General features: G+C 42.4%; 1 protein-coding gene and 1 long non-coding RNA gene across 2 annotated transcripts; one reads left to right on the plus strand and one right to left on the minus strand.

The window, feature by feature from the left end:
- The first annotated feature begins 20,673 nt into the window (after positions 1–20,673).
- On the plus strand, positions 20,674–22,686 carry LOC123086123 (uncharacterized). Its single transcript, XR_006440511.1, has 4 exons — positions 20,674–20,817; positions 20,900–20,955; positions 21,038–21,089; positions 21,832–22,686. It is a non-coding gene; the product is annotated as an uncharacterized lncRNA (long non-coding RNA).
- A 30,026-nt stretch (positions 22,687–52,712) lies between these two features.
- LOC123106043 (calcium-transporting ATPase 4, endoplasmic reticulum-type) lies at positions 52,713–58,627 on the minus strand. Its single transcript, XM_044528238.1, has 8 exons — positions 56,543–58,627; positions 56,248–56,317; positions 55,999–56,120; positions 55,604–55,882; positions 55,049–55,426; positions 54,279–54,388; positions 53,841–54,069; positions 52,713–53,740 (listed from the first exon to the last, which is right to left on the minus strand). The coding sequence occupies exons 1-8, from the start codon at positions 57,947–57,949 to the stop codon at positions 53,162–53,164; spliced, it is 3,174 nt and encodes a 1,057-aa protein (XP_044384173.1). The 5' UTR covers positions 57,950–58,627; the 3' UTR covers positions 52,713–53,161.
- Positions 58,628–72,089: the final 13,462 nt, after the last annotated feature.

Consider the following 72,089-nt stretch of genomic DNA (forward strand, 5'->3'; position numbering starts at 1 on the left):
GTGAGTAGGGATTGCCATGCAACGGATGCACTAGAGCTATAAGTGTATGAAAGCTCATCAAAAGAAACTAAGTGTGTGTGCAACCAACTTGCTTGCTCACAAAGACCTAGGGCAATTTGAGGAAGCCCATCATTGGAATATACAAGCGAAGTTATATAATGAAAAATTCCCACTAGCGTATGAAGGTGACAACATAGGAGACTCTCTATCATGAAGATCATGGTGCTAGTTTGAAGCACAAGTGTGGTAAAAGGATAGTAACATTGTCCCTTCTCTCTTTTTCTCTCATTTTTTTTCTTTTTTTTCTTTTTTGGTGGGCTTCTTTGGCCTCTTTTTTTTTATTTGGGCTTCTTTGGCCTCTTTTATTTTTCATAAAGTCCGGAGACTCATCCCGACTTGTGGGGGAATCATTGCTTCCATCATCCTTTCCTTACATGGGACAATGCTCTAATAATGAAGATCATCACACTTTTATTTACTTACAACTCAAGATTACAACTCGATACTTAGAACAAAATATGACTCTATGTGGATGCCTCCAGCGGTGTACCGGGATATGCAATGAATTAAGAGTGACATGTATGAAAGAATTATGAATGGTGGCTTTGCCACAAATATGATGTCAACTACATGATCATGCAAAGCAATATGACAATGGTGGAGCGTGCCATAATAAACGTAACGGTGGAAAGTTGCATGGCAATATATCTCAGAATGTCTATGGAAATGCCATAATAGGTAGGTATGGTGGCTGTTGTGAGGAAGGTATATGGTGGGTGTATGATACCGGCGAAAGTTGCGCGGCACAAGAGAGGCTAGCAATGGTGGAAGGGTGAGAGTACGTATAATTCATGGACTCAACATTAGTCATGAAGAACTCACATAGTCATGAAGAACTCACATATTTATTGCAAAAATCTACAAGTTATCAAAACAAAGTACTACACACATGATCCTAGGGGAAGGGTTGGTAGGAGTTAACCATGGCGTGATCCCGACCTCCACACATAAGGAAGACAATCAATAAATAAATCATGCTCCAACTTCATCACATAACGGTTCACTATACGTGCATGCTATGGGAATCACAAACTTTTAACACAAGTATTCCTCGAATTCACAACTACTCAATTAGCGTGACCCAAATATTACCATCCTCATATCTCAAAACAATCATCAAGTATCAAACTTCTCATAGTATTCAATGCACTTTATATGATAGTTTTTATTATACCTATCTTGGATGCTCATCATTTTAGAACTAAAATTTTAACCAAAGCAATTACCATGCCGTTCTAAAGGACTCTCAAAATAATATAAGTAAAGCATGAGAGATCAATAATTTCTATAAAATAAAACTAGCACAGTGCTCTAAGAAGATATAAGTGAAGTACTAGAGCAAAATTGTCTAGCTCAAAAGATATAAGTGAAGCGCATAGAGTATTCTAATAAATTCTGATTCATGTGTGTCTCTCCCAAAAGGTGTGTACAGCAAGGATGATTGTGGTAAACGAAAAAGCAAAGACTCATATCATACAAGACCCTCCAAGCAAAACACATATCATGTGGTGAATAAAAATATAGCATCAAGTAAAGTTATCGATGGACGTAGACGAAAGAGGGGATGCCTTCCGGGGCATCCCCAAGCTTAGGATTTTGGGTGTCCTTGAATTTTACCTTGGGTTGCCTTGGGCATCCCTAATCTTAGTCTCTTGCCACTCCTTATTCCACAATCCATCAAATCTTTACCGAAAAACTTGAAAACTTCACAACACAAAAGTCAACAGAAAATCTCATGAGCTCCGTTAGTGCAAGAAAACAAATCACCACTTTAAGTTACTGTAATTAACTCATTCTTTATTTATATTGGTGTTAAACCTACTGTATTCCAACTTCTCTATGGTTCATACCCCCAAATACTAGCCATAGATTCATCAAAATAAGCAAACAACACACGAAAAACAGAATCTGCCAAAAACAGAACAGTCTGTAGTAATCTGTAACTTTCGAATACTTCTGGAACCTCAAAACTTCTACCAAAATAGGAAGTCCTAGATAATTTGTCTATTAATCTTCTTCAAAAAGAATCAACTGAAAATAACGTTTCTGTGATTTATGAAAATTATTCTCGTGCGTGCAAAAGTTTCAGCAAGATCAAATTAACTATCACCGTAGGTTATCCTATAGGTTTTACTTGGCACAAACACTAATTAAAACATAAAACCACATCTAAACAGAATCTAGATGAATTATTTATTACTAAACAGGAAAAAAGCAAAGAACAAAAATAAAATTGGGTTGCCTCCCAACAAGCGCTATCATTTAACGCCCCTAGTTGGGCATAAAAGCGAGAATAGATCTAAGTATTGCCATCTTTGGTATTCAATTCATAGGTGGCTCTCATAATAGATTCATAAGGTAATTTGATTTTTCCTACGAAAGTGTTCCATGCCTTTCCTTAATGGAAATTGGAATCTAATATTTCCTTCTTTCATATCAATAATTGCACCAATCGTTCTAAGGAAAGATCTACCAAAAATAATGGGACATGAAGGATTGCAATCTATCTCAAGAACAATAAAATCTACGGGAACATAATTCCTATTTGCAACAATAAGAACATCATTTATCCTTCCCATAGGTTTCTTAATGGTGGAATCCGCAAGGTGCAAGTTTAAAGAGAAATCGTCAAATTCACGGAAACCTAACACATCACACAAAGTTTTTGGAATCGTGGAAACACTAGCACCCAAATCACACAAAGCATAGCATTCATGATCTTTAATTTTAATTTTAATAGTAGGTTCCCACTCATCATAAAGTTTTTTAGGGATAGAAACTTCTAATTCAAGTTTTTCTTCATAAGATTGCATTAAAGCATCAACGATATGTTTAGTAAAAGCTTTATTTTGACTATAAGCATGAGGAGAATTTAACACGGATTGCAACAAGGAAATACAATCTATTAAAGAACAATTATCATAATTAAATTCCTTGAAATCCAAAATAGTGGGCTCATTGCTATGTAAAGTTTTCACTTCTTCAATCCCACTTTTACCAATTTTTGCATCAAGATCTAAAAACTCTGAATCATTGGGACGCCTTTTAAATAAAGTTGACTCATCTCTAGTCCCATCATTATCAAGACTAAAAGAACGCCCGTGCGTTGCAACGGGGCCACATTAACTTTAAGAGTTCAATATTACGACATTGACGACCTTTTTTACCATCAAATCCTCACACACACACTCTCTCCCTCTCTCTTCCTCACTCTCTCTCTCTCTCTAACACACACACATAGCCTATTCTCCCTGCTAATAAAACTTACTCAATTGGTAATAATGTGTGGACTTGTGGTGAGCTTGACTGAACTAATGGATAGTGTGATATATTCCCCAATCATTTAACAATGAAATTTCAGAAATGGGAAGATTATGTAACACCTCAAGTCATTAGCTACAGTGACCTCCCCCTAATGATGCCATGTCATCAGGCTTGCTAAGCCAAACTGTCACTTGATAAAAATCAAAGCCCAATTCAAATTTAAAATAAAGTTAAATAAATTATTTCGTCAAACAGTAAAACTAAAATGTTCACCATATTCTATAAATTCCACTAATCTTTGACATGTTGAGCCCAACATTATTTGACCCAAAAATTAAATCTTGTCAAATTAATAAGAGGTCCAACAGTAGTTAAAATAACCAATTAAATATAAACCTAATTTTATGTATTTCCTTTTGGCCCCAAACTTTTTGTGCCACCTAAAAATATTGTGCTCGAATTGTGTGCATAGTTTCACAATTAACAAAATCCATTTAGTTGATATAAGAATAAATAGAAAACGGTGTTAAAAAGGAGAAACGGATTAGAATACATTAAAAACCAAAAGGACGATGAAAAGGGGATTCCCCCTACCCCCGGGCCTTACCACCGAACCGGCCCAGTGGTCCAGTCCACGCACGGTCATCTTCTCTTGTTCCCCGAGCCCGTCGCTATAGAGCCAGGCTCCCGCCCGACCACCTCGCCGGCATCGAAAGGGAATGGATAAGGGTGACGCCCTGCTTCCCCTGCCCTCATGGCCTCACTCCTCCTCGACGCCCCCTCCCAGATCCACTTCTCCTCCTCGCTCGCTCGATCCCGGTGATCTGGACGAAGTCAGATGCCACGGCCACCATGACCGACCCTGTCCACACGGCCACTGCCCTCCCTGCTGGCTAGGAGCTTGTCGAGGAGCTCTGAATGCCTCCGCTACTTCTCTGCGCCAACGAGATCAAGTCCAGCACCCCTAGATCGACGTCGTTGTCGTCTTCCTCAACCTTCGGCCACCGCAACATTGTCATTTGATCCACGCCGCCCCGAGCTCCCCTATCTTCCCCTAGGGTGCCATTGACACCACCGTGATCTCCTCTTGCCTTTCCCCAGTTTCCCCTCTCGTTTTCTCTCGTTAGGTATTTCGCCGTGGCCGAGAACCGCCGTCCGCCATGGCCATTGCAGGGGTAGCCACTGAGCTTGTCGGATTGACCCCGTGGCACATGTCCGCTCCTATGCGCGCCCATGCCCAAGCCTTCAGCTCTTCTTCCGCGCCTGCGGGGCCACTCCCTCTCTGGCTCTCCGTGCCCACACACGTGCCACATCGCGTCTGTCGCGCCCGCCGTTGCTATCACGCTTGCCACAGCCACCGCACCACTATGCCCCGCACGACGCACACCCTGGCCGCGTGTCACACTCTCGCTGGATGCACTCGCCCCGTCTGCTGTCGCCTATCCCTTCACTCGCCCCGTTGTCGCGCCCCTGCCTCGCGCCGCCTCCTGTCGCGGCCATCTTCTGCGGCCGCCCCCTCAGCCACGCCAGCCGCATCTCTGCCCTCCACTATCGGCCGCTCGCCTCGCCTGCTGCGTGCTTCTTCCTGCTGCTATGTGCTGCTCTACCACGGGTACGCTGTTGCGCCATGCCCTCGATACCGCCGTGGACAAACGTGGCGGGAGGATTGTCAATGGAGTACGAGGAGGAGGTGGCGGAGAAGGTGTGGAGAGGCAAGAGGTCTAGGGTGGCGTCAGCTGGCTGTGGTGGAGGTGATTATGCGAGAAGGAGCCGGAGCGGAAGGAGAGGTCACAATTGGAAAGAATCGCAAAAAAATCATAACCCGGAGATCTCATTCCAAAAAAATGCTAATATCGATGGAGGGGTGATTTCCTTCAATAGGTGGAAAACATAGGAAATATTGGATGTTATCAAGGGAAGTTAAAAATTTAGGAAAGTTAGGATTTTGAACTCATTTCTATGCAAATGGAGTTTTATTGTTTGGTAACATGATATCAGTACATGCCCGTTTGTGACGTGTCTGATTAGGAAAGTTTGCAAATGTTAAGAAACTATTTATTGGGAGAAAAGTTTGTGACGTGTCTATTATTTGTTTCCTAAAACAAATTTCACTAATGAGAGAAATCGATTGATTTAGATAAGTTAGGAAAGTTAGATTCAAATCTATTATTTGTTTCTTAAAAATTTGTTATTTGTTTCCTAAGAAAAATTGAACCAATAAAAGGAATCGGTTGATATGAATAATTTAAGAAAGTTAGATCCGTGATTTGTTATACGTTAGGAAAGTCCTAGTTGTAATAAAGAGTGGAGAGAAAAATAAGGTGGTGGGAGGAGAGACAAAAAAACCAGCAAAAAACCGTGGAGACTATTCACCAACTGCTCCATTAGGAGTAGAGATTTGTTTCTTAAAAATTTGTTATTTGTTTTCTAAGACAATTGAACCAATAAAAGGAGTCGATTGATATGAATAGTTTAAGGAAGTTAGATCTGTGATTTGTTATACGTTAGGAAAGTTCTGGTTGTAATAAAGAGTAGAGAGAAAAATAAATCGATGGACCAGGATGGGAGGGGGTGGTGGGAGGAGAGACGAAAAAACCCAGCAAAAATAAACCGTGGAGACTATTCACCAACTGCTCCATTAGGAGTAGAGATTCATATTGGGAAACAAAGATTTAATAGCAGACACATCAATCACTTTTAGATTTCATCATTATTTCCTTCTAACCCTTCTGGTTTGGCGGCCATCTTATTAACTAAGGTGGCCTGCTTATCCAAAATTTGGGCTATTAAGCTTTCAAGACGAGCAAACTGAGACTTTAAATCATAAAATTCCTTAGACATATCATCAAGCTCTTTATTCATGTATTTCATAAAGATTTTTTTTCTTTAAGCTCGTTTCTAAATTATTATGCTCAAATTGTAAAGTCATAAAGCTTCTAACGTTGTTTTGGATTTCTTCCAACCTTCTAAGATGAGGATCAACGTTTTTAGGCAAGGCCATCAGGGCAAACAGGCATACAAGAAGCAAGCGAAAAAGAGGCGAACGGGAAAGAGAGGACGAATAAAACAGCAAGGGTGAAGTGGGGGAGAGGAAAACGAGAGGCAAATGGCAAATAATGTAACGCGAGGGATAAGAGTTTGTGATGTGTACTTGGTATGTCTTGACTTGTGCGCAGACTCCCCGGCAACGGCACCAAAAATCCTTCTTGCTACCTCTTGAGCATGCATTGGTTTTCCCTTGAAGAGGAAAGGGTGATGCAGCAAAGTAGCGTAAGTATTTCCCCCAGTTTTTGAGAACCAAGGTATCAATCCAGTAGGAGGCTACACTCAAATCCCTCGTACCTACAAAAACAAATAAGAACCTTGCAACCAACGCGATAAAGGGGTTGTCAATCCCTTCACGGCCACTTGCAAAAGTGAGATTTGATAGAGATAATAAGATAAATATTTTTGGTATTTTTATGATATAGATTGGAAAGTAAAGATTGCAAAATAAAATAGATCGGAAACTTATATGATGGAAAATAGACCCGGGGGGCATAGGTTTCACTAGTGGCTTATCTCAAGATAGTATAAGTATTATGGTGGGTGAACAAATTACTGTCGAGCAATTGATAGAAAAGCGCATAGTTATGAGAATATCTAGGCATGATCATGTATATAGGCATCACATCCGCGACAAGTAGATCGAAACGATTCTGCGTCTACTACTATTACTCCACACATCGACCGCTATCCAGCATGCATCTAAAGTATTAAGTTCATAAGAACATAGTAACGCATTAGGCAAGATGACATGACATAGAGGGATAAATTCAAGCAATATGATATAAACCCCATCTTTTTACCCTCGATGGCAACAATACAATGCATGTCTTGCTGCCCCTGCTGTCACTGCGAAAGGACACCGCAAGATTGAACCCAAAGCTAAGCACTTCTCCCATTGCAAGAAAGATCAATCTAGTAGGCCAAACCAAACTGATAATTCGAAGAGACTTGCAAAGATAACAAATCATACATAAAAGAATTCAGAGGAGATTCAAATATTGTTCATAGATAATCTTAATCATAAACCCACAATTCATCGGATCTCGACAAACACACCGCAAAAAGAATTACATCGAATAGATCTCCAAGAAGATCGAGGAGAACTTTGTATTGAGATCCAACGAGAGAGAAGAAGCCATCTAGCTAATAACTATGGACCTGAAGGTCTAAGGTAAACTACACACTTCATCGGAGAGGCTATGGTGTTGATGTAGAAGCCCTCCGTGACTGATTCCCCCTCCGGCGGAGCGCCGGAAAAGGCCCCAAGATGGGATCTCACGGGTACAGAAGGTTGCGGCGGTGGAAATAGGGTTTCGTGGTGCTCCTGGATGTTTTCAGGGTATATGAGTATATGTAGGTGAAATAAGTTGGTCAGGGGAGCCACGAGGGGCCCACGAGGGTGGGGGCGCACCTACCCCCCAGGGCGTGCCCTCCTGCCTTGTGGCCTCCTCGTTTCTTTCTTGACGTCCACTCCAAGTCTTCTGGATTGTGTTTGTTCCAAAAATAACTCTCCTGAAGGTTTCATTCCGTTTGGACTCTGTTTGATATTCCTTTTCTGCGAAACACTGAAATAGGAAAAAAACAACAATTTGGACTGGGCCTCCGGTTAATAGGTTAGTCCTAAAAATAGTATAAAAGTGTATAATAAAGCCCATTAAACATCCAAAACAGATAATATAATAGAATGGAACAATCAAAAATTATAGATACCTTGGAGACGTATCAGAATACAAGCTCCATGTCTCTGGTGTGATAATTTGGGTGCTACCTATTTATCTGCTAATCCAGTTTTTCATGCCAGGACAAAACACATTGAAATTGATTTTCACTTTGTGAGAGAACGAGTGGCTCATAAACAACTTGATATTCATTTTGTGCATTCCAAAGATCAGATTGTTGATGGATTCACAAAGGCCTTACCTACCAGAAGTTTTGAAGACTTCAAGCATAAACTTAACTTAATGAAATTGTGATTAAGGAGTGTTAAACATCATTTACGTGGTCCTTAGCGTGACAGCCCAGAGAAGATTACTTGTGCGCATTGTAATAGGTAGTTAGAGGGATATTTCATCTTGTAACCATAACCCTTATCTCTACCTTTCTTTCTCCTCAAGTTGTAATCTCTCCAACTGTATGCGCTATTAGGGAGGTGCGCCCCTATCCTATAAACACGTACGGCGTCCCCTCATGAGGAGGTAAGACGATTTGGCCTAACGCACACTTGCAACTCGTTAGTTGCTCATGTAATGGAAGAGACTCGCCCGGAGCTCATCTGTTGTACTCCCTCCAATCCATAATAAGTGTCACAGTTGGAGCTAAAGTTTACAGTTTTCCTAATTAAGCGTCAGGAGTGTTGTACCTTTTTTCTCAGTTCAGTTTACTTCTGGTTATAAATTAAAAAGATCGTATGCTTATGGTGTCAACTGTTTAGCTCTGTACTCTCTCATTGCGGTTTGTTGGATCACGTACATGTTTTTTTGTGTGACGAAGAACACAGGCATCTCATTTCTGTAATGTGCGTCATGATTATTTTCTTCCATCCTGTTTGGGATGATCATTCGATCCCAAATGACAGTATGGCAATCAGGTGCAATTGTTGATTTGGCCATTAATTCATAAAGTTGTTTCCTGATTACAAAATTGATGTCACTCTTCCTGATTATGTTCAAAATTCTTCCTGGTTAAGTTCAAGGCTAATTGGTTTTTTATTGTTATTTATGAGTCCAGAAAATATTTTTCCTCATAGTATTTGAGCCAACATAAGGGTGTGCTTGTTTGGCGATTTCCTAATTCTGCATCGAAATGTTGGGCATAGGCACGGGGGGTCGAAGGAACCGACCGAGACGGGCCGGCCAATTTAGAAGCGAGGGTTGCATTCCAGGGATCCCGGTTTTGGAAACCTTCTGGAAGGTTCCATCCGGTTCTTTCTGGGTCCACAAAATGATTTATTTTTTCTTTTTCTTTTTTTCTTTTTTCCTGTTTTTTTCTTTTCTCTCCTTTTTATGTTTATTTTTTGTTTCTTCTTTTTTTCTTTCCTTTTTCAAGTTTATTTCCTATTTTAAATAAATGTTCAGAAATGTAAAAACTGTTGGCATTCGATTATTTTTTCTAAATGTTTCCTAGTTTGAAATTTTGTTTGAAAATTCTAAAAGAGTTTAGACTTTCAAATATTTGTTCGCTTATTTTATAAAAAATCCAAATTTTAAAAAATAAATCGAAACTTAGAAATGTTCAAAATTCAGAAAATGTTCAGTAATTTCAAATAATGTCCCCACATTGAAAATTTAAAAAATGTTCATCTTTTGAAAATTTGTTCACAAATTCAAATAACGGTTGGCAATTTTAAAAAATATTCCCACTTCCAAATTTTGTTCACAAATGAAAAAACTTTTCGTGTTTTGAAATTTTATTCCCAAATTCAAATAATATTTTGGGAATTTCAAAATATGTAGGCATTTTTTATTTTTGTTCACATATTCAAAAAATGTTTAGGAATTTCCAAAAATGTTCCAGCTTTCAAAATTATTCACAAATTCAAAAACTGTCATGTTTCCAAATTTTGTTTGCAAATTTCAAAAATGTTTGAACAATTTGGAAATCATTCATTCTTTGAAAAAAATGTTCATAACTTCGACAAAATATCTTCCTATTTTTCAAAAAATGTTTTTGTTTTTTCCAAAAATTGTTCATAATTTCAAAAAAAATGATATTGTTTTCAATTTTGCGCCTTCTTTAGAAAAATGCTTGAGAATCCCCAAAAAAGATAATATTTTCCTGAAATGTTCGAGGTTTTAGACGCAGGTTCCTAGGAATTAAGGTCGCTAGTGACAGGAGGTCCTCTGTTCGATCCCTCACTTGTACTTTAGTTTTCGAGGGTTTTAAGAATGCTTAAGTTTTTCCCGCTGTAGTTTAGTTATTTTAGTTTGCGCTACAATTATGGCACGAAGACTAATTTGTCGGAGTGGCTATCTCAGCTCGCAAGTTGGTACGAAGTTAGGGGATCGAATCCCAGTAATAGGGCGCTGCTTTGTTTCATGTTTTTCCACACCGCGAACACAAAATGTGTCGGCCCAGGTGAGCTACGCCCTGTGCGACGCGTCGACTTTCTGACGTAGAGAGCATCACACATGACCTCCCGTTTGTTTGGGTTCCTTTTTAGTAGCTTCTCTGGCTTCTAAGAGGCATTTTTTGGGCTGGCTCCACGCAGCTGCAGCTCAGATTTTGGGGAGCCCCTATATGGTGCCTTATGCGTCGTGGAACCAGCTGGCGCTCAATGAATCGCTTAGTTGTGCCGGCCCACGAACGCGAGCGCAGCGCACGGAAAAACCGCAAAAAGTAGTTGCTCCGACCAGGATGGAATTAATCTCGTGCCCTGCATTCTCGGACGAGCTTGGCTAGCCACTAAAGTTGTTCAATTGTAGTGATTGATAATAGCGCATATAGTATAACAACAATTGTGGCCGCACTATTTATTGTATTGTACCACTTCGATTTCTGAATTTATCGGAAAAAATCATGAATTTGGAAAGGTCCGTCAATTTTGAAAATAGTTCACCATATTTGCGGACAAAGTTCACAAACTTGAACAAAATTCATCAAATTACAAAACAAGTTCATCTATATGGAAAAAAGTTGGTTTACAAAAATAGTTCACAAAAACTGGAAATAGCTCATTTATTTTGCAAAAACAAAAATCAATCAATTTTGAAACAAAGCCCATCAATCCTGAAAATTTTCACCAATTTGGAAAAAGTTTCATTCATTTGAAAAAATACACAAATTTCATAAAAGTTCATTGATTTTAAAAAAAGTTCATCAATTTTGGAAAAACAGTTCATAAAATTTGAAAATAGTTCATACAAATAGAAAAAAGTTCATTGAACTAGAAAAAGTTCATCGATTTTTAAAAAGTTCATTAATGTCAGAAAAAAAGTTCATTGAATTCTAAAAAAGTTCATCAAATTTGAAAAAATTCATCGATTTGGAAAAATAGTTCATTCAAATGAGCGAAAGAAAAAAACGGAAAGTAAAACCGATCAAAAGCATTCCGAATATAAAAGAAAAAAGAAAAAGACATGAGAAGAAAAGAGTGAAGAAGATGTATTTAAGCAAATGAGGTGAGGCCGGTGGGGTGGTTAGTGCAGGGTGCAAGAAAAAAAACACCCGATAATTGGCGCTCCTGGAGGATCGAACTCGCGCCATGACTACAGAGTACAAGCAAGGCTAACAACCCAAACTACTATCTGAGAGTGACCAAATCCAGGACGAACTCTTTAAGAACATTGTAGCCACACATTTTATGCTGTACTGCCTTAATTTTTGAATTGTTTGAAAACATTTTGGAAAAAATGTGGTTTTTAAATGTAAACAAAAAATTGAAAGTTCACATATTTGAAAAAAAAAATCGAAATTTCAAAAAAAATCACGGAATTTTAAAAAAGTTCTTCCAAATTTAAAGAAATCATTGAATTAGAAAAACGGATCATTGATTTTTTAAAAAGTTCATGAATTTTGAAAATAAGCTCATCAAATTTGAAAAAAGTTTCATTCACTTGATAAATAGCTCACAAATATTAAAACAATTCATTGATTTTGGAAAAAAAATCCATCAAATTTGAAAAATAGTTCATCAATTTTGGAAAAAAAAATTCATCGTTTCTGACAATAAGCTCATCGATTTTGAAAAAAGTACGTCATTTTGGAAAAAGAGTTCATCAATTTCGAAAAAAGTTCATCGATTTTGAAAAGAGTTCGTCGATTTTTAAAAAAAATCATTCAAATGAGAAAATGAAAAGGGAAAGATAATAAAAAGTTGAACACAACCATTCCAAATAATAAAGAAAAAGGACAAAAGAAAAAAGAAAAAGAAAGAAGAAAATAGGAATAAGAATAAAAGAGTGAAGAAGATGTATCTGAGCACATTAGGTGAGGAAGGTGGGGTGGTTAGTGCACCCGGCGAACGACCGGGAGCTCACTTGTTTGAGTGCCAGCGGATGGGCGTATATTTTTTGTTTTACAAACTGAAAAAGGAGGGGAAGATGGGCCAAGTCTAACTAGACGTGCCTTCAGGCGCCCGTTTGTGAAAACAATAGGAACATACACCTGAAGCACCAAATAGAATCCACCGAACGGGCGCCTGAAGCATCAAATAGGATCCGTCCAGATTTTGGGCTTCTTCCAGCAGGAGTTGCCTCCAAATCGCCAAAAGACAAGTTCTCATTAAATTTGAAAAGAGTTTCATTTATTTGAAAAAATAGCTCAAAAAATTGAAAAAAGTTCATTGATTTTGGAAAATAGTTCAGTGAATTTGGAAAAAGCTCATCGAATCTGAAAAGAGTTCATCGAATATGAAAAAAATCATCAATTTTGAAAAAAAGTTCATTGTTTCTGAAAAAAAGTTCATCGATTTTGTAAAAAGTTCGCCATTTCTGAAAAAATGTTCATTTATCTTGAAAAAAGTTCATCGATTTTGAAAATAGGTCATCAATTTTGAAAATAGGCCATCGATTTTTTTTCATAATTTCATTCAAATGAGAAAATACTAAAGAAATTGAACAAAACCATTCTGGATAATAAAGAAAAAGGGAAAACAGAATAAGAAGAAAAGAGTGGAGAAGATGTATGTGACCACATTAAGTGAGGCGGGTGGGGTGGTTAGTGCACCTAGCGAACGACCGGGAGCTCGCTTGTTCGAGTACCAGCGGACGAGCGTATATTTTTTGTTTTACAAACAGATAAAAAAGTGGAAGATGGGCCGAGCCCAACTAGGCGTGCCTTCACGCGCCCATTTGTGAAAACAATAGGAAAACATGCTTGAAGCGCCAAATAGGATCTGCCAAATGGGCGCCTGAAGCGCCAAATAGGATCCGCCCAGATTTTGGGCTTCTTCCTGCAAGAGCTGGCTCTAGATCACCAAAAGACAAGTTTACCTGCCAAACGGGTGCCTGAAGCGCCAACTAGGATCTGCCCAGATTTTGGGCTTCTTCCAACAGAATCTGGCTCCAAATCGCCAAAATACAAGTTCTCATCAACTTCGAAAAAAGTTACATTCATTTGAAAAATAGCTCACAAATTTGAAAAAAGTTCATCGAGTTTGGAAAAAATTCACCGAATTTGAATAAAAGTTCATCCAATCTGAAAAAGTTCATTGAATCCGAAAAAAAGTTCATTCAGAAAGAGTTCATCGATTTTCAAACAAAGTTCATTCAAATGAGAAAATGAAAGAGAAAATAATTTCAAAATCCAAATCAACCATTTTGAATAATGAAGAAAAAGGAAAAGGTAAATAAAAGAGAAAAGAAAAGGAAAATTAGAAATAAGAAGAAAGGAGTGAAGAAGATGTATGTGAGCACATTAGGTGAGGCGGGTGGGGTGGTTAGTGCACCTGGCGAAAATTCGGGAGCTCGCTTGTTTGAGTACCAACGGACGGGCATATATTTTTTGTTTTACAAAAAGGAAAAAAGGGAAGATGGGTTGAGCCCAACTAGACGCGCCTTCACGCGTCTGTTTGTGAAAACAATAGGAACGGGCGCGTGCAATGCCAAACAGGATCCGTCGAACGGGCGCCTGAAGTGCCAAATAGGATCCGCCCAGATTTTGGGCTTCTTCCAGCAAGAGCTGGCTCCAAATCAGCAAAAGACAAGTTTACCCCCCTTCCCCACTAAAGTTCATTATACATACGAATTGCCACTGCCCGGTACGTTTCTTTTCTCATCCTCCTCACTTGTCCCTGCTGAACACACAGTCCCCACCCACCCGCTTGGGTTCCTCGATCTCTTCGCCGCCGTCACCTGCCCCAACCCCGGCCATCGGCCTCTCGGCGGACACCGGTCGACGAATCAAATAAGACGTCGTCGGTATCCCTGTTCGCGTAGTGCAGGAACTCGGCCTCCATCCGCAGGGACGTCTGCCGCCATCCTCTTGCCATCCCAGATCGCCTCCATCCGCCCAAGACCGGCATCGGCCAGTCGTACCATCACCGGACAGACGCATCTCGCCACCATCATGTGCCTCTCTCCTTACGCAGTCACTCTGTTCCTTCCCCCTCCTTGTGATGTGTGTGTGTGTGTGTGTGTCCATTTGTGTGATGTGCACCGTGCGTGTGTGTGTGACATGGGTGTGTGTGATGCATGTTATGCTCTCAACTTTTGTTGGGAAACGCAGTAATTTCATAAAAAATCCTACGATAACGCAAGATCTATCTAGGTGATGCAAAGCAACAAGCGGGGAGAGTGTGTCCATGTACCCTCGTAGACCGAAAGCGGAAGCGTTATATCAACACGGTTGATGTAGTCGTACGTCTTCACAATCCGACCAATCTCAGCACCGAACGTACAGCACCTCCGTGTTCAGCACACGTTCAGCTTGATGACGTCCCTTGTACTCTTGATCCAGTTGAGGCCGAGGGAGAGTTCCATCAGCACGACGGTGTGGCGACGGTGATGATGAACTTACCAGTGCAGGGCTTCGCCTAAGCACCACGGCGATATGACCGAGGTGGAATATAATGGGGGAGGGACCGCACATGGCTAACCAATCAACTTGTGTGTCTATGGGGTGCCCCCCTCCCCCGTATATAAAGGAGGGGAGGAGGAGAGGGTCGGCCTACAAGGGGCGCGCCCAAGGGGGGGATTCCTACTCCCAGTAGGAGTAGGTTTCCCCCTTTCCTAGTTGGAGTAGGAGAAGAAGGAAGAGGGAGAGGGAGAGAAGGAAGGGGGGCCGGCCCCCCACCCTAATTCGAATTGGGCTTGGGGAGGCGCACCCTCCACCTGGCCGCCTCCCCCTCTCTTCCACTAAGGCCCAATAAGGCCCATAGACTCCTCGGGGGTTTCAATAACATCCCGATACTCCGGTAAATGCCCGAACTTATCTGAAACCATTCCGGTGTCCAAACATAACCTTCCAATATATTAATCTTCATGTCTCGACCATTTCAAGACTCCTCCACATGTCCGTGATCACATCTGGGACTCCGAACTACCTTCGGTACATCAAAACACACAAACTCATAATATCGATCATCATCGAACGTTAAGTGTGCGGACCCTACGTGTTCGAGAACTATGTAGACATGACCGAGACTCATCTCTGGTCAATAACCAATAGCGGAACCTGGATGCTCATATTGGTTCCTACATATTCTATGAAGATCTTTATCGGTCAAAACCGCATAACAACATACGTTGTTCCCTTTGTCATCGGTATGTTACTTGCCCGAGATTCGATCGTCGGTATCATCATACCTAGTTCAATATCATTACTGGCAAGTCTCTTTACTCGTTCCGTAATGCATCATCCCGCAACTAACTCATTAGTCACATTGCTTGCAAGGCTTATAGTGATGTGCATTACCGAGAGGACCCTGAGATACCTCTCCGAAACACAGAGTGACAAATCCTAATCTCGATCTACGCCAACCCAACAAACACCTTCGGAGACACCTATAGAGCATTTTTATAATCACCTAGTTACATTGTGAAGTTTGATAGCACACTAAGTGTTCCTCCGGTATTCGGGAGTTGCATAATCTCATAGTTATAGGAACATGTATAAGTCATGAAGAAAGCAATAGAAATAAACTAAACGATCATAGTGCTAGGCTAACGAATGGGTCATGTCAATCACATCATTCTCTAATGATGTGATCCTGTTCATCAAATGACAACTCATGTCTATGGCTAGGAAACTTAACCATCTTTGATCAATGAGCTAGTCAAGTAGAGGCATACTAGTGACACTCTGTTTGTCTATGTATTCACACATGTACTAAGTTTCGAGTTAATTCAATTCTAGCATGAATAATAAAAATATTTATCATGGTATAAGGAAATATAAATAACAAATTTATTATTGCCTCTGGGGCATATTTCCTTCAGTCTCCCACTTGCACTCGAGTCAATAATCTAGATCACATAGTAATGATTCTAACACCCATGGAGTCTTGGTGCTAATCATGTTTTGCTCGTGAGAGAGTCTTAGTCAACAGGTCTGCAACATTCAGATCCATATGTATCTTGCAAATCTCTATGTCCTCCTCCGACACTTGATGACGAATGGAATTGAAGCGTCTCTTGATGTGCTTGATTCTCTTGTGAAATCTGGATTCCTTCGCCAAGGCAATTGCTCCAGTATTTTCACAAAAGATTTCCATTGGACCCGATGCACTAGGTATGACACCTAGATCGGATATGAACTCCTTCATCCAGATTCCTTCATTTGCTGCTTCCGAAGCATCTGTGTATTCCGCTTCACACGTAGATCCCGCCACGACGCTCTGCTTAGAACTGCACCAACTGACAGCTCCGCCATTCAATATAAACACGTATCTGATTTGTGACTTAGAGTCATCCGGATCAGTGTTTAAGCTTGCATCGAAGTAACTATTTACGACGAGCTCTTTGTCACCTCATAAACTAGAAACATATCCTTAGTCCTTTTCAAGTATTTCAGGATGTTCCTGACCCTGTCCGGTGATCCACTCCTGGATTACTTTTGTACCTCCCTACTATACTTATAGCATGGCACACATCAGGTCTGGTACATAGCATTGCATACATAATAGAACCTATGGCTGAAGCATAGGGAATGGCTTTCATTTTCTCTCTATCTTCTGCAGTGGTCGGGCATTGAGTCTCACTCAACTTCACACCTTGTAACACAGGCAAGAACCCTTTCTTTGACTGGTCCATTTTGAACTTCTTCAATATCTTATCAAGGTATATGCTTTGTGAAAGTCCAATTAAGCGTCTTAATCTATCTCTATAGATTTTGATGTCCAATATATAAGCAGCTTTACCGAGGTCTTTCATTGAAAAACTCTTATTCAAGTGTCCTTTTATGCTATCCATGATGACGGGAAAATAGCGGGCATGAGAACACGCGTCCACGTCACTGATACAGAATGAAACTTAAATGCATAGAATAAAAATAGAATCAAACATTGTAGGTACTTTATTTCTAGAATTCTTACATTTACATAAAAGATCTGTTAATTACATCTCCTTAGAGAAAACCCCTGATTAAGAATTCCAACATATCTATTACATAGAATCACAACACATGAGTACTACAAAATGTAGAATTAAAAGAAAACTACAAAATGTAGAAATAAAAATCCTCCTCGCTGTCTTCGACGTCGGCGTACTCGGAGAGCCTTGAACTTCGTCTATGATAACATATGCATTGCACAACATTCATGATTTGACAATGTTCATTCATGTAGCACGTTTATGCCTAGCTCATTAACCATCGCAAATATGTAGTAGTTGACTTATTTAATGGTTAACTAGTCGGGCTAACGGTATATATGCAATATAGGGCATAACTATTTTTATGAGTTGGGTTTACTTTATAGCAACATATATAGCATTCCTCGAGCCATTATATGCGAGGACTATATGAAACTTGTTGATGACATACTCGATCGCACTATATTATGTTTAGTGCGAGTAACATAGGCTACCCTAGTTACTTTTCTATGCATGGTACAATTTTAATCCGTATGAGAGATTATATTATGACATATGCGTTATGCTTAAATACTAGCTTTGCTAGTCTCAAACATGTCATATATGGGCATGCGACTAAGTCGATCTAGTCAAATATTTATATGGGTTTGAATGAGAATATTTCTTTTATAAAGTTTCGCTTCAGTTGTATTAGTACTAACATCATGTAGCAACTTTGTGCCCATATGTAGCATAACCAAATGAAGTGTCGGGACTTCTTCTTGCTTGTATTATCACCACGTAGCATAGATTGTATGCTTGTGGTGTAACCAAACAGAATTATATATCAGTATATGTTTCGCATGGACATGATGAAGTATTGGACAATTCTCAAAGTCTATATGTATGACCCTAAACTATGAAGAGCAAAAGTCATGTATATTGAGTTGTCATGGCTTTGTTTCACATGGGTTTTCACTAGTACAAAAACCAAGCGTATAATGCTACTTCTTGAGAAATATATAGCCGCATGCTCCAAGTTTACACCCTATACTGATGCGTTTAGGGGTCTAGCCAGACTATAAATTATATGGAAGAAACATGTGTGAATTTCCAACAAAATAGGACTTTATGAAACCAAATCAGTATGAGCTTTATTTATATTTCTATCCTTGATGTGTATCAACATGGGATGCAAGATCACCATAAGACAAAATCAAGATGGACATATTTTTATTCTGGAATTGTATCAACATGGGATGCAAGATCGCCATGAGACCAAAACAAGATGAGCATAATATTTGGTCTTGACTTGCATCAACATGGACATGCAAGATCACCATGAGACCAAATCAAGATGGACATATTTTTATTCTTGAATTGTATCAACATGGGATGCAAGATCGCCATGAGACCAAAACAAGATGAATTTTAGTTTCATCATGTGCACTTAGTTTGCATCATTATAGGATTGAGGAGTGATATATGACCACTAGGCATGTCATGCATCATCTTGATTTGTATCAGTATGGGATCAAGATCGCCACGAGACCGAATCAAACAAAAATTACTTGGGTAGCACCGAACATATATGAGGTGTCCGGTGAAAGGGAAGGATCATCAATGGGTATATTTTAACCTCGAATTGTATCAACATGGGATGCAAGATCGCCATGAGACCAAAACAAGACGGAACATATTTTTGTTATTGAATTGTATCAACATGAGATGCACGATCCCATGAGACCAAAACAAGATGAACATCATTTAACCATGGTTTGTATCAACAAGGGATGCTAGATCCCATGAGACCAAACTAGATGTGCTATGTGAAGTGACGTAGAACACCCATACTATTTGAGGCATATGATTCAACAGGGATACATCAAGAATGGAGCATGAGGGTTGCCTTGAATTCTCACCTTGCCTTGGATGTGGTCACGTATGTGTGATGTGGTGATGTAGATGAGCAGCCGTCCGTGTAGAGCAGCTCGTGGGCGATGCAGATGGTGAGCAACCGGCGATGAATGGCGCGGACGACGATCGGTCGGCGATGTGTGTGGCCAACGACGAGTGGCGCGACGGCGACGGCGACGACGACGAGGAGCAGCCGGCGACGAGATGAACGGCCGGCAGCGACGACGGCGAGACGAACGGCCGGCGACGACGACGGCGAGCGGCGTTGCAGCGTATGTATGTGCGTGAGTGATCGATGGATGGGTCCTCAGCAGCCTTGGCAACGTTGTGTGCTGGCCTTTATATAGGCGGCCAGCGCCTGAGACCAACGCATGCACGTACTGGAGATCGTGTGCAGGAACGTGGGAGTGTGGGCGTGGTGGCTGATTGTACGCCAAGTCTCCTCGGTGGATTTCTTAATATCTATTTGATCAAAGTAGCTAAATTGGGCTATTAGTTCTCTTTGAATGGGTTAGCAGTCCGGGAGACACCCGTATGTGTTTTGGGCCATGGGCTGGGTAATTAGTCCATTACTTCTTAATCTCGCCGCATAATTAATCTAGACATAACACATGCATGCACGTTGGTAGTACTTGCACCATGCATAGCTAGGCCAAATTAATTATAGTGACATGGGAAATCATTTTTCCATTGATATTTATTCGACGGCTTGATATTTTCTTTATATATCGTCGCGCGTTATATTATTTTACAAGAACATTATTGTGCCAATATTTTATTGCGGTGACAAATAATGCTCTTAGATATGATATAATATTTTGGCAGTATCAGGGTCGTCTATGGAACTTTGAATTTGTGTCAACATTGGAATTTCACGTTGATGATGGTGTATGTGTATGAAAGTCATATGTCCACTAATTTATGCGACGATATTGCTCCTTCCCTTTTATTTCCGGGTCTGTTATTTTATATTGAGCGGCGCAGCATAAATTCATCATGCTATTTTTATCCGCGTATTCGGCAACTCAGCAATTTTTTATTTTATGTAAATGATTTTATTTTAATAATATATAAGCACCGTGTTTCACTTTGGCCGAAATCGGTGTCAACAGATGCCCCTCGAGGTCAGAATGCGAATATATATATATATTTTTATTTGGATTCAGAGCTCGAAAATATATGTATCTTTTTTTTTACGTGCCTGCAAGATTTGGCTTAATCCTGGTAGTGTACGCGTACTTTTAAAGTGGTCGGCTTCATGTTCGGCCAGGTGCGTTGTACATGCATTATTTTAAAAGTCTGTTATGACAATTGGATAAGGACTTAATCCTGGAGGGCTGTTGGCTCAGGTTGGAAATTAGTTGAGATTCTCAAGGATAAGGTCTTGCGATTTAACAACAAGTTATCCACAGGTAGCTGCCAATATCCCATCCACGTACTGCCGAGCATCTCTCTTGTCGTTCATTTAATAACAAACCAAGCGTATTTTCTTCTATTTTCACATCCTCTGGGCTTTGGTTTGCTTGTAACTATACGGCGCTTTGCCGATCTTGATCAGACTCTGCTCTCCGGCAAACTTCGGGTACGTATCGCGATTAAGGCAGTGATGGCATCTATCCTTGCGTCTCCGTCATCTAGCTGAACTCCGATTTGCTTTTTTCTAGGCGCGGAAGCTAGCAACTCCCAGGAAGGTGCAGATTGCTTTCTGCCTTAGATGTTGGTGAGTACGTGATTGCTTCCCTTAGGAGTAGATTATTCATGCATCTTAACCTGACTTCCCTTCTCTCCCTTTTGTTTTTTAGGTGAGGTGATTACAATCTAGTAGAATAGATCGCCCGTTTGCTTTCCGGCCAGGTAACACTCCGAGCCTGTCCTTTTCCTGTTCAATTTTATTTGAAGTAGGATATGTACAATAGACATGCACGCACATCATCATGGCAATTTCATTTGGATACGTTTATATGGCACTTTACTTGAACTTACATGTGTGATCAAGCAATATATTGGTCTCGCGGTTGGCGTGCCGGCAAGTTTGTATGAACTTGGTCCGTCGTACAACCTCGAGACCAGAAAGCATAGCATATATGTCAAAAATATGATTTCCTTCCTGTTGGCGTTCCGGCAAGTCCCTATATGGGCTTGGTCCGTCGTACGACCGTGGAGATGACTACAAGCGCGATGTATATATTATGTCAAAAATATGTTTTTTTTACGGTTGGCGTCCCGGCAAGTCCCTGTATGGGCTTGGTCCGTCGTACGACCTTCGAGAACAACAAGCCCAGCATGTGTGTCGAAAATATGATTTCTCTCCGGCTGGCGTTCCGGCAAGTCCTTATGGGGGCTTGGTCCGTCGTACAACCGTGGAGATGATTACAAATGCCAGGTGTATATATTATGCCAGCAATATGTTTTTTTCTCACGGTGGGCGTTTCGGCAAGTCCCTATGTGGGCTTGGTCCGTCGTATGACCGTGGAGACGATTATAAGCGTCACATATATATTATTTCAAAAACATGTTCTCTTTTTTTTGCAACATATACATCATATGCTTGGGTCTGATGTCTTTTATTTACTCGAGTGTTCCCTTTTTTTTACAGGGAAAGTATTTAAATTGTTGGCTGAAGATAGTTGCTAATAAAGCTAGGTAACACACCATGACGTTCCCTTCTTTTTTTAACTAGGCGTTTCTTTTACACATACACATGCCATCGTATTCATTTTATGCCTTTTTTGCATATAGATGGCGCATGGTGAAGGGTCTGTTCCTTCCAATGAACTATCAATTTGTCAGTTAGCTGAGCGGCATCTATATGAGCCTAATACTAGTGAAGAGGTCAACCTAGTGATCAAACAGCAGGTGCTCGCACATGCGGATTTGACGCGCCATCCTCGTGGTTGGAATGTGGGGTCTACTCTTAGTGACTATTCTTTTCATCCACTAGCACCTTATCCTAAACCTGATCATGAAGCCTACACCCTAGGGACCAGGATGGTAGCAAAAGATCTAGGTTGGGATGGTCACACAGTCGAGTATGTTCCGCAACCCAAAGGCTATGTTGAGTGGGGCATCTCTATATTTAATAACTACTCGTTTTGTTTGAAAGGAGAAGCGGAGAACACCGATTACATATATGGGGCCATTTATTGCTCCCTCGGTGAATATGAAGTTTCAGATTCGCTACTAAGGTCATTACTAGAAAGATGGGATCCACAAACAAATACTTTTCTTTTTTCATCCGGTGAACGCACTGTGACTCTGCTTGACATGCTTCTAATGTCGGGTATTCCTTCAGTTGGAGATCCGTACGAAGAATATGTTCCCTCGATAGATGATCTAGAACCTTCAAAGCTTATGTTCTCAAATTTCTTATCTGGCCTTTTAGAAGAATTCTACTGGCTTAGCCGCGAAAACGGGAGTGTGACTTTTCAAGTTTGGTGTGACCATTTCCATAACAAACGCGAACACACTTCATCTTTCACCTCCCTTCGGGAACAGCACATGTACATTGCGGCTTTTATAGCCCACTGGCTTTGCTCTTACGTGGTTGTTGGTGGGGGGCCTTATATTCGTCCCGGTGTCCTTCTTATGGCCTCTTGGATTGTTTCGGGTCGCAAGATCTCTTTGGCTCCCTCAGCACTTTGTTCATTGTATTATTCTCTTCGAAGGATTAGTATGCACCCCGTCGCTCCCTCTTATGAGAAAAGGATTTGGCCAGTGCATTATATCGCAGGGTGGATGGGTCTTTATCTAAGAAAACAATTTAAGGACAAAGTGAAAGGGAAACATCTTCCAGATGTTAAGCAATTGCCGATGCAACCAACCATGGTTAAAACTATGTTACGGGTTCCCATAACTTTCAGTCCTGCTAGGGCACGCATTTTCTTTGATGACAGAGCCAATATTTTTTGGAATCCTTATACTCCAAAGAACTTAGTCGGGGTGGATCAGTTGCAAAGGTCCTTCACCATTTCTTCACATCGGGGTATGCTTCCATGGAGGCGTGCTACTGATGTTGATGATCTTTGCATAGCGGAGCCATATCATCCTGATCGAGTTGCACGACAACTTACTTTGAGAAAACAAGTGCCCTATGCTCTGTTGGTCAGCGTGTACACAAAGGAGGATACTGGTGTTGCATATGCCTATTGGTTGCATTTGTTACGCTCGGACCAAGGAGAGTTCCGGTACCTTCTTAATGATGCGCATGAGGCATTTTCTTCTGTGGCCTGGAACAACTGGTGGGTGGGATTTATGAAACCATTTAACAACATATTCAATACTCTTTGTCCGGGCATTTCGAATGGTCCGAATTATAATCCACGAAAACATAATTTTCTGAGACACGGGGAGGAATACATAATTCCTCGCAACCTTTCAGAAAATGATTTTGATGTTATAAAGGAAGTCTCCGCCAGGAGTAAGGAAGAGCATATTGCAACCATCAAATTGAATGAAAGGAGAATTATGGACCACTGGCGCCCCATTCTATCCATCTTCCTCTCAAATGATGAACCTTTAACCAACTCTAAAAAGATGAGATATATACATCTATATATATTTGGTATTGCCATATTTTGTTTGCTCCTTTCTTTGTCTCATTTTCTTCTATATCTCCTTTCAATAGAAGAAGCGAAATGTTAAGGATGCTGCTACATGCTCCTATTCTGTCCAAAAGACTTTGACTGATGGGGAAGATAAAGCTTACATGACTGAAAATAGCTCTTTGGAGGAAGCAAGGCCCGCCATCAGAAGCAAGATTGATGCCATGGATGTTGAGAGTGTTTTTGGTCCAATAGAATTGGACGTGCCTCTACACATGTGTGACCTTAGTGGTGCAGTACTCGATGGAGTATTCAGTGGAGACATAGATCATGGTTTGGGAGACCTACATAATTTGACCGTTGATGATTATAGCATATCAAGCTCGACTTCTGATTCTCCCATTATTTCGCCACGTCCAGACTCAAACCTACCTCCAACGGCTCATGATTTAAACACTTTGTCTACTTATACACATGGTAGCTTTATATAGCTCTTATTCATTTGTTTGCTATACTGTAAATTTTTTTGCAAGATTATTTATTTATTGCAGAGGATGCTCCAGTTGTGGACGAGGAAACATCCACTCAGTTGGCAATGGCGTCCACAGATGTTTCTTCTACCACTGAGCTTTTTGTAGAGACCATTGACAGGATGCTGACGAGGGCCATCCAAGGCTTAGACGATTCCACTATGACAGAACCTCAACGCCGCGACATTCTTCAAACAGTTTATTTGATGCTGCCAAGTGGGGTCGTTGTTCCCCGAATTGCCACTGTTCGCACAGACTTGCAAAAGCTTATTTCTTTGTCAAATGAAATGCAAGGAGCTCGCAAGGGAAGTGATAATCATTCTGAGAAACAAGCTGACGTTGTTAATGCAGCGGAGTCAGAAAGTGGATTGCTTGAAGACACTTTGAAAGCTACGTCCAAGAAAATTTAGCCTTGAAGAAGCAGTGTGAAGAGGAGAAGGTCGTGGAAGACCTTGGTGTGCAACTTAAGGCAGCTACCTCCATGTTGCGGGTGACTGAAGAAGCTATTATGCAGCTGGAGTTGGAACAATCAGCGAAGAAATCCGAAGCCAAGAAGCTGCATGAAATTTTGCTTGAGGTCAATGCAAAAAGTGTACAGGAATTGAAGGTTCTTGAGGAGAAAGTATCCTCGCTAGGCAGCGAAATTGCAAGCATCATCGGCAACTTGAAGAATTGGCGTTCTGCGCCAAACTGAAACCCCTTTTTTGCTTTGCTTTATTATTTTCCATCTTTTTTTTGCTTATCTCGGCCATGTCATTTGTATTATTCACACATGATTGCTTACAATGCAACACTTTTATTTAGCTAAGCCCTCTTCATATGGATTTTCTATACTAGCGCATGAGCTAGCTTAAACGACCCTATACATTTCATGTTGCAATCTTCATTTATTTACAGTTTTGTTGTTTATGGCTCGTAGCCTTATTATTTCTTGATTCATTTTTTTAGTTTAAGCTCGTGATGGTATGGAACATTTTCTGAAATGTCACAGTTTAAACTCGTAAGATATTGGAGCGAAATTTATTTATTTTTATTTTAAGTGCCACAGTATAGACTCGTAAGTTTATTGGAGTGATTTTGTTTACGCCACAGTTTATACTCGTGAGTTTATTGGAGTGACATTTTGTGTGCCCCAGTTTATACTCATGAGCGTATGGAGTATGATTGATGATTTCTTTTCTTTGCATCACAGTTTATACTCGTAAGTCGTTGGAGTAATTAATTGTTTTGTGCCCTAGTTTAGACTCCTCAGGGTATGGAGTATTTTTTTTTATGTGTGCCCCAGCTTAGACTCGTGAAGGTATGGAGTACACTTGATTTTTTTCGCATCACAGTTTATAATCGTAAGTTGTTGGAGTATTTTGGATTATATTTTTTTGGCATCACGGTTTATACTCGTAAGTTGTTGGAGTATTTTGGATTATAGTTTTCTTTTGCATCACAGTTTATACTCGTAAGTCATTGTAGTTTATTTGTTTTTATGCCACAGTTTATACTCGTGAGTTATTGGAGTATATTTTTTCCTATCTTCCCCAGTTTAGACTCGTGAGGGTATGGAGTGTTTTTCATGATTTTTTTTGCCTCGCAGTTTATACTTGTAAGTCGTTGGAGTAATTAAATTTTTGTGCCCCAGTTAGACTCATGAGGGTATGGAGTGTATATAATTTTTGGGTACCCCAATTTATACTCATGAGGGTATGGAGTACGCTCGATAATTTATTTTCTCTGCATCACAGTTTATACTCGTAAGTCGTTAGAGTAATTTTTTTTGTGCCCCAGTTTAGAATCGTGAGGGTATGGAGTGTATATAATTTTTGGGTGCCCCGGTTTAGACTCGTGAGGGTATGGAGTGTATATAATTTTTAGGTGCCCCAGTTTAGACTCGTGAGGGTATGGAGTGTATATATTTTTTTGGTGCCCCAGTTTAGACTTGTGAGGGTATGGAGTGTATATAATTTTTGGGTGCCCCAGTTTAGACTCGTGAGGGTATGGAGTGTATATAATTTTTGGGTGCCCCAGTTAAGACTGGTGAAGGTATGGAGTGTATATATTTTTTGGGTGCCCCAGTTTAGACTCGTGAGGGTATGGAGTGTATATTTTTTTTGGGTACCCCAATTTAGACTCGTGAGGGTATGGAGTGTATTTTTTGTGTGTCACAATTTTCTTTATATTAAGTGCACATAATGTTGCAACATTTGTATTGCGAGCATTAATGCAAAATATAAGTCATTTCTATTCAGATTCACTTGTCTTCTACGAGAACAAAATTATGATGATACAAGAACATTTGCATCCCTGCATCGTCATATTAAAAATGCACCTAGAAAAATAGGCATAACCATAATATCAAGAAACAATGGTCGTGTACATATTTTCCTTGATCAAGACTCGACAACATTTTCTTACATACTTTACTTGGGAAGAAACATTTCAGCATGCTCTAAGATAACCAGTTACATATTTCACCCAAAAACAAACATTTCAGTGGGTTCTAAGATAACCGGTTATGTTGGAATGTCGCCTATAAACCTCGAAGCTCGCATAGGCATCCAAGCATGCATACTTGATCTGGTCATGGTCCAGGTTGGACTTCTCCCACTGACTGACAGTGATGCTTTTGTCCTTCTTAAGACTTATGTTTGCAATCTTATTTGCTAGCTTCTCCAATGAAGCCAAGTTGCCAACTTTTTGATTATGAACCTTGATACCCAGTCCCTGCACATCGAAGGATTTTCTGATACCCAAGTTATAGAACTTGAGTTTTGCGATGTCACTGCCAATGGCGGCACCCGCAAATTCAACTGTGTCATTGTCAAGGAAGCCGCGGAGAAGTGGTGGGATAAAACTCCTACCCTGAGCCTGGTATAGCTGGTAAATCAGGCAATGCTTGCCCACACAAAGCTGCAAGACAGCAGAACGTTGTGGCTCTTGATTAGAGAGAGCAACTTGTTGCTCAAGTGGAAGCTTCTTACGCTCTTTGTTGTGGACATATCTAGTGTATTCAAAGTCAAGGCCGACAACACGGCACTTGGCATGATTAAGATACTTTTTCCAGATGAACCTGATGAAGGCAACAACTGTTGAAGGGTTTGTAGTCACCATAGTATGAATTCTTATACCACCCTTGCTGATATAAAAAGGTGGTCTGGATGATTGTTGTCCACACTCTTGGGGAATTGGACCCGGACTTTGCCGACCTTAATATTGTGAAGGTTGACATGGCGATTATTTCTTCGTTGAGGATGAGGGCACATCGACTCAAACAAAGTCAGAGAGGAATCATATGCAATGGGTGCTGATGACGACAAGGGACTTGACAATGTTGATGTTGAGTTCACATGACATGTTTCATAGCCATGGGAATTGGGGTGCTTTCTCTTGCATTCAAGGGGAAAGTTGAGAACCGTCTCAGAGCATTCTCCAATGGATTTATTGTCCAGTGGAAGAATAGGCTCTGAAGCATCAACTTGAACTTTATTCTGAACCTTTGACGTCTTTCCATGCAGAAACAACAAAGATGGAAATATAATCATGGTATTGCCCCCATTCATAGGTTGCTCATAGTGGAGTTTGTCCATTGCCTTCCCTTTTCCTTCTTTGTCTACCCTCATACCTCCCCCAAACTTAAGTGGAGCGAAGACTTCCATTCCTTGATCATGTTCATTCGGTGATGCAATCATATTATCTAGATGCTGATTTGTTGAAGCCGCGCATGGACCAACTGGCACATCAAGCCAAATGTCTCCAATGTGGAGCGTGACCGACTGCGGCACTTGCCATCCATACCTTTCGAATAAAGAAAACTTTATATCAGTTTTCTCTGAGTATATTTACCATACACAATGTTTATATACTTCATGTACTTTAGAAATCATATGTTGCAATCCTATGTTGGAATTCGAAGATCAGGGGAGAAATAGGTCCCACTGGGCGTGCCAGAATCTGATGACGGGAAAATGGCGGGCGTGAGAACACGCGTCCACGTCACTAATACAGAGTGAATAGTTTAAATGCATAGAATAAAAATAGGAGCAAACATTGCAGGTACTTTATTTCCAGAATTCTTACATTTACATAAAAGATCTGTTAATTACATCTCTTTAGAGAAAACCTCTGATTAAGAATTCCAATATATCTATTACATAGCATCACAACACATGAGTACTACAAAATGTAGAATTAAAAGAAAACTACAAAATGTAGAAATAAAAATCCTCCTCGCTGTCTTCGACGTCGGCGTACTCGGAGAGCCTTGAACTTCGTCTATGATAACATATGCATTGCACAACATTCATGATTTGACAATGTTCATTCATGTAGCACGTTTATGCCTAGCTCATTAACCATCGCAAATATGTAGTAGTTGACTTATTTAATGGTTAACTAGTCGGGCTAACGGTATATATGCAATATAGGGCATAACTATTTTTATGAGTTGGGTTTACTTTATAGCAACGTATATAGCGTTGCCTCGAGCCATTATATGCGAGGACTATATGAAACTTGTTGATGACATACTCGATCGCACTATATTATGTTTAGTGCGAGTAACATAGGCTACCCTAGTTACTTTTCTATGCATGGTACAATTTTAATCCGTATGAGAGATTATATTATGACATATGCGTTATGCTTAAATACTAGCTTTGCTAGTCTCAAACATGTCATATATGGGCATGCGACTAAGTCGATCTAGTCAAATATTTATATGGGTTTGAATGAGAATATTTCTTTTATAAAGTTTCGCTTCAGTTGTATTAGTACTAACATCATGTAGCAACTTTGTGCCCATATGTAGCATAACCAAATGAAGTGTCGGGACTTCTTCTTGCTTGTATTATCACCACGTAGCATAGATTGTATGCTTGTGGTGTAACCAAACAGAATTATATATCAGTATATGTTTCGCATGGACATGATGAAGTATTGGACAATTCTCAAAGTCTATATGTATGACCCTAAACTATGAAGAGCAAAAGTCATGTATATTGAGTTGTCATGGCTTTGTTTCACATGGGTTTTCACTAGTACAAAAACCAAGCGTATAATGCTACTTCTTGAGAAATATATAGCCGCATGCTCCAAGTTTACACCCTATACTGATGCGTTTAGGGGTCTAGCCAGACTATAAATTATATGGAAGAAACATGTGTGAATTTCCAACAAAATAGGACTTTATGAAACCAAATCAGTATGAGCTTTATTTATATTTCTATCCTTGATGTGTATCAACATGGGATGCAAGATCACCATAAGACAAAATCAAGATGGACATATTTTTATTCTGGAATTGTATCAACATGGGATGCAAGATCGCCATGAGACCAAAACAAGATGAGCATAATATTTGGTCTTGACTTGCATCAACATGGACATGCAAGATCACCATGAGACCAAATCAAGATGGACATATTTTTATTCTTGAATTGTATCAACATGGGATGCAAGATCGCCATGAGACCAAAACAAGATGAATTTTAGTTTCATCATGTGCACTTAGTTTGCATCATTATAGGATTGAGGAGTGATATATGACCACTAGGCATGTCATGCATCATCTTGATTTGTATCAGTATGGGATCAAGATCGCCATGAGACCGAATTAAGAAAAAATTACTTGGGTAGCAATGAGGTGTCCGGTGAAAGGGAAGGATCATCAATGGGTATATTTTAACCTTGAATTGTATCAACATGGGATGCAAGATCGCCATGAGACCAAAACAAGACGGAACATATTTTTATTATTGAATTGTATCAACATGAGATGCACGATCCCACGAGACCAAAACAAGATGAACATCATTTAACCATGGTTTGTATCAACAAGGGATGCTAGATCCCATGAGACCAAACTAGATGTGCTATGTGAAGTGACGTAGAACACCCATACTATTTGAGGCATATGATTCAATAGGGATACATCAAGAATGGAGCATGGGGGTTGCCTTGAATTCTCACCTTGCCTTGGATGTGGTCACGTATGTGTGATGTGGTGATGTGCGATGAATGGCATGGACGACGATCGGGCGGCGATGTGTGTGGCCAACAACGAGTGGCGCGACGGCGACGGCGACGACGATGAGGAGCGGCCGGCGATGAGATGAACGGCCGGCGGCGACGACGGCGAGACGAACGGCCGGCAACGACGACGGCGAGCGGCGTTGCAGCGTATGTATGTGCGTGAGTGATCGATGGATGGGTCCTCAGCAGCCTTGGCAACGTTGTGTGCTGGCCTTTATATAGGCGGCCAGCGCCTGAGACGAACGCATGCACGTACTGGAGATCGTGTGCAGGAACGTGGGAGTGTGGGCGTGGTGGCTGATTGTACGCCAAGTCTCCTCGGTGGATTTCTTAATATCTATTTGATCAAAGTAGCTAAATTGGGCTATTAGTTCTCTTTGAATGGGTTAGCAGTCCGGGAGACACCCGTATGTGTTTTGGGCCATGGGCTGGGTAATTAGTCCATTACTTCTTAATCTCGCCGCATAATTAATCTAGATCTAACACATGCATGCACGTTGGTAGTACTTGCACCATGCATAGCTAGGCCAAATTAATTGTAGTGACATGGGAAATCATTTTTCCATTGATATTTATTCGACGGCTTGATATTTTCTTTATATATCGTCGCGCGTTATATTATTTTACAAGAACATTATTGTGCCAATATTTAATTGCGGTGACAAATAATGCTCTTAGATATGATATAATATTTTGGCAGTATCAGGGTCGTCTATGGAACTTTGAATTTGTGTCAATGTTGGAATTTCACATTGATGATGTTGTATGTGTATGAAAGTCATATGTCCACTAATTTATGCGACGATATTGCTCCTTCCCTTTTATTTCCGGGTCTGTTATTTTATATTGAGCGGCGCAGCATAAATTCATCATGCTACTTTATCCGCGTATTCGGCAACTCAGCAATTTTTTATTTTATGTAAATGATTTTATTTTAATAATATATAAGCACCGTGTTTCACTTTGGCCGAAATCGGTGTCAACAATCCAGAAATTCTATATCATTTCTAATCAATAATATGTCATCCACATATAATATTAGAAATGCTACAGAGCTCCCACTCACTTTCTTGTAAATACAGGCTTCTCCAAAAGTCTGTATAAAACCATATGATTTGATCACACTATGAAAATCTTTATTCCAACTCAGAGAGGCTTGCACAAGTCCATAAATGGATCGCGGGAGCTTGCACACTTTGTTAGCATCCTTTGGATTGATAAAACCTTCTGGTTGCATCATATACAACTCTTCTTCCAGAAATCCATTCAGGAATGCAGTCTTGACATCCATTTGCCAAATTTCATAATCATAAAATGCGGTAATTGCTAACATGATTCGTACAAACTCAAGCATCGCTACGGGTGAGAAAGTCTCATCGTAGTCAACTCCTTGAACTTGTCGAAAACCTTTCGCGACAAGTCGAGCTTTGTAGACAATAACAATACCGTTAGCGTCAGTCTTCTTCTTGAAGATCCATCTATTCTCGATGGCTTGCCGATCATCAGGCAAGTCAACCAAAGTCCACACTTTGTTCTCATACATGGATCCCATCTCAGATTTCATGGCCTCAAGCCATTTTGCGGAATCTGGGCTCATCATCGCTTCCTCATAGTTCGTAGGATCGTTATGGTCAAGTAACATAACGTCCAGAATAGGATTACCATACCACTCTGGTGTGGATCTTACTCTGGTTGACCTACGAGGTTCAGTAGTAACTTGATCTGAAGTTTCATGATCATTATCATTAGCTTCCTCACTAATTGGTGTAGGAATCACTCGAACTGATTTCTGTGATGAACTACTTTCCAATTCGGGAGCAGGTACAATTACCTCATCAAGTTCTACTTTCCTCCCACTCACTTCTTTCGAGAGAAACTCCTTCGCTAGAAAGGATCCATTCTTAGCAACGAATATCTTACCTTCGGATCTGTGATAGAAGGTGTACCCAATAGTCTCCTTTGGGTATCCTATGAAGACACATTTCTTCGACTTGGGTTCGAGCTTATCAGGTTGAAGCTTTTTCACATAAGCATCGCAGCCCCAAACTTTCAGAAACGACAACTTGAGTTTCTTGCCAAACCACTGTTCATAAGGTGTCGTCTCAACAGATTTAGATGGTGGCCTATTTAACGTGAATGCAGCCGTCTCTAAAGCATAACCCCAAAATGATAGCGGTAAATCAGTAAGAGACATCATAGATTGCCCATATCTAATAAAGTGCGGTTACGACGTTCGGACACACTATTGTGTTGTAATGTTCCAAGTGGCGTTAGTTGTGAAACTATTCCGCATTGTTTCAAATAAAGACCAAACTCGTAACTTTAATATTCTCCTCCACGATCAGATCGTAGAAATTTTATTTTCTTGTTACGATGATTTTCCACTTCACTCTGAAATTCCTTGAACTTTTCAAATGTTTCAGACTTATGTTTCATCAAGTAGATATACCCATATCTGCTCAAATCATCTGTGAGGGTTAGAAAATAAAGATACCCGCCACGAGCATCAACACTCATTGGACCGCATACATCAATATATATTATTTCCAACAAGTCTGTTGCTCTCTCTACAGTTCCGGAGAACGGAGTCTTAGTCATCTTGCCCATGAGGTATGGTTCGCAAGTATCAAGTGATTCCAAAAGCCCATCGGCATGGAGTTTCGTCATGCGCTTTAGACCAATATGACCCAAAAGGCAGTGCCACAAATAAGTTGCACTATCATTATTGAACTTATATCTTTTGCCTTCAATACTATGAATATGTGTATCACTACTATCGAGATTTAATAAAAATAGACCACTCATCAAGGGTGCATGACCATAAAATATATTACTCATATAAATAGAACAACCATTATTCTCTGATTTAAATGAATAACCGTCTCGCATCAAACAAGATCCAAATATAAAGTTCATGCTTAACGATGGCACCAAATAACAATTATTCAGATCTAAAACTAATCCCGAAGGTAGATGTAGAGGTAGCGTGCCGACTGCGATCACATCGACTTTGGAACCATTTCCCACGCGAATCGTCACCTCATCCTTAGCCAATCTTCGCTTAATCTGTAGCCCATGTTTCAAGTTGCAAATATGAGCAACAGAACCAGTATCAAATACTCAGGCGCTACTGCGAGCATTAGTTAAGTACACATCAATAACATGTATATCAAATATACCTTTCACTTTGCCATCCTTCTTATCCGCCAAATACTTGGGGCAGTTCTGCTTCCAATGACCAGTCCCTTTGCAGTAGAAGCACTCAGTCTCAGGCTTAGGTCCAGACTTGGGCTTGTTCACTTGAGCAGCAACTTGCTTGCCGTTCTTCTTGAAGTTCCACTTCTTCCATTTACCCTTTTTCTTGAAACTAGTGGTCTTGTTAACCATCAACACTTGATGCTCCTTCTTGATTTCTACCTCTGCAGCTCTTAGCATTGCGAAGAGCTCGAGAATTGTCTTATCCATCCCTTGCATATTATAGTTCATCATGAAGCTTTTGTAGCTTGGTGGTAGTGATTGAAGAACTCTGTCAATGACACTATCATCAAGAAGATTAACTCCCAGTTGAGTCAAGTGGTTGTGGTATCCAGATATTCTGAGTATATGTTCACTGACATAACTATTCTCCTCCATCTTGCAGCTATAGAACTTATTGGAGACTTCATATCTCTCAATCCGGGCATTTGCTTGAAATATTAACTTCAACTCCTGGAACATCTCATATGCTCCATGACGTTCAAAATGTCGTTGAAGTCCCGGTTCTAAGTCGTAAAGCATGGCACACTGAACTATCAAGTAGTCATCAGCTTTTCTCTGCCAGACGTTCTTAACGTCATCAGTAGCATCTGCAGCAGGCCTAGCACCTAGTGGTGCTTCTAGGACGTAATTCTTCTGTGCAGCAATGAGGATAATCCTCAAGTTACGGACCCAGTCCGTGTAGTTGCTACAATTATCTTTCAACTTAGCTTTCTCTAGCAACACGTTAAAATTCAATGGAACAGTAGCACGGGCCATTTATCTACAACAACATAGACATGCAAAATACTATCAGGTACTAAGTTCATGGTAATTTAAAGTTCAATTAATCATATTACTTAAGAACTCCCACTTAGATAGACATCCCTCTAATCATCTAAGTGATCACGTGATTCATATCAACTAAACCATGTCCGATCATCATGTGAGATGGAGTAGTTTTCAATTGTGAACATCACTATGTTGATCATATCTACTATATGATTCAGGCTCGACCTTTCGGTCTTAGTGTTCCAAGGCCATATCTGCATTTGCCAGGCTCGTCAAGTTTAACCCGAGTATTCTGTGTGTGCAAAACTGGCTTGCACCCATTGTATGTGAACGTAGAGCTTATCACACCCGATCATCACGTGGTGTATCGGCACGATGAACTGTAGCAACGGTGCATACTCAGGGAGAACACTTATACCTTGAAATTTAGTGAGAGATCATCTTATAATGCTACCGTCAAACTAAGCAAAATAAGATGCATAAAGGATAAATATCACATGCAATCAATATAAGTGATATGATATGGCCATCATCATCTTCTGCCTTTGATCTCCATCTCCAAAGCAACCTCATGATCTCCATCATCATCGTCTTGACACCTTGATCTCCATCGAAGCATCGTTGTCGTCTCGCCAACTATTGCTTCTACGACTATCGCTACCGCTTAGTGATAAAGTAAAGCAATTACATGGCGATTGCATTTCATACAATAAAGCGACAACCATATGGCTCCTGTCAGTTGCCGATAACTTTTACAAAACATGATCATCTCATACACCAATTTATATATCATCAGGTCTTGACCATATCACATCACAACATGCCCTGCAAAAATAAGTTAGACGTCCTCTACTTTGTTGTTGCAAGTTTTACGTGGCTGCTACGGGCTTAGCAAGAACCATTCTTACCTACGCATCAAAACCAAAACGATTTTTCGTCAAGTGTGTTGTTTTAACCTTCAACAAGGACCGGGCGAAGCCACACTCGATTCAACTAAAGTTAAAGAAACAGACACTCACTAGCCACCTGTGTGTGAAGCACGTCATTAGAACCAGTCTCGCGTAAGCATACACGTAATGTCGGTCTGAGCTACTTCATCCAACAATACCGCTGAATCAAAGTATGACATGCTGGTAAGCAGTATGATTATTATCGCCCACAACTCTTTGTGTTCTACTCGTGCATATAACATCTACGCATAGACCTGGCTCGGATGCCACTGTTGGGAAATGCAGTAATTTCAAAAAAAATCCTATGATCACGCAAGATCTATCTAGGTGATGCAAAGCAACGAGCGGGGAGAGTGTGTCCACGTAGCCTCGTAAACCGAAAGCGGAAGCGTTATATCAACGCGGTTGATGTAGTCGTATGTCTTCACGATCTGACCAATCTCAGCACCGAACGTACGGCACCTCCGTGTTCAGCACACGTTCAGCTCGATGACGTCCCTCGTACTCTTGATCCAGTTGAGACCGAGGGAGATTTCTGTCAGCACGACGGCATGGCGACGATGATGATGAAGTTACCGACGCAGGGCTTCGCCTAAGCAGTACGACGATATGACCAAGGTGGAATATAGTGGAGGGGGGCACAGCACATGGCTAAACAATCAACTTTTGTGTCTATGGGGTGCCCCCCTCCCCCATATATAAAGGAGGGGAGGAGGAGAGGGCCGGCCTACAAGGGGTGCACCCAAGGGGGGGGATTCCTACTCCCAATAGGAGTAGGTTTCCCCCTTTCCTAGTTGGAGTAGGAGAAGAAGGAAAGAGGGAGAGGGAGAGAAGGAAAGGGGGGTCGGGCCCCACCCCAATTTGGCTTGGGCTTGGGGGGCGCGCCCTCCACCTGGCCGTCTCCTCCTCTCTTCCACTACATCCCAATAAGGCCCATAGACTCCCCGGGGCGTTTCGGTAACCTCCCGGTACTCTGGTAAATGTCCGAACTCATCCGAAACCATTCTGATGTCCAAACATAACCTTCCAATATATCAATCTTCATGTCTCGACCATTTCGAGACTCCTCGTCATCTCCGTGATCACATCTAGGACTCCGAACTACCTTCAGTACATCAAAATACATAAACTCATAATACCGATCGTCATTGAACATTAAGCCTGCGGACCCTACGGGTTCGAGAACTATGTAGACATGACCAAGACTCATCTCTGGTCAATAACCAATAGCAGAACCTGAATGCTCATATTGGTTCCTACATATTCTACGAAGATTTTTATCGGTCAAAACCACATAACAACATACGTTGTTCCCTTTGTCATCGGTATGTTACTTGCCCGAGATTCGATCGTCGGTATCATCATACCTAGTTCAATCTCGTTACCGGCAAGTCTCTTTACTCGTTCTGTAATGCATCATCCCGCAACTAACTCATTAATCACATTGCTTGCAAGGCTTATAGTGATGTGCATTACCGAGAGGGCCCAGAGATACCTCTCCGAAACACGGAGTGGCAAATCCTAATCTCGATCTATGCCAACCCAACAAACACCATCGGAGACACCTGTACAGCATATTTATAATCACCCAGTTACTTTGTGACGTTTGATAGCACATTAAGTGTTCCTCCGGTACTCGGGAGTTGCATAATCTCATAGTTATAGGAACATGTATAAGTCATGAAGAAAGCAATAGCAATAAACTAAACGATCATAGTGCTAAGCTAACGAATGGGTCATGTCAATCACATCATTCTCTAATGATGTGATCCCATTCATCAAATGACAACTCATGTCTATGGCTAGGAAACTTAACCATCTTTGATCAACGAGCTAGTCAAGTAGAGGCCTACTAGTGACACTTTGTGTGTCTATGTATTCACACATGTACTAACTTACTGGTTAATACAATTCTAGCATGAATAATAAACATTTGTCATGATATAAGGAAATATAAATAACAACTTTATTATTGCCTCTAGGGCATATTTCCTTCAGCTTTTTCACTGATTGATTTGGTACTAGCCAAGTGCTAGTGCGTACTATGGCTATATATATGACTTATTACATGAGTCTTTGATAGGCAACTATGGTTTGCGAGCAACATGCAACATGTGTTCAAAGGAGGCTCTAGGGATGTTCTTATGGATTGTTGGTAGCCCACAGTCAGTGAGCCAAGTTCGGAACTGATTAAAGAGGTCCACCGAAATAATCCATCAAAAATTCAACCATGTGTTGAGGTATTTGATGTTATTGGCTACAAACATCATTGCACCAATTGATCCAAAGTTTAGAAATGTGCATGAGAAACAGCAAGACCCTATGTTCTTTCCTTACTTCAATGGTTGCATTGGTGCTATAGATGGGACACACGTACTTGTCACCGTGCCAGCTAAAGATATGATTAACGGTTGACATGGTTATTCATCACAAAATGTGATGGCCGTATGAGACTTGGACATGAGATACACTTCTGTAGTGGTTGGATGGCCTGGTTCGGCACATAACACAAGGATATTCAAGGACACATTGGACAAGTACAAAGAAAAATTCCTACGACAGATATTTCTTTAAAGCAATCACACAACTCAACTTGACAATATATTGTATTTCATGTTTGACATAAGCATTCATTGTGTAGGAAAACACTATCTTGTTGATTCTGGGTACCCCAATCAGGTTAGTTACACTACAAAAAAAATGTTATTCCATGACGAATTTCTGATGACGTTCCTAAGAACCGTCATGATCGATGACAGATTTCTCTTGTCCGTCATGAAATCCGTCATGTATTAGTTAGATGAGAACAAGCCGAACGACCGTCACAGATACCGTCACGGATCGACCAGTTGTACACCAGGCAGACCGTCATGGATGCCTCATGCTGATGTGTCATGCGTGTCAGACCCACACATGTGCGGCTTTGTTTTTTTAGTTGTTCGAACCGTCATGGGCGCCCCTCTGGTGGTTTTTTTAGATTAGGAAAACGGAATGAATGATGCTGTTGCGCCGGTCCCGACGTTCTTTTTAGGATAAAACATGGTCTGCTATTAGTGCGTCGTCCAAACGTTGGGCCACTGTAAGTCTTTTTTTACCCAAACAAAACTGTATGGTTTATTAGAAAAAACTAAGAAGTGGCTCATGGGGATCTTACCAAGGACCTCACGCTTATATATATCTAATCCTCCACCGCCGAGGAATGTCTACCTTTCTATCACATGGCTTACTAAGTTCGTACATAACATGAAACAAGATTTTTAGTTAAAGAAAAGAGATTGAACGGGGAATCAGACCACTTAGCATTAAAAAAGCATATACCACTAACCTGTACTGTACTACTTAATGTTGATGTATAATAAACATTCGCAAAAAGACAAGCCAAGTTTTTACATAAAACGAGCAAAGTTTTTCAGTTCAACAATATGTTTGTTTGTTTTTTGCGAAGAGACAACAATACTTATATACTGTGCTACTTGATGTTGATATACAGAAATTGTTAAATCATCTCTAAAATTATTGAAACTCCAAGAAAACAGAATACATGATGTAACATTTCTATAGGGGTTTTCCGCAAAAAAAACAATTCTATAGGGGTACGCCGCGGCTTTTAATAAAAAAAGAACCACACAAGAATGGAACTCAAACCCGAGACATGAATTTTAAGTGGTTAACTCCGCCGCAGGGCAACTATATAGTCATGACATGAATAGGATTTTTCATTAGTAAAGTATACAACGCCGCAAAATGCCAACGAAGGTCGAGCTCCAGTGAGCTCATTTTCAAATTTTATTTTTTGGGAGTACGAAAAATTCCAAATTTATTTGTGAACACACGTGGATATGTATACTGCATATATGCAAAATTTCATAGCATTACACTTTTACATGTGGCGTACAGAAAAAAGACAAATACGCACTTTAAATGGCCTTTTTTGTTATTGGGCCGGAAGTTTGTCTTTTTTGTACAGCATACAAATCACAAGATTTTTTGACGAAACTCAACACGTTCCTACGGAATATATATGTTTCCATGGATTTTTATTCTGTTTTTTTAACTATTAAGTATGCTTTTTGATATTTTCAAAATAACGAGCTCACTGGAGCTCGGCCTCTAGAAATCCACACTCATATACCAACACACTTATAAGGTTGCGGAACAAATCAGATACATGTGTCTTTGAACAATCATATTTGTTTGAAAGAATGTTTTGTATGATCAACACAAATGCCCAACTTGTATTTTAAAAAAAAATTACATTTTTTAAAAAGAATTCAACCATGTATTTGGACAAAAAATATGTTCAGACACGTATTTTGAAAATAATGGGCATCATGTGTTTGAAAAATGTTCAAACATGTATTTTGAAGAATAATGTTTATCATGTATTTAAAAAACGTTTAACATGTCTAAGAAAATATTATGTGTGCATACGAAAAATGTACAAGTATATTGTATAAAGTTTTTTTGAAGTTGTTCAAATTGTTACGGACGGCCTTCTTGTGTTTTCTTTAGGAAAGCAGAATGTTGCGGATGTGTGTCCCGGCGTTGCTTTTTTAGGAAAATACTGAACCACGTAGCCCGAACATCTACGTTCCAATGAGCCAAGTTCTTACATATAACGAGCCAAGTTTTTTTTAGTATTTTATAATACTTTTCACGCGTAGGCAACAATATGTTTGTTCTTTTGCGAAAAGACAGCAGTAGTTATGTACTGTATGACTTAATGTCAATTTATAGCAAACATTCACGAAATCTCCTATATTTATTTTTTCCATCTTATGAATCAATAACATTGTTCCATGTTGATTTATAAGAATTGTCTACCATATTTTTGTATTATTATCATTTTTACTAATATTTTGACAATCCTATGGGTGTACACCACATATTTTAATTAAAAAAAGAAAAGCACATGAATGGAACTCGAACCCGAGAAATGAGTTTTAAGCGGTTAGCACCTTCGAACTTGGCAACCTGTATTTTAAAAAATGCTTAACATTTTTTAATATGCTAGACTTATACTAAATGTTTTCAGTGTGTACAAACATCAAAGTTTACCTTGACTTATATGAAACGTCCTCACTCATGTATCCATTTGTGAACAACATGTATGCCAACTTTTGTCAAATCTTCTCAAATTTTATGCTAAGATTATGCACCCATAATTGTATTCCATGAAAAATTACATGTGTTTTTTTACCACCTTTAGATATTATTATAATTTTTTCTTGATAAGTTGCAAATAGAAGTTTAAATTATCCCTAACAAACCATTGATAACAATATATAGTCCAACTTTCTTGAAACATTCTTGAATTATGCCAGGTTCATGGATGCATAATATGGCTCCAAATGAAAGTTTTAATTACCGTTAAAAAACTATTGAAGGTAATGCAATATGTTCCATATGAAAAATGTTTGTATTACGGGAAAAACTAGTTGCACTTTGTGTACAAACTAAACAATCTCTAGCGAAGTATTAGGATTTTGAACGAAAACCACCGCCTACCACCCAAAATTCTATTTTTTTTACATCATTTATCCTTCATTTTCTATCTATATTTAATATGAACATTTGACTTTCTCATATATTTTCAGGAAATGATATAAAAACATATTTGTTTTAATATGTAGTTCTTTCGTGAAAAAGTTGTACCTTATTGGAGATACATGTAGTTAAAATTGAAATCATTTCCACAAGCATGTGAAAATTCATGTAAACTATACAATATATTAGATCCGTGTGAAAATTATTGGAGCTCCTACAAAAATATAGTGTATTACATGTAAAAATGTCTTGTAGCATATGATACAAGTGCTTCTACATGTTACTTTATAAAGGTGTCATAATTAGTTATTTGAATGAAAATACAAAAAAATATTCAAATTATGAGATGGCCTCACTCGGCTGGGCTGAAGCCCAGAAAAACCCACTAGGGTTCACAAACTAGGAGTTGTGTATCCTGTAGAAAGGAAATCTAGCTTTCTGATTGGTCGAGGCAACGTTCTCGCGGACCGCCAAAACTCACCATCCGCTTCAACCAGATCGAACGGCGCTAACATCTCATCTTCTATCTCTCTCTCTCCCTTTTCTTTCGCCCACCCCACCCCGATTCTCCAGATCTCTGTTGCCAGCCCCAACTCCACCGATCTCCCCCGATTCTCTATGCGCTCGAAGGCCGCAGCGGGGAAGTACGGCCGCCTCGACGTCCAGTCTGTCCCCGACGCGCTGGGCCACCAGCGGTCGTGGGCTGCGCTGACCTATCATCGGGGAGCTGCGCCGACCCTGCCGACACCGCCGTGTTCACGCCCTCCGAGCTCAAAGTCGGCCATTGGACGCGCGTGCCATAGAGGGAGGGTTCGGCCGTGTGGTGCTCACTTTCTGCCTCTGGCCGTGGGCGCTGACGGACTACTCGGTGGCTGCCTCGCCGTGACGGGACGGGGCGGGGGACGTCGTCGGCGAGCTCTCGGCCGCCACGCGCGCGGAGGAGATCGGGTTGGGGCTGCACCTGTCTCCGTGGGACCGCCACGATCCGGTGTACGGTGACATGTCCCCGAGGATATGCGTTGATCTGCCGTTCGGGAACTGTGCCGACTCGTCGCAGGAGACTGTGCGATGGTGGATGATATGATGTGTGACGGCCTCCAGTTACCAAGCGTCGGCGGCCATGGGCTACGGTGCCAGTGGGATGGCTTCCCGTTTTGGCCCGACTGAGTGCTACGCTGCCAGCGGGCTGGCTTCTTGTTGAGCCGCGACCGAGCACGATGTTGCCGGTCTGTGGTGCTCCAGCGTGCATGGTTGAGGTTGTCATGGCAGTTGGTACATCTCTCTCTAGAGCGCCATCGAGGATGCAAGAGTCGTGCCATCCACCATGCGGTGATTGGGTGGGGAGGGTACCCGGCTCGTTGTGTGCGGAGGGCTTAGTGACTTTCAAATTATTATTTTCTTATTAGTTGTGTATTTTTTCTGTAATTTTTTACGCTAGTTTCTCTATGTACTATATAATATGAGAAGAGATCCTTTTAAAAATATATTTTATCTGCTAGAAATGTAAACAGACTGAATTTTTGGGCACTTCGTCTACAATAATTACTGGCTTTTTTGAGAATCCAATAATTACTGGCTAAAGACGTCCGAACAAAAAAAGTGTACAAAGATGTAATTGGGCCGTTCAAAACTTGGGCAAAAGGCCAACATCTTAATTGGGCCGATTATCACATGGGCTAGAACTGAAATTCATTGGCCAAAATTTAAGTTGGGCCGATGATTGCATGGGCTACCACATGAGATCCATGTTGGCGGCCATGTCAGATGATTACGTGGCATGAACGTTAACACCGTTATCAGTCCATCAGTTAAGTGATGCATGACGGTAAAAAATTCGTCATGGAATGCACGATGGTCAAATTATGACGCGATATACATGATGGATTTCATGTCTGTCATGGCTTCTCTTCGACGACGGTTTTGCACAGGTCCGTGACGAACAAGGACCGTCATGGATTAACAAAATTCTTGTAGTGTTATCTAGCACCATTTAGAGGAACAAAATACCATCTACCTGAGTTTAACATGGGCCCTGCTGCAACTGGTAGAGAAGTATTCAATTATCTTCATTCAACCCTTAGAGATGTCATAGAGCGATCATTTGCTATGTTGAACACTACAAAAAAACTGTTATTCCATGACGAATTTCTGATGACTTTCCTAAGAACCATCATGATCGATGACAGATTTCTCTTGTCCGTCATGAAATCCATCACGTATTAGTTAGATGAGAACAAGCCGAACGACTGTCACAGATACCGTCACGGATCGACCAGTTGTACACCAGGCAGACCGTCATGGATGCCTCATGTTGATGTGTCATGCGTGTCAGACCCACACATGTGCGGTTTTGCTTTTTTAGTTGTGCGAACCGTCACGGGCGCCCTTCTGGTGGTTTTTTTAGATTAGGAAAACGGAATGAATGATGCTGTTGCGCCGGTCCCGACGTTCTTTTTAGGATAAAACATGGTCTGCTATTAGTGCGTCGTCCAAATGTTGGGCCACTGTAAGTCTTTTTTTACCCAAAAAGAACTGTATGGTTTATTAGAAAAAACTGAGAAGTGGATCATGGGGATCTTACCAGGGACCTCACGCTTATATATATCTAATCCTCCACCGCCGAGGAATGCCTACCTTTCTATCACATGGCTTACTAAGTTCGTACATAACATGAAACAAGATTTTTAGTTAAAGAAAAGAGATTGAACGGGGAATCAGACCATGTAGCATTAAAAAAGCATATACCACTAACCTGTACTGTACTACTTAACGTTGATGTGTAATAAACATTTGCAAAAAGACAAGCCAAGTTTTTACATAAAACGAGCAAAGTTTTTCAGTTCAACAATATGTTTTTTTTGCGAAGAGACAACAATACTTATATATTGTGCTACTTGACGTTGATATATAGAAAATGTTAAATCATCTCTAAAATTATTGAAACTCCAAGAAAACAGAATACATGATGTAACATTTCTATAGGGGTTTTCCACAAAAAAAACAATTCTATAGGGGTACGCCGCGGCTTTTAATTAAAAAAGAACCACACACGAATGGAACTCGAACCCGAGACATGAATTTTAAGCGGTTAGCTCCGCCGCAGGGCAACTATATAGTCATGACATGAATAGGATTTTTCATTAGTAAAGTATACAACGCCGCAAAATGCCAACGAAGGTCGAGCTCCAGTGAGCTCATTTTCAAATTTTATTTTTTGGGAGTGCGAAAAATTCCAAATTTATTTGTGAACACACGTGGATATGTATACTGCATATATGCAAAATTTCATAGCATTACACTTTTAGATGTGGCATACAGAAAAAAGACAAATACGCACTTTAAATGTCCTGTTTTGTTATTGAGTCGGAAGTTTGTCTTTTTTGTACAGCATACAAATCACAAGATTTTTTGACGAAACTCAACACGTTCCTACGGAATAAATATATGTTTCCATGGATTTTTATTCTGTTTTTTAAACTATTAAGTATGCTTTTTGATATTTTCAAAATAACGAGCTCACTGGAGCTCGGCCTCTAGAAATCCACACTCATATACCAACACACTTATAAGGTTGCGGAACAAATCAGATACATGTGTCTTTGAACAATCATATTTGTTTGAAAGAATGTTTTGTATGATCAACACAAATGCCCAACTTGTATTTTAAAAAAAATTACATTTTTTAAAAAGAATTCAACCATGTATTTGGACAAAAAATATGTTCAAACACGTATTTTCAAAATAATGGTCATCATGTGTTTGAAAAATGTTCAAACATGTATTTTGAAGAATAATGGTTATCATGTATTTAAAAAACGTTTAACATGTGTAAGAAAATATTATGTGTGCATACGAAAAATGTACAAGTATATTGTATAAAGTTTTTTTGAAGTTGTTCAAATCGTTACGGACGGCCTTCTGGTGTTTTCTTTAGGAAAGCAGAATGTTGCGGGTGTGTGTCCCGGCATTGCTTTTTTAGGAAAATACTGAACCACGTAGCCCTAACATCTACTCCCTCCGTCCCAAAATTCTTGTCTTAGATTTTTGTCTAGATACGGATGTATCTAACACTAAAACGTAACTAGATACATCCGTATTTACACAAATGCAAGACAAGAATTATGGGACGGAGGGAGTACATTCCAATGAGCCAAGTTCTTACATATAATGAGCCAAGTGTTTTTTTAGTTTTTTATAATACTTTTCACGCATAGGCAACAATATGTTTGTTCTTTTGCGAAAAGACAGCAGTAGTTATGTACTATATGACTTAACGTCAATTTATAGCAAACATTCGCGAAATCTCCTATATTTATTTTTCCCATCTTATGAATCAATAACATTGTTCCATGTTGATTTATAAGAATTGTCTACCATATTTTTGTATTATTATCATTTTTACTAATATTTTGACAATTCTATGGGTGTATACCACATATTTTAATTAAAAAAAAGAACAGCACATGAATGGAACTCGAACCCGAGAAATGAGTTTTAAGCGGTTAGCACCTTCGAACTTGGCAACTTGTATTTTGAAAAATGCTTAACATTTTTAAATATGCTAGACTTATACTAAATGTTTTCAGTGTGTACAAACATCAAAGTTTACCTTGACTTATATGAAACATCCTCACTCATGTATCCATTTGTGAACATGTATGCCAACTTTTGTCAAATCTTCTCAAATTTTATGCTAAGATTATGCACCCATAATTGTATTCCATGAAAAATTACATGAGTTTTTTTACCACCTTTAGATATTATTATCATTTTTTCTTGATAAGTTGCAAATAGAAGTTTAAATTATCCCTAACAAACCATTGATAACAATATATAGTCCAACTTTCTTGAAACATTCTTGAATTATGCCAGGTTCATGGACGCATAATATGGCTCCAAATGAAAGTTTTAATTACCGTTAAAAAACTATTGAAGGTAATGCAATATGTTCCATATGAAAAATGTTTGTATTACGGGAAAAACTAGTTGCACTTTGTGTACAAACTAAACAATCTCTAGCGAAGTATTAGGATTTTGAACGAAAACCACCGCCTACCACACAGAATTCTATTTTTCACATCATTTATCCTTCATTTTCTATCTATATTTAATATGAACATTTGACTTTCTCATATATTTTCAGGAAATGATATAAAAACATATTTGTTTTAATATGTAGTTCTTTCGTGAAAAAGTTGTACATTATTGGAGATACATGTAGTTAAAATTGAAATCATTTCCACAAGCATGTGAAAATTCATGTAAACTATAAAATATATTAGATCCGTGTGAAAATTATTGGACTCCTACAAAAATATAGTGCATTACATGTAAAAATGTCTTATAGCATATGAGACAAGTGCTTCTACATGTTACTTTATAAAGGTGTCGTAATTAGTTATTTGAATAAAAATACAAAAAAATATTCAAATTATGAGATGGCCTCACTCAGCTGGGGTGAAGCCCAGAAAAACCCACTAGGGTTGACAAACTAGGAGCTATGTATCCTGCAGAAAGGAAATCTAGCTTTCTGATTGGTCGAGGCAATGTTCTCGCGGATCGCCAAAACTCACCGTCCGATTCAACCAGATCGAACGGCGCTAACATCTCATCTTCTCTCTCTCTCTCTCTCCCTTTTCTTTCGCCCACCCCACCCCGATTCTCCAGATCTCCGCCGCTAGCCCCAACTCCACCGATCTTCCCCGATTCTCTATGCGCTCGAAGGCCGCAGGGGGGAAGTACGGCCGCCTCGACGTCCAGGTTGTCCCCGACTCGCTGGGCCACCAGCGGTCGTGGGCTGCGCTGACCTATCGTTGGGGAGCTGTGCCGACCCTGCCGACACCGCCGTGTTCGCGCCCTCCGAGCTCAAAGTCGGCCATTGGACGCACGTGCCGCAGAGGGAGGGTTCGGCCGCGTGGTGCTCACATTCTGTCTCTGGCCGTGGGCGCTGACGGACTACTCGGTGGCTGCCTCGCCGTGACAGAACGGGGCGGGGGACGTCGTCGGCGAGCTCTCGGCCGCCGCGCGCACGGAGGAGATCGGGCTGGGGCTGCACCTGTCTCCGTGGGAACGCCACGATCCGGTGTACGGCGACATGTCCCCGAGGATATGCGTTGATCTGCCGTTCGGGAACTACGTCGACTCGTCGCAAGAGACTGTGCGATGGTGGATGATACGATGTGTGACGGCCTCCAGTTCCCAAGCGTCGGCGGCCATGGGCTATGGCGGCGGCGGCCATGGGCTACGACGCCAGCGGGGTGGCTTCCCGTTTTGGCCCGACCGAGTGCTATGCTGCCAGCGGGCTGGCTTCTTGTTGAGCCGCCACCGAGCATGATGTTGCCGGTCTATGGTGCTCCAGCATGCATGGTTGAGGTTGTCATGGTAGTTGGTACATCTCTCTCTAGAGCGCCATCGAGGATGCAGGAGTCGTGCCATCCACCATGGGGTGATTAGGTGGGGAGGGTACCCGGCTCGTTGTGTGCGGAGGGCTTAGTGACTTTCAAATTATTATTTTCTTATTAGTTGTGTATTTTTTCTGTAATTTTTTATGCTAGTTTCTCTATGTACTGTATAATATGAGAAGAGATCCTTTTAAAATGCATTTTATCTGCTAGAAATGTAAACATACTGAATTTTTGGGCATTTCGTCTACAATAATTACTGGCTTTTTTTGATAATCCAATAATTACTGGCTAAAGACGTCCGAACAGAAAAAGTGTACAAAGATGTAATTGGGCCGTTCAAAACTTGGGCAAAAGGCCAACATCTTAATTGGGCCCATTATCACATGGGCTGGAACTGAAATTCATGGGCCAAAATTCAAGTTGGGCCGATGATTGGGCCGATGATTGCATGGGCTACCACATGAGATCCATGTTGGCAGCCATGTCAGATGATTACGTGGCATGAACGTTAACACCATTATCAGTCCATCAGTTAAGTGATGCATGACGGTAAAAAATCCGTCATGGAATGCACGATGGTCAAATTATGACGCGATATACATGACGGATTTCATATCCGTCATGGCTTCTCTTCGACGACAGTTTTGCACAGGTCCGTGACGGACAAGGACCGTCATGGATTAACAAAATTCTTGTAGTGGAAATAGAAATGGCGCATTCTAAAACATGTCGAGTGACCCACCTAGTAAGCAAGCAAGGATTATCATTGTTTGTATGGCATTGCACAGCTTCATCAGAGATAGTGATTTGTATGATTACCACTTTGCTAGATGCGATGATGATGCCAACTACCATCCTTCAGGCCATGTGGTCAACACAACCAGAGGGAATTATGCGGGAGGTGCAAATACTACCATGGACACAACTCATAACATGATTGTTGATTCTGTGATGGCAACGAGAGAGTAGGATTGTATTTCACCATAACCATGTATTTTGTAACATCAATTTTTTGTCAGTGGGGTGATTATGGGCAGCTGGCCGATAGGGCAGTTGATTTCTGGGTGGGCCACACACGTCAGAGGAGGGATTGGAACCACTAAATTAGGATAACAATTATGTATGTATCATCTTTTAATAATCCTGCCAATAATTTGTGCAACGAAGCCAGAATAACTCTTTTGTGAACAATAATATATCCTAGTTGGAGACGGGCATAACTTTGATGGATCATTGTAGTGATTCAACGGCACGGCACGCTAACACTTCTACTCCCTCCGTCACAGAATGTAAGACGTTTTTTGACACTACACTAGTGTCAAAAAACGTCTTACATTATGGGATGAAGAGAGTAGTAGAAAAGAACTAGGACTGTTCTACAGAGCTTCGAGCAATCGTAGCATCACTTTTTTGTCACAACTTCCATTGTAGTGCTTTATAACTGTTAGCACTGATTCATGGAGTATGTTTATATACTTAGAGCATCTCCAACAGATGCGTAGTAGCGCGGCGTGCTAAAAAAGTTTTGCAGCGCTAAAATAGTGTTTTTGCGCGCGGGAGGTTTACCAGATGCACAAAAACTCAGCGCCCAACCCGACGGCCCCATATGCAGAAGCCCGCGTGCACAAGCCGGCGCCACAAATTTTCTGCCCCGCGGCCCGCGTGCGTTAAAATTACAGCTTCGTTTTTGTGCACACTCTATTTTACAACTTTTGTTGGAGCACTGTTTTTGTCGCGCGCGCTATATAGGCATATTTTCCTGCGTGCGGCTTATGCAGCGCGTCTGTATAGGCTCGAACTGTGGAAAAGATGCCTATTTAGTTATCTGCATCAATTTTGCCCTCCTTGCATGTTTTCCTCGAACAATAATATATCCTAGTTGGCAAGGCGGGCAAAATTGATGCACATAACTAAAAACAGGCCCTAATTATCCAAAGTTCAAGCCTATTGATGCCATGAGGCCCTATTTGGCGCTGGCTGCCGCACGGGGGCCTGTTGATGGGCCGACCCATGCATGCTGCAGCCCGAGTGGAGTGAGCGAGTGAGTACTATGGTGGACGGGGACAGGATCTCCTATATGCCGCTCTTTGCGGCAAATTGTCGGACGCACGCACAGGCGCATACCTGACTAGGCCGGCCCAAGCTAGCGACCAGTGGAACTGTAGCGTGAGTCTGTTCACGTCTAAAAAAATTGAGTATTGTACAGATCGAGCACGGGACCTCTAGTGAAAGAGGCGACTGTGCTAGCCAGTAGACATAATCACACCGAATGATTACATATGTAGCGCAATAATATAAGAACCAAAAACAACGAAGATCCAAATGTTTTTTTCCTTTTTTCGTGTTTTGGATTTTTTGCTCGAAATTCCAGAAAAAATAGGAAAAGGTAAATAATGAAATTTGCGAACAGTTTTTAAAACAGGAACAATTTTGGAAATACCAAACAAATTTACAACGTGAACATTTTTTAAAACTGCAGAAAAAATTTGAAAACATGAACTATTTTTGGAAACAGAAACATTTCAGGAAATTTGCGAACAACTTTCTAAAAAAGGAACAATTTTTGGAAACACAAAAAACTGAAAACGGGAACATTTTCTAAATCTGTAGAACAAATTTGAGAAAGTGCACAATTTTTGGAAACATGAACATTTTTTGAAAACAAGAACATTTTTTGAAATCCTTTTTTCTGAAAAATGAAACATTTTCAAAATTCCATAACAAATTTTGGATATGCAAACATTTTTCTTAAAATGGAAACATTTTTTTAACTCCTAAAAAAATAGAAACACAAACATTTTTTTAAATTTACGAACATTTTTGGAACTCTCCAAAAAAAATTAAAACACGAACATTTTTCAAATTGACGAACAATTTTTTAAACTCCTGAACAAAAGTTGTAAAATATTACAAAATCTTGAAATTTGTGAACGATGTTTGAAATAGGAACATTTTATAAAACTCCCGAACAAAATTTGAAAACATTAACATTTTTTCTAAAACAAATTGTGAACAATTTCCCAAATTTTGTGAACGAAATGAAATCATTTTTCTGAAATCTTGAGCAAAGATTGAAAAGTTTTGAAATTTTGAACAAAATCATAAAGAAAAGAAATCAAAAAGGAAAAAAAGAATATAGAAACAGAAAAGGAAAAAAAAGAATAGAAATAGAAAAGGAAAAAAAAGAAAAACGAAAAATAAAAGACAAAAAGAAACCAGAAAACCAGTCCAAGAAACGGTTCAGGAACCAACTAGAAGGTTCCCAAAACCATTAGAAACCTAGGTTGGAACCTTCCAGAAAGTTCCTAAAAACCAGATGCCATCTACTCGTTAGCCATATAGATGGGCCAGCCCAGTCATTCGGTTAGTATCGTGGCTGTGTGCGTTACCTCGACTGTTCGACGCAGAGAGCGTCGAATAGGAAATTCTGACGGGGACTATACAGTGGCAAAAAAATGATATTGTTTTTGAACACGAACATATTTTAATTTTTTTTATGAAACTAGAATATTTTCCAAAATTTGAAACAGTACTTGAAAATCTGAACATGTTTTGAAAATTACCGAACATTTTTGGGAAATGATGTGAGTCGGCCGACGGGCATCGCGCAGCGCCGGTCGCTTTGTTTTTCGCTCACGCGCAACTTGCATGTTTCTTGTGGCCCCACAAACAGTTGCATGTCGCATCCCTATCTCCTTAAGGCCTTGTTCGGTTTACAGGGATTTGAAGGGGAATTGGATTCGATTGGGGAGGATTAAATCCCCAAGTCAAAAGCCTCCTCGATCCCTTCCAAACCTCTTCGGGACGTATTTAAACACACAAGGCCTAAATCAGTCACCTCCACACAATGTTTTCACGCCGAGTGCTTTCCTCATCCCATCCTCGCCGTCAATGCCTACCTTCCACCAACCTCTGCATTGTCCGACCAGATTTGTCGCGGCCACGAAGATCGACAAGCCAGCATTTTGCTGTGAGGTCACCGCTTGTCGTCGGTGCTGCTACAATGGCTGGCGGGGCGACACATGGAGGTGCTGCAAGCATGGATGTTTGCAACTTGGGGACGCCATGGTCGTCCATGTCCTCATCCTTGACTGTGCGGTTGGATGTTGCGACCGGCGAGGTTGGAAGCTACAACCGGCGCTTGATCGTGTTGCGACGGGCTCCTGCTAGGCTACATGCGGTGCTGCTAGGGGGGGGGGGGTAAGGCTGTTCCGACAAACCGCCAACGATGCTGGGATCCCTCACTGACGGTGCTACAACTCACATCGGTGATGTTGTGACCGGCAATAGGGAAGCTAAGACCGACAGACGAATATGCTGCAACCGACGACGGCGAAGTTGTGGCCGCTGACAAAGTGTTGAGGCGGCTGTATTCAGCGACCAGGAAGTTGTAACCGGTAGATGACACTGCTAGGGTCACGAGCTTCATGGCTCGCCGACCGCGGGCTAGGACGTGGCCTGCGGGAGGCCATTTTGGCTTCTGCCTCGTGTGAAACAGAGTTGCGCGTGCGGGAAAGTTTGTGTGACAAAGGGATGGCGCTGGAGGGCACGATCTAGCGGTTATAAGCATCCTAATTCTACGGCGTAGAAGGCAACTGATCCAGCACTTGGGCTGGTCGGCCGGCCCCTAGCGTTGGCCAACATTTTTTTAATTTCTGAACAAAATTTAAAAATGGGCACATTTTTTGAACTTGTGAACAAATTTTGAAAATAAAAACATTTTTAAACTTCTGAATTAATTTTTGCACTTTTTTAATTCCCAAACATTTCTTGAAAATGTTGACACTTTTTTAATGAGAACATTTTCTCAAATTCCAAAAGAAAATTGGAACATGAACATATTTCGAAAATTTCTGAACATTTTTTGAAATTCCAAACACTTGTTAAAATGAAACTTTCTGAAAACAAATGAAAAGAAAACCCAAAGAAATCAGGTAAAAGAAACGGCAGGAAAAAGAAAATGAAAACCCAGTGAAAACTGAACTGGAGCCTTCTAGAAGGCTTGAAACCGGACTAAATTAACTCTCATTTGCTCGCTTCCCTCCCGTCGCAAATACCCAGCACTTTTACGCAAAATGCGGCAAATAGGGTTTTGCCGCTCCATAGCGCCTAGTGTAGGAAATGGCGAGCCAAAACTTCGTATCTTCTCAACATGGAGCCAACTAAGATATTTGAGTCTAGCTATTAGCTATAACTAACAAGCGTTGCCTGTTCTTCACTGCTACTTGTGCAGGCGCAAGTGCCAGGAGGCCTGTGCTGGGGGGGTGTACTTGAGAACAAGCAGATTGTGCAACAAAAAGTTCCTGCAGGTGTATGAACCACAGCATCTCAAAGCAGATAACAACACAGCAACCAATGAAATTACCGCGACTAAATACTCTGCTTCTTCTCATCATACGCTCCATAGAATTGTAATTCATAGGATATGCAATACATAGACACATTTAAAACAGCAGCATTAACAGTAATCAGAAATGGCTGTTCCCTTGTGACGTATAATTATTTGCACTCCTGTTCGGCAAATAGCTCGCAACAAAAACAAAGCAACATTCCAACACTCCGAGACCAAGGAACCACTACCTACATGTAATTCACAGGATATATAATCAAAGGTTTGGAACCTATAATAACAACTAAAAAGAAACAAGAACAGAGCTGCTAAGTTCAGTCTCCGCGAAAAGCAAGAGCTTTGTTCCAGAACCCTTTTTATCTACTTCAGTTATATATATATATATATATATATATATATATATATATATATATATATATTATACGCTGAATAAACACCCTTCCTTTGGCGACCACTGTTACATGGTCCGAACATTCTGAACAAATTGCTTTTTTTTGTTGATGATTAGTTACCACGGCGTTGTCTGGAACAACCGCTGTTAGTCGCCGTCGCCTCCTTCACTCGCCCTTTTGCTTTTTTAAACGCCGCTTGGGACCTGAGGCGGTCGTGCACCTGCCAACGAACTTGAGGACCTCGTCGATGAGCACCACGGGGAGCGCGACAAGGAGCACCAGGAGCCACTCGTTCAGGCTGAGCGGCACGATGCCAAACACCTGCGCGAGGAACGGCACGTAGAGGATGAGGAAGTGCAGCCCGAACGACACCGACATGGCCAGAAGCAGCCACGGGTTGACCCACGGAGGCATCCTCAGCAGGCTTGTGTCCTCGGAGAGGGCGTTGAGCGAGTTGAACATCTCGATCGCCACGAGCACAGAGAGTGAGAGCGTCGTTGCCTTCACTTTTCCGGCCTGGAAGTAGTCGCAGGGGTTGTCGTCGAAGGTGAAAGTTCTAGCACCAGCAGTGAAGGGCGAGGCTGTGAAGTTATCCCAGGTAGAGCACTGGCCCCAGTTTGAGAGCTGCGAGTAACTGACAAGCGTGTGGCCGTCTCCAGTGAGATCAATGCCCATGAAAGATCCATGGGTGTACCAGATGACAAAGATACCAACGGTTGCAACCCCCACGTAAAGGCCAATGACCTGCAAGTTATGTATAGTCGGTGAGAAAAATTAATCTCGAAAAGAAAGTAAGGGCAGAGATTCCTGCAAGGGATCCAACAGATATGTGGTGATCAATTACCAGATAACGGAACAGAATCCAGGGAGTGATCAGTGAGTCGTCGCTCCTCCTTGGTGGCTTCTTCATGATGTCCTTGTCTGGAGGATTGAAACCCAAAGCAGTAGCAGGGGGGCCATCAGTGACGAGATTTACCCACAGAAGTTGAACAGGTATCAACCCCTCAGGAATACCCAAAGCAGAGGTAAGGAAGATCGAGGCAACTTCACCAATGTTTGAGGAAATCATATATCTGCAGCAGTGAAGAAAAGACTTTCAGAATGCTCAAGCAGCGACATGCTTTCCAACAACTGAATGTAAAATCTAGATATATTGCATACGCAGTCCCCTACTCATGCCCGATTCAGGAACATTAGCTTTAGCAAGTCATATGGTACTGAAATTGCAAGCAATCACAAAACTGCCAATGAGAAGTGGGAGCAAGGCTCTCAGTGCACAAACCTTATGAAAGCTTTCATGTTGTTGTAAATAGACCTGCCTTCACCAACAGCAGCAACAATGGTACTGAAATTGTCGTCTGCTAGTACCATGTCAGAAGCCTCTTTGGCAACCTGAAAAAAAAACAATGATTTTTCAGATACTGCTCCCCAAATTATAAGCTGAACACAAGCATAATTTTGCATATATCACTCTCTTCTTAGAACCTCTAAAGTCGTGCTTTACAATCTGACTAGAAAACCAAATGTTGTTTTACTGGTCTAACTCAAACAATATTATGTAGTTAGCTTATTAAAAGCAGTAACAGGCGAGGGCTAGGGCTGGCAATCAATACATTTCAGAGGTTTCTGAACTACAAAGGTTGAAAGACAAACAATGGTTTTGAGAAATCAATAGTTTTGTCAGGAAAACCATTGAAAGAAGTGATTTTAAAGCAGAAAACCTTGAAGACTCTAAAGTGCAAAATGATGGATAATTCAGCTATGCTACCTTGTAAAGGGGTAAGCACCTATATTCTCTGCTCTAGATCATGAAATATGTGATGGTGGTTCCTGGTTTTCTGTTAATTTTGTAACAGCGCATCTACAGGTATGTTTTGTGACACCTGCTAAACTTGTGGTTTGCAATCTCACTCTGGTGTGGGGTTGTACGGTGAGTACAAACTTTTTCATTTGACATTATAGAAAAATGGGCACTTCCCCTGATTCAAGAGAGAACCAAAAAGGTGCTTCAAAAGCAGTGGCTAAGATGGTGTGCATTAAGAATATATATACCTCAGTGCCGGTGATACCCATTGCTATACCAATGTCAGCAAGTTTTAGAGCAGGGGCATCATTTACTCCATCTCCAGTCATAGCAACAACTTCACCGTCTTCTTTTAGCAGCCTCACGATCTCTTGCTTGTGCCTAGGCTCTGCCCTAGAGAACAGAAGGCCACCTTTCCTTCGCAGCAGTGTCTTCTTATCCTCAAGTGCCATGAACTCCCTCCCCGTAAAGCTCTTCAAGGTAATGTCTTCATCAGGTGAAAATACACCAATTTCATGGCATATCGCCTCAGCGGTTTCTTTGTTGTCTCCTGTAATCACCATAACACGGATGCCCGCAGCTCTGCAGTCCTCAATAGCATCAAAGACCTCTTCCCTCGGAGGATCCTGACATAGTTAAAAACATCCACCATAAAGACTTGTCAGCATTGCAAGGGATCATATACAGAAAAGCATATTGACAAATCATGGTCCCCAACCAAAAGATTTATCTAGATTGCAAATTATAGAGTGTAGAGCAGCATTGATTAAAAAACATATCCACAATGAGGAGCAGAGTCTTACCCTTAGGCCAGCAAGACCAACAAATATCAGGTCAGTTTCAATTGCTGCATAATTGGCTGGATCCAGCAAAAGCTTGTGAGCAGGGTGGTATTCCCCATCATATGTTGCAAATTCACCAAGATCCTCCTTGTATGCAAATCCGAGGCACCGCAGAGCTTTTGTTGACAATTCATGGAGACTTGCCAAAACAGCTTTTCTTGATTTCTCATCTAAAGGCACAACTGAACCATCCTGCAGCTGAATATGGCTACTCCTCTCCAGCAAGGTTTCAACAGCTCCCTGCCATCAGGACACATCATCATGCACTTAGTGTCACTCCAGCGAACATAAAACAATGGTATAATGCAGGATAATTTTATTTAACATATCAGTGGGAAATGGCGGTATAGCAACACCTTAACAAGTAAAGTGTTGCCTCCTGATTTGGAGGTAACGATGATTCCCATTGATTTCCTCATACGGTCGAACTCGAGCGTCGCAATCCTTTTGGCAGCATTGCTCCACCATCGGCAGCAGCCTGACAGCAAACAATATCACAAAAATGCTCAGTATACGGTTGTAGCTTAACTCAGCAGCACGTATCAGAAAATATCAAAATAGTAAGTTATGTTCCGCTAAGCTCGAAAGCAAGCATTGATGCTTACCTAATGTCTCGGACGGATCCACCGACAGACCGTTCTTTCCTTCAGGTACTCCCATTTTCTCAACCAGGACCTGCAAGAAACCAACCAACAAATTAATCATTATGGGAGCCTAAGAATGGAATGTCTTCCAACATCAGTACTGTCTGAATTTGGACTGACACAACCTAAACTCCAGTGATAACTGTATCCTAAACTGTTCAGTTGTGGATCAAGTAAGCACCACCATATTCTCGAATTAAAAAATACTGTGAAATTCAAGGAAATTGAGAATAGCATGAACTGTACCAATCCTCACCTTTAAAGCAGCCTCGGTCGGCATTCCGGTGGAAACATACTGGTTTGAAGAATGTGAGACACTGGCATCATTGCAGACAGCGGCAACCTTTGCGATCATCTCAAGATTTGCATCCATCCTCCCAGCAGGCCAGTCGTAGATTTTGCCATCACGGGGATCATACGACGTGCCGTCCACCTTGAAGCTCCTAACTTTCCCTGGGGCATCACCGATCGCAACGAGCTTTGAGACTGACATCTGGTTGGTGGTCAGAGTCCCAGTCTTGTCGGAGCAGATCACGGTGGTGCAGCCCAGAGTCTCCACACTGGGCAGCTTCCTGACAAGCGCGTTCTTGGCGGCCATCTTCCTGGTTCCAAGGGCGAGGCAGGTGGTGATCACGGCAGGCAATCCTTCGGGTATGGCGGCGACGGCAAGCGCCACGGCGATCTCAAAGTAGTATGTGCACTTCTCGAACGAGAAGCGAATGTTCCTGGGCACCCATCCGTCGAGCTCGAAGGTCAAGAAGTACTTGACGTTGATGAGCCAGACGAGGATGCATATGAGGCCGATGATCTTGGTGAGCGCCTCGCCGAACTCGTTGAGCTTCTTCTTGAGCGGCGTGTCGTCGTCCTCCTGCGAGGCCTCGTGGATCTGCGAGTGGATCTTGCCGATCTCGGTGGCCATCCCGGTGTGCACGACGAGGCAGACGGCGGAGCCATTGACGACGGTGGTGCCGGCGAAGACCATGCACTCCTTGGCCTGGATGTCGGCGTCCTCTGCCGGCACGGCGTGGGCGGTCTTGTTGACGGAGTTGGTCTCGCCGGTGAGCGACCCCTGCTCGACGCGGAGCGTGGAGGAGACGAGCCTGAGGACGCGCATGTCGGCGGGGACCTTGTCCCCGACGCGGAGCATCACGACGTCGCCCGGGACGAGGTCGCGCGCGGGGAGGGCGGGCGCCCACTCGCCGTCGCGGAGCACGGCGGCGTGGTCGGACTGGATCTGGCGCAGCGCCTCGAGTGCCTTCTCGGCGTTGGTCTCCTGCCACACCCCGACGGCGGCGTTGACGACGAGGATGAGGAAGATGACGAGCGGCTCGACGAAGGCCGAGAGCGTGAGCGCGCCCGCCGACGACGAGAGCGCGAGCGCGAAGGAGACGGCGGCGGCGGCCAGCAGGATGCGCACCAGCGTGTCCTCGAACTGCTGCGCCACGAGCTGCAGCACGGACGGGCCCGGGTGCTCCAGCAGCTCGTTGGGCCCGTGCGCGCGCAGCCGCGCCGCCGCCTCCGCCGAGGAGAGGCCGCGGTCCCGGTCCGTCCCGAACCGCTTCTCGCACTCCTCCACCGTCCGCGCCCACGCCGGGAACGGCGCCGCCGCCATCGCCCCCTTCTCCTCGTTCACCGCCGGCGCGTCGTGGCCGGCCTCGCCCATCGCGGACCGCGTCGAGGAAAGGAGTCGCCTTGGATGGAAGGCCCCTCCGCCGGCGGCGATTGTGTCAGCAATGCGAAATCGAGGGGCGGCCTCGCGGAATTCGCCCCGGGGACGGCGACGACGAGGCGGTCTTATACCCCGCGCGCTGGCGTCCGGGGCGAGATCTCTTGCTTGGCCTTGGGGCGAGGCGGTTGTTAGCGTGCGGAGCCGGGATTCTCTCCGCCCCGCAACGAACCAATCAACACAACACAGACACAGAACCCGAACCCAGACCCAGACGCCAAAGCCGCCACGCCTCCCCCGGACGTGCGTGCGGGCGGGCGCCGGAACTCAACCCCGGCGGCCGGCGGCGGAAGGTCTGCCGCTTCGTCAGTCACTGGGAAAGGAAAGGGGAGTGGAGGGGGTGGTTGGGAGAGAGGCTAGGGTGGTGGTGGTGGGCAGGTGGGAAGGGCATGCCTGGCGCCCCGCCACGGGTACTTGTAGCCCGTAGGTAGCAGCACTCGCGCCGCGCCGCGCAGGCCAGGGGAGGCGAGGAAGGTGGCAGGAAGCTTCGTGCGGGCGATGGATGGTAATGGCGGATCGGTGGTACTCCTACGTGCGTGCGGGTGTGATGCGTGGGTGATGCGATGGGACGGGGTGCGGTGCGGCGCGGCCACTCTCAACCGCTGCCTGCCAAGTGCCAAAAGCGAGCGAGAGGGCGGCACGCGCGGCGCGAGGGGTAGAATGGTCCGCCTGGCCTCCTCTGTTCACAGTAATAGCAGGAGGAGTGGTACACTCTGCTCGGCTTCTTCACCATCAATGGCGGCATCTGCTCGCCCGCCCGCCCGCCTCCTCCTCCTCCTCCTCTCCCTGCCTCCGCCATCAATGGCGGTATCCGCTTCGATGCTCTTCTGCGCGGCAGTGCACACAGACTGACTCCTCGTGGGAAAGGAAATGAATGAGTGAAGTGCACTGTAGGTCCTTGAACTATTCCAGGGATGTCACGTAGGTCCTCGAACTATGAAAATCGTCATCCAGGTTCTCGAAGTGCAGTAATTGTGTCATTCAGGTCCAAAATCTCCCTGACAGGCTCTAACTGGCCAGCTGGCACGTAAACAGTAACCGTAACAGTGCGCGGCAAACAGTCCTGAATTCCTGTGCCTGATGAACAGTACACGATAAACAATAAATATTAAAAAAAATCGAAAAACTGAGATCCTCTGTCATCGAAGATACCCTGTCGCGTGAACAGTTCATTAATTCAAAAAAAGTTCGCGAACGATGAATTTGGAAAAAATATTTGTGACTTTAATAAAATGTTCGCGAACGATGAGTTTGGAAAAAATATTCGCGAATTTAAAAAAATATTCGCGAGTTTAAAAAAATATTCGCGACTTTAAAAAAAGTTCGCGAACGATGAATTTGGAAAAACTATTCGCGACTTTAAAAAAATGTTCGCGATTGATGAATTTGGAAAAAATATTCGCGACTTTAAAAAAATATTCGCGAGTTTAAAAAAAGTTCACGGACGATGAATTTGGAAAAAATATTCACGACTTTAAAAAAATGTTCGCGAACGATGAATTTGGAAAAAATATTCGTGAATTTAATAAAATGTTCGCGAACGATGAATTTGGAAAAAATATTCGCGACTTTAATAAAAAGTTCACTAACATTTTTTAAAGTCACAAATTTTTGTGGTTCGCAAACATTTTTTTCCATACCCACGAACAATATTTGTGGTTCGCGAACATATTTTCAAATTTATTGTTTGTGAACATTTTTGAAGTCGCCAATATTTTTCCCATATTCGCGAACATTTTTTTGAATTAATGAACATTTTTACTATTCACGCACCAGGGGTATCTTCGATGCCAAAGATTTTCAGATTTTTTGTTCATATTTTTTATTTTTCGCACTGTTCACCATGACAGCTGACCATTTAGAGGGGGTTAGTGAGATTCTGGACCTAGATGACACACTTACTGTACTTCGAGGACCTGAATGGTGATTTTCATAGTTCGAGGACCTATGTGATACCCCTGAAATAGTTTAAGGACCTACAATGCACTTTACTCGAAATGAATTGAAGGAGTGGAGCGAACGCCACAGGTTTTTACTAGACCGAACCTGCGTGCTGGTGAGGAGCTATGACGCATGGCTGTAACAAATGCACTCGCATGAACAGTGCAAATTCCTAAAAATAAATAGCAAAAAGAAAATCTTAAAAAAATAAATGTATGAACATCAACGAGAGCTCTAACATCGTGCAAAATTTCAGTTTAAAAAGACATCGGTGGACGCTTGTAAAAGAAACTGTACGGATGTCGTTTCGGGCTGAAATTTCGCAAGATGCCAAACACCGGTTGATGTTCGTCACTTCGTCCACAAAAAGGTTACAGGATTCTCTTCTACTATTTTTTCGGAATTTGCTGTTTTATGCGGGTGCATTTGTTTGAGATTAAAGTAGCACTTTCCTACTATTTCATCGGAATTTGCGATTTATGCGGGTGCATTTGTTCGAGATTAAAGTAACATTTTCGTACTATTACACGTCACTACTTCCTTGGTTGTTTTGTACTCCCTTCGCTTTGGTAACGTACTTCTTATGTTTTTTTTTCTAAAAAATAGGTAAACTAAACAAACTTTTGTCAAATTGATGGGGCTGGATTCTCCTTATTTCGACCCGGGTAAAATACACAGGGCCGCCATAATATTAGCGCACCCGAATCGCTAGCGTATCCTACAAGTTTTAATGCGGTATTTTTTGCATCTCGTCTGAAACATTTGTCACCATACTCGTGACAACTACTCCGTATATTACTAGACGTGTATGGTTTGGGCATGTTTCGTTTATAGTATAAGACATTGGGTGGGCAGTTTTAGTATGTAATCATGTCGCAAATGTGGCAACAAGCAAAAAATAGTCCGGCACGCCATGACAAGAGCAAGGATTCACGTGTTAATGACAATCAAACATGATTTTTGCCATTGCTACCACTGTGCTTCGCACTCAACATGAACTGTTCGCCCGAAAAGGATGCAACACAAGCAAGAAAGTGAAGCATGGAACAGCAAGTTGGCATGAACAACTCTGGTACAAGTAAGAAGCGAGAAAAGGGGGGAAAGATTTTTTGATGGTTGTGTTTCCGTGATGTATTGCCTGTAGATTTCTTTTCTAAAGGTATAAACTAAGCAGAATTTGGTCAAATTTGTAGGAATTTCCTTATTTCAACTCTAGTAAAATACACAAGGCGGCCCTAGCATTAGCGCACCCAAGTCATCACTTAATAGAGACATATATCCTACTACAAGTTTCATGCAATCTTTTGCATCTCGTCTGAAACAGGCGTCAACAGTACTATCACATAAGAAAGATGATGACCTAGACGTGTGCGTTTTAGGATTGTTTCGTTTACAAGACAAATTGGGCGGGCAGTTTTAGTATGTAATCATGTCGCAAATGTGGCGGCCAGCAAAAATAGTCTGGCACGCCATAATAACACCACGGATTCTAATGACAATCAAACATGAACTGTTTGACGCGAATGGGATGCAATACAAACAAGAAAGCGACACACGTGAAACATCAACGACGCGTTTGGTTGCAGTAGTGAACAGTAGTTGCATCGCATACACATCTCAACCTAGCCTGGCTCTGGAAAAACAGCCTCATATGTGATATCTGCAAGTTGTTTGGTTGCCTGCATATGGACTTTCTACATTAGGGGATCAACGTTGGCACGTTGTTTGGTTGCCTGCATATGGACTTCCTGCATTAGGGGATCAATTTTGGCATGTTGTTTGGTTGCCTGCATTGTCTCGGCGCATACAACTACACGCTGTTTGGTTGCCCGCATGGGGTATGATTAAGAGCTAGCACTTGCACTTAGCACACAGGGTTAAGAGCTAGCAGGGGAAGGGAGAGAAGAAATGTAGTGTGCACCGGACCATGGCGATTGCGGTGGATAGTGGTCGTGGCGCCGTGTCCGACATGACGAGCATGGAGTCGTGGATGAGGGACCCCATCGGCGGCACGGCGAGCAACACCGTCGACGAACTAGCCACGGTGCTCGCGCAAAGACAGTCGGCAGAGGAGGAGAATGCATTGCTCGCACCATGGTATCGTCAGTGCAGTGAACGAGAAAGGAGGCCGAGATGATCGACGCCGGAAACGACTCCAGTGTAGTAGGGCAAGAGAGAGAAGGCCAAGATGATCGACACTGTCGGCGGCGCGGCGAACTGCAGTGTGCGCGGAGGCAGAGGACACAAGAAAGTAGTGTGCGCGCCATTGCAGCGTCAGTGCAGTAGGAGGACGACAGAGAATAGGCGAAGATGAGCGATGCCGAAAACGACTCTAGTGTAGTAGGACGTGGGCAAGGAGATCCAGGAGAAGGGCTTCGGCGTCGAGAGGGACGAATAGGAGGGCTCTGAGCAGAGGACGGAGGAGCTTGACATGGCGGCGTCAGTGCAGTAGACTGCTGTTCAAAGAGAGATGAAGCTACGATCGTCAAAACCAAAAACTTACAACACGAATGTTGTGAGCAACTGCGAGATTAGGCTGCTGGTTAAAGGAAATTTCAAATGATCGATCGTGCACGACGAATCTGACAAAATTCGCTCAAAATAGCTCGAAACGGGAAGATAAAATTAAGAACTTACGACCGATGAAACTACGAACCGATTGCCTGAATGGAACCGTAGCATCGAGGTGCATCTTTTTCGTGTAGAGATTACATCAAATCGAAGCACCGTTGTGTAGATCAGAGGGAGGAGATTAGATAGGAGCTTACTGGAGGTTGAAGAAGACCTCACGTAATCACGTCGCACTCCTCCCGTCTCCACTCGTGCAAGGGCCCGCTTGCTTGCGTTCGACTCAACCTGGCGCGCGAGAAACTTCCAATTCGAGTGTTTCCAGCGAGCCAGACTCTGGGCTGCTTTAAGAAGCGTGCGATGCAGGCCCAACAGTGAAACCAGGCAACCAAATAGGCCTCTTCCTTCCCGCGTGGGTTTGATTGGGCTCGATGCCAGCAACCAAACACGCCCCAAAATTTGCGTCAACATGGACTATGGCATGAGTATATGAAGCGAAACAAAACAAAAAAACAAAAAAAGGTATCTCCAACACTGACCCTCAAACCGTCCATATCCATCTTAACCGAATTGTTTAGACCCATTTCGCCGTCCAACACAGACCTTTTAGATGTTTCTTTAATAATAAGGTTTCATGCATCGTTCTAATGCAGAGACCAAGAGTAATCCTTCTTTTCGAAAAGGAAAAAATCACACTCCAACATGTTATCCATCGGTTCGCGGACCGGTCCAGACGTTGGAGGCAAACAGAGGGTGCGGGGCTTTGCGGCAGTTCGGACCGCCTTAATTTGCATTCGCGCCCTCCTCGTCTGACGTCGTCGTTGTACCTTTTCGCCCGCCGCCAATGCATCATAGGACGTCTGCAACCCCCACCAACGCACATGTCCTCCTTGGACTATGCCGCCATCCATCCAGGATCCTTCTGCAATCAGGTACCCTCCGACCCTTGCCGACGATGTCCTTGAGGATAAATTGATGTGTGATGTGTGGTTGGTCGTATCTGCAGACTTTGTAGGCAGAAACTCAATGGGCTCGATCTTTTGGCAGCGCGTGCATGGTCCGTTTCATGCGTGAAAGAACTTCGCATCCCTATGACATGCATGTCATCCATCTGCGCAATGTGAAGTCCTCGAATCGATGGTACATATTTGGAACTTTATCATGAAGTTTTGTGGTGCGGCTGCACGAGTGGAGGCACTGTGGCATCGTCGAACATGGAGATCGTAAGTTTTGCTTCATGTGGCCCTACATGTTGGTTACTTCATCCATCCACTCAATGTTGCTCTACACGTTGTATAGACAAAACACATTGCCAATATGTGCCACCTGACCGACGGCAGGCCATTCACGCAAAATACATTGTTGGTTAAAGCTCAGGGGACAATATGTGCGGAAACATACGCGCTGTTCCTGATCATCGAGTTTGGAATCGATGAATTTGAAAAAACTTGTTGAAACATCCCGATTATCTCGGTGTAATTTTTACATTTGAACTATTGATATACTAGATATATTTGCATGTTCATTTATGGATGAATCATGCTATTTTTTTAATAATTATTTTGAGTGCCTGGTCTTAGAACAAACATTGGCCTACATTTAGAGGACATGCTTGGGATGGCCGGTTCTCGTATCAGTGCGCAATGCCTAGTGTGGATAAGATAAGTACACACCAACATTTGAGGTCAGTGTTGGAGATGCACATAGGCATGGGGTGGGAAACGTCTGTGACTGAAGAGTTAGTGGACTATAGAATAGATGAGATGGCACCCGCTCCTTGACATTTGCAACACATCAGGAGTCTGAGCCAGATGACCCTGTCGTAATCTAAGCTAGGCTGCTGCTAAGTAGTACGTAAATCCTACGGTGCAGTAGTAGCATTCGTTGAGCGAGGCGAGGGGGCCCGGCCAGGGAATATGCCCCCACATGCAGACGGCGGAGGCATTTTTCCTCCTTTCCAGAGTTTCCGACCCCTTTAATCCGGAGTCGAGGCGAGCTTCCGCGCTGCTTCCTCCGCGCTCCCTTTCGCGTCACAAACTCACAACCCTCCATCCATCCACGTCGCTGGTTGAGCACCTTATTATCCTTGGAATTGACCCCAGAATCGTTCGCTTTAGCCTTGACGGCTTGACCCGTCCCCTTTTCCACACTGCTCACCCGGCCCCACCGGAAGGGGACACACGAAAGGCGTGCGGGGGGTCAGCAGGGCGGCGTGCTGGGTTGCTGCTGCGGCGTGAGCAGAAAGGCGCCGCTCCCGCATTCCATTTTCTTCCAAGCAATGGCTTTCGCATGCGCCTCCCACATTATTATCATCATCATCATTGGCCTTCGCTTTTTTTCTCTTATTTCGTTTCTTGGAGTTGCTTTCTGGCATGTTGGATGGTTTCCCATTGCAATTTTTAGTTGGATGCTGATGGTGACGGTGAAGGGTGGGTGCAGAAGAAGAGACCTGCTCCCGCTAGATTTGATGTAATCGAGCCTCGGCTGCTATCTGTTCTTTTTAAGCTTAAATAAGTTGCTGTGCTGGTGTACTTAGCAAGGCCAAACCGGTCTGGCTTTGGAAATAATCGGAATGCCACCTGCCTCAAACTATATGGATGTTTAATTTTCCTCTCAAGACATCAACCGTTGTTAATGGTGAGGGATATTTTTCTTTTTTTGAGTTGGGAGAGGGATCTTTTCAGCATAGTCGATGTGCTGCTGTGCATTTACATTTTCAAACCAGCTTTTGTTTTCAGCTTGATGAATAATGTCACCTTCTCCATCAAACAATGGTACAGCGAATGATAGAGAAGCTTTGTTGGCCTCTGCTTGATAGCCGTTGTCGTGGCCTGAATGGACGGATCGATGGATCGCGACGTGGAGTCATGGCCTGGTGGTGATTTGCATGTTTGACTTGTCCGCCACCATATACATGTACTCACCCTTTTCCACGGGCGATGTGTACACTACAGCCATTGATTTTCGATTTTTCTTGGCCTCCACGTAACGCCCGCCCAGAGTTGTTGCTCTTCTTGGCAGCGAAACAGAATTGACTGACTGATGGCGAGAGTGAGGACCACGGGCTGGACCGACTTTGAAGCTGTGACGCTGGCATCTGAATGTTACTCGTACATGGCGGACTCTTATGTTGAACTCTTTAAAAAAGAAGACTCTTAGAGCATCTACAATCGGACTTGGCAAATTCGACCACTCAAACGCCCGTGGACGCGTTCGGGCGCGTCCACGCACAGTGACTGGGCACGTCTAAAAATATGCATTCCACATTCGGATATCTCAAATTAGAAACCTCAAATTCATATTATTACATGCAGCATGAAACCTAATCTAAACAAAGCTCGCCCGGCTCCGCCCTCACCATGTCCAGCGGCTGGCCGCACTCCTCAGAATGTTGGTCCGGTCGCGGCAAGGTAGAGTAGGGTATGGGACACGAGCCGCCTCACGGGACTCAATGCGCCGACGTCTCCCATACCTTACTCTTCCTCGTCGGAGCCCGGAACCCGGTGGGTGCTGGTGGATGTCAGATCGATGACGGATCCGTCCGGGGACGAGCCACCGACGTCCACTACGCTACGGTTGCGACGCCCGGACTGATGCCCCATACGGGCGCCGGAGAATGCGACTCTGACTCGTCGACGTCCTCCCCGCCTCCCGCGTCCAGTGCCTTGCACGGCGGGCACGCCGTGCCATGGCCTCGCGAAACGATGGTGTGTCCCGAATATCGGCGCACCAACGGAGGGGCTGAACGTCCGCCAGCGCGTCCGGACACCAGGCAGACCGCACGACCTCCGACGAGGCAGCTACGGTTGGCCTAGTGCTGGTTTCATGCGCCATTTGGGCGGACGCAATGGATTCCCGATGGATGGAATCCGAGCGCAGCCTTGCACGGGCGTCCTCCTGGCGCGGCGGAGCGCAAGCCGGACGGCCATCTCCTCGGGGCCGCGTGGGATGAGCTCGGACTTGACGGATCTGGAGGTGAAGGACTCGGATTCGCTGCCCGCTGTGCCGGACACAGCCGGAAGGAGTCGGAGACGAGTTTGGGTGGCGAAGGGGAATGGAAGGGAGGGGATTGAAGTGGCTAGGGTTTGATCCAGCGAGCGGATGAGGAAAAATTTATGTGGGGTCGAGTGAGTCAGCGTGGGCCGGATCCGACATGGCGGACGTGCCCGGGCGCTCCCATATCCGCCCCATATTAGGGTTGGGTAATGGGGTTGCCGGTCAGTTCAGACGTTTGAGAGCGGTTTGAGAGATCCTCTGAATAAAAAGATCGTGATCGGACAGTGACCGGATGACCCGTCCGAAAAAACGAGACGGATTAGAGGCGCCCGGCTGTAAATGCTCTTATGTTGATCTTGACTTGTCCCCGGTCGACCAGGCACAAAAAAATCGTCTCTTTTCCACGGACAAACCATCCATCGCATTTTGAAACTTCTCTCCACGTCCAAATTCTCCTTTCTTTTTTCCTTACACATTTGGCTCACATCGCAATGCTTGAAACAGATTCTCTCTCTCTCGGGCAGCAATAAATGTAGTTTTGCTAGCTAGGACAGCAATAATGACTGACTAGTCTCTCTCGTGCACAAGTCTTCGAAGAAGACTGTAGCACTTGCAGACAAAAGCATGGTCTACGAGCCACCTTCCTCGAAACGTCACACATCATCCACAGCCTGGACGCCATTGAAACGGACACGAGCCACGGCCCTACGTTGGAGTGCTACCAAAGGCTTGCCTACTGTTTTGCAAAAAAAGAAGTAAATAAAATTTTTAAAAATTCAGGGACTTGCCTAATGCCTACTGTAGCCACACTTTTGCCTTTGGGCAGCACTACACCAGGAACGGCAAGATATCACGGTGTCCGAGGCGAGCTGCGATCAGACGTCCGTGTCTGCGTCAACGACGACGGGCTGCTTTGTTTCTTCCGTTCTTTTATTTTCGGTGGGGGCTGACGGTTTTACCCTCGTGCCACGGCTACACGTATTCTACAACTGCTTGCCCATACAACCGCGGCACAAAGCAAAAATGCGGTGCTCTTGTACAGTGGACATTCCCTCGGGCGCTTTTTCGGGCGATATAAAGTCAGCCACGGTGAACAGAGCAAGATCGTGTACCGATTGCACTACACGCAACCAAGAACGATCCACACGTTTGCCATCGAGAACACCTGTCGACCGATCTAGCAGCACATTTTCTGGAAGCGGCGACGGAAGTCAACATCGCATATGGTAGGTGTCTATTCACGGACAGCTGCTGCTGGTGAAGTTGACGAGCGTTCCCGTCCTCCGGGACACATCAGACAATGTGTGTACGTGGTATTATTGTTTGGATCGTTTTGTTGGGCCAATTTTTTTGTAGCAAGCGTGGATGAAATGGGTCGGCGTTTTGAAGTTGCTCTAAAGTTTTGTGAAGGCATCATCAATGGTGAGAGCCGGGCGAGGGGAAAGAAACACCTATCGATTGTTTGTAAGCAACGCACCGATGATTGAGACGTCTCATACAGTACCTCGCTTAGTTGCTTGGGTTATACTCAACCTCGCCCCCACTGCAGCGTACGTAGTGCATGCATGCGTGCCTTGTGTGTTTCTTTGCACCTTTCATGCTGCTAAATGCGAATAATCTCCTGTATTCTAATTGCCTGAGCGCATCAGGTACGGGAACATATACCCCATGGTACATCATGAAACAACATGCTAAGCCAATCTGTGTCAAAAAGGAACAACTACCTGGCAACGGACAAGTACTAAGCTAATCTATGCCAGAAAAATGGAGCATGATTAACTAGTGGAGCATCACTGGAGCAGATACTCACTCCATCTATGTAAAGTAGAAATATTGGAGGGCAGCCTCCTTTCGGGAATTTTTTTGTTTTGTTACATAAAGGCACATGACTAAGTATAAGGTTTTTTGGGGGGCTGGGAAGTATAATTTTCTGATTAACAATCATAAAGCATTTCTAGCAGATGCCCTAAAGCTATATTAGAGAGTTTTTTTTAATTTATTGAGCATGGCTAGGGCATATACTCCATCATGAAACAGCATACTCCTTCTATAAACTTATGTAAGATCAATTAGGTCACTATTTTAGTTACTCAAACTATTCTATATTAGTTTACAAAGGGAAAACGATCTTATATTAGTTTACGGAGGGTGTACCTGCCCAAGGACAACTTCTATCACATCTATAAGTACTATATATTGTAATGTAGTCTATTTAAAAAGAAACCTTGATTAACTAATGAAGCATCACTGGAGCATATACTCCATCCATGTAAAAGAGAAATATTCGCGGGGCCGGCTTCCTTTATGGAAATCATTTCAGAAAAGGACATGATTAAGTATAAGTAATTTTCTCATTAAAAACGTAGTACTCCTTCCGTAAAGAAAAATAATAACGTTTAGAAATACTCCATCCGTCTCAAAATAAGTGTCTCAACTTTGCACTAACTTTAATACAAAGTTGTACTACGCTCAAGACATTTATTTTGGGACGGAGGGAGTATAAGAGCGTTTAGATCACTAAAAGTAGTATAATATAACAGAGTGTTAACATTAGTCTAGTGCAGTTCCCAATCAAGCGCGATCAGTTTACAAATGAGAACATGGATCGCTGCTTCTGAGAAAGTTCCGAGAGGCTCATTTCTTTTCGGATCCCCATATGGTTCCACAGCAAGTCTGCGAAAACTAGTGTTATTAACATGATAATGGGATGCTAGAAGCAGTTTATTAATCCAACTGGGAGATGTGACAGGCTCTGTCTAGCTTAACTAATCCAGTGGACCACCAATTTTTTTTACTTGTTCTTGTTTACGTATATTGCTTGTGGGATACAGAGAAATGGTCAAAGTTACGTCTATTTAGTGACACTAATTTTACCACTCGAAATATATTTGTCTGCAATTGGTCAGCTGAAATTCACATAGAGTTTATATGTCAAGTCACTTGATCATCGGTATATAGAAGACCACGCATCTAACTAATGTGTGAAGCTGGATGGCCAATTACGAGAATTTAACTTTTCAAAGCTACTACTAGTTCGACAATTTGGATGTTACAAGTCTTTGTCAACATACACAATAAATTATTTACGTGAGCAACAAGTTGTGCCAACCACATTTTGCTTACTGCTACGGCTTTAGAGTTCAGACCTGATGTTGCTTCCACATAAGTTTTTTTAAGAACATTCACACAAGTACATAGCCGGTTGAATGTTGGACCATGTTCCTTCACGACGCATATATTCTGGTTTCTTCACCAAGAAATACATGTATATATTTCTAAAAAAGCAGTACATATAAAGAGCCTTTTTTCTCCATTTCGAAGCAACTAGAGGATTATTGTAACTATGGCGTGCAATGTTAAATAGGACCTCTGGTCAATCGGACAAAGTGGAATGATTTGGTCGAGGTATTTTTGTGCGAGTAATCAGCCTACTAGCATCCACAATGTATGAATTTTTCTGCCTCTAAGCATTCTCTCTCCTTCTAGAGGCAACCTCTATAGTCTGTACACCTCAACAATTGCCTTTTTTTTGCGAAAAAAAAATCAAATCTAACAAAAAATGAGATAGAAACGCCACTAACCTTGGAGGAAGAAAGAAGAGAGGCAAGGCATGATATGGTAGATCATTTTCTCATTCTAGTTTGGTGACTAGTCCCGTCCTTTCAACCAGTGGCGTAGCCAGCCCAATAAGCCAGGATGGTCCATCAATAGAAATATTTACATAAGTTTATTTTTTTTATTTTTTTACTACACTATATACAAGCTATGGGGAAATTTCAAGGTGTTTTTTTTACTACACTATATACAAGCTATGGGGAAATTCCAGGGTGGTCGGCACCCCCTAGCTACGCCACTGCTTCCAACCTCGAGTGTGTAATAATGTGGCTATGTGCATGTGGCAATCACTTTTACCTGTAAGAAGCAGTATGCAAAATGCGTGCATTGACAAATTATTGCTGTGATGGCCTCTGAGTTCCATTGTCCTATATGGTCGAGTTGCTTGTAGGAGAAACATCTGAGCAATTTTGGAAACTGATGTGATGTAACCAGAAAAGGCAGCTAATGCTTTTATCGTACGGAGCCGTAGGTGGCCGTACAGACGGTGGCACATGAACCGAAGGCATTATTTTATATTAATTTATCCATGAACTGGTCAGTTTAGAAGGCATGACGATGATGCAAGAAGCCAAGAGCAGGTGAGTTTTGATAGTGATCCAACGGCCACGAGGAGGCTTTCATGGCTACAGATATCCACCGCCTCAATCCAGATCGTCCAACACGAGCTAGCACACCGCTTGTCGTCTCATATTTCGCTATCACTTAATGGATCCAAACTTTAAGAAGATAAAAAAGTGACCAAGCACCGCAAATGTGACTTGAGCAAGTGTGACTGCATGAGGCGAATGGGGGTGAAAACACAAAGGTCCATTGTGCATCCATGCAGTAGTTAATTAGTTAAAGGTAATGTGGATCTGTGGATCTAAATTGGTTGGTAGGGTGTAGTAATAATTAAGTAATAGGCATGGTGAGTATCTTTCTCTACAAAAGTACAGAAACAACTACACAGATCCGTTTGTGTGAGAGTTTTGATCTTTGATGCGGTTAATCTGATGATTAAAGTCCGGGCTGATGAAAGGTGCATGCGATCTGTACGCTGGAGGCTGAATGATTCGACCGATCTCTGGTTTGATGCTGTCTCTCCAGCCCCTCCTTCGTGTCAGCTTCCTAACCGTACGGACGCCGAAGATCAGCTGTTAGAGTGCGAACCCTCCTATAATGAACATGTAGTATGATTAGTAGACGGGTTTCTCTCTATTGGTGATATATGAGTAAGTGGGCCATCAATCATAAGTGGAACCTTCCCGTTGGACCCTGTAGAACCGTAGAGTTGAAACACACTGCTTCTCGTCGATCGTCCATCGCTGTAACATTTGTACGGATGCGTATTGCATGCGTACGGACGTATCGCATGGTCCCTCGGTGGTAGTAATACGGAACAGCGTGCACGACGTACGCTCTAGTTGCACTTAATTATGTGCGGACTATATACAGAAGATCGCACGTGATGTGGGCGGCAGAGTGAGCCCAGCCAGCTCGCGAAGCACGTGCCGCAGGGCCCTGCCTGTCCGGAGCAAAACGAGCAGATCGAATAAAAATCACCCGGATGAACGAGCGGTGGCAGATTTGGCCGGTCAAAACTATGTGAAGTGCCAGACAAGACAACTATCAGTGCAGGTTGACAGAATCATACTCCTTGTAAGTGCCTGTTTGTTTTAACCACGCGATCGAGCGCATGTGCAATGCAAGCTGGCTTATATATATATATACACTCATTCCTGTGAAGGAACATACACACATCCTATCTTTATGAACACCTTTGAGAGATTGAGCAGACTACTTAAACTCTGATGGGCTGGAGATACCACTGTCTCTTTAACCATCCAACCAATATATTGGTTTGTATTAATTAACGTAATTAATCATGGCATGTATTAGTGCTACTCCCTCCGTCTAGGTGAGTAAGTCATCTTAGGAGTACTACTTAAGCTAAACTCAGGCGTGCTGTGCTGCT

This window comes from Triticum aestivum, chromosome 1B (assembly GCF_018294505.1).
Source record: "Triticum aestivum cultivar Chinese Spring chromosome 1B, IWGSC CS RefSeq v2.1, whole genome shotgun sequence".
NCBI classification, from domain to species: Eukaryota; Viridiplantae; Streptophyta; class Magnoliopsida; order Poales; family Poaceae; genus Triticum; species Triticum aestivum.

Coding starts and splice junctions, on each gene's coding strand:
- LOC123106043 (XM_044528238.1), bottom strand. CDS start 57,949: ATGGGCGAGGCCGGCCACGACGCGCCGGCGGTGAACGAGGAGAAGGGG. Junction 56,318..56,542: donor CGACCGAGGCTGCTTTAAAG/GTGAGGATTGGT, acceptor GGTTTCTTGCAG/GTCCTGGTTGAGAAAATGGG. Junction 55,427..55,603: donor TTGGTCTTGCTGGCCTAAGG/GTAAGACTCTGC, acceptor TAACTATGTCAG/GATCCTCCGAGGGAAGAGGT.